Genomic DNA, 70867 nt, shown 5'->3' on the forward strand with positions numbered 1-70867 from the left:
CTCAGCTTAGCGCTTACGGAAAATGTCATTGTCTCTAAGTGGACCGGATGAGCAAGTTTCGAGGGCTAACTCTCCCGCCCTTGGCACCTGGGGGAGGAGGTGGCTGCGGTCGACTGCTCAGTCCCGGATTCTGTAGCCTCTTCTGGCCTGAGGAAAATCACACCAGCCGTTTCTTCTTCTAAGTCCTGCCGAGACTTGGTCCCACCTGGTTCCAGCTGTCCCAGTCCCCACTCTTCTTGCCTATCATCGCCCTTGAAACTAATATAAAACAATGAGTGTTTATTTTTATTCCTTCGTCTTTAATTGTCTTATTTGTTACAATAAACATTACCTACTTTTGAAGTACATTTTCCAGCTTATAACATTTTAATTTTTCAACATTTCATTATGAACATTTTCAAACAGAACAAAGTTGAAAGTATTGTGCAGTGAAAACCTATATACCATCACCTAGAACCTACATTTAATATTTTGTTCTATTAATACTTGCTTTATCACATGCCCATCCATCTGTCATCAAGTCATCTTATTTCTGATGCATTTTGAAGTAAGATGCAGAGGTCCATCTACTTCACCTCTAAACACTTTGGTGTGTGTATCATTAACTAGAGGTCAATATTTGCTTAAGGGTTTCTTTTTTGAGATAAAGTTGGCAAACAGAGGAATTAACAAACCTCATGCATACATATGCTGACTTTGGACAAATAGAAATACACCTGGGTAACTAAAACCTCTATCAAATAATAACACTGCCGTCATCACCCTCACCCAGAAAGTTTCCTCAGCCGTTCCCTGTTCATCCCTGCCAGCCCCCAGAGGTACCTGCTGATGTGTGTATGTGTGTGTATGGGGGGGGGGGGGGTGTCTTTAGTAGAATTTCACATAAATAAAATCCTATAGCATGTATTTTTCTGTGTCTGGCTTCTTTGGCTCAGGATAATGTTTTTGCAATTCATCAATGCAATAAGGTGTTAAAAGTAGTTTATTCCTTCTTTTTGCTAGTCCTAGTCTATCATGTGACTATATCACAGATTGTTTATTCATTCTCCTGTTGACTGCAATAATTATTGTTGTAAAGAAAGTTTACTCCTTAACGAGTTTATAGTTAGATGTTTCTGCCTTTCTGATCAGAATTCTCTTATCTAACACGAACTGGATCTGAGTTGGCATGACTGCTAGGAGCCTGCCTAGTCTTTGAAATCAGAAAGCTCTGGATTTCTATTTAACTTCCAACTGTTACTAAATGGGTGACCTCAGATCAGTTACCTAGCCACACTGTGCCTCACTTCTCACATCTGAAAACTGGGACTGTAAATAGCCAAAGGATGCGAGCTGCTTGTAAGGATTAGACTTGTTCGTTCATGCAACAACAGTTAACAAGCATGTGCTGTGTTCCCTAAGCACTGAGAAAACGATAAGAAACAAAATCAGGTGCAGACCTCCTGGGGCTTTCAGGCTGGTGGGCTACATGGACCCCAAATGACTAATTACACAATTAATCATTCAATTGGCATTGTTATCAGTGCTGCAGGGGGAGATGTGACAGCCGCTAAGAGCTTGTGACAGGGTTGCTCAAGGAGGCTGAGTTTGGAGAGGTGAGCTCGGAGTTAACTAGGCAAGGAGGAGCCTTCGGGCAGGAGGGGCTGCGGTGCCCCGAAGCTCTCTGCAGGGCAGGGGTGCACACCCTGGGAAGTTGGAGAAGGCTGTGAACTGCAGGGAGCAGGTGTTGTGTATGGAAGTCGGGGAGAAGGGAGGCGAGCAGGGACTAGGTGGAGGCTGGTCAGTTTGGGCTTAGTAGACCGTGACCAACATGTAGGTTTCCAACTCAGAGCCATAGGCAGCTGGGGCAGGCTGGACTGTCTACTTCACACTGACTGTTTGTTCATGGTTACACCCTAGTGCCCAGAGCAGTGCCCACATCGCTCTGAGGAAGGAAGGGAGGGAGGGCTGATTCTAAGCAGGAGTTTGAGATTCGGGTCTTATACAGCTTACTGGCTGCAATGTGAAGACTGGGCTGGAAAAAAAGCTTGAGTGCGTGTTGGTTTGTTCGACCTGCCAGAACTGCATGCCACAGGCGGGCAGGCCGAAACTACAAAAACGTACTATATTGTCGCAGTTCTGGAGATGCGAAACCCAAGATCACGGCGCTGCCAGGGTTGGTTCTGGCGAGGCCGTTCCTCCCAGCTTACAGCTGTGCCCTCACGTGGTCCTTGCACTGTGTATGCGTGGACGGAGACAGCTCTGGCATTCCTTCCACTTTTTGAAAGGACAACAGTCCTATGATATTGGGGCCCCACCCCTAGGATCTCAGTTAACTTTCATCAGCTCCTTAAAGGCCCTGTCTCACAATGCGGTCTCTTGGGGAGTCAGAGTTTCCATATAAGACGGGAGGGTAGGAAGAGGGCACAATTCAGTCCACGGCAGGGTAGGTGCAGGGGAAGCAGCCAGGAGGTTAGGATAGAAATGCCACTGGCTTGGACTAGGTGTTGGCAGCGAAGGGGAAAGGTCACTGAGCAGAAAAGTCTACCAGCATTGGGGGTAGACTGACTGCGGGGGGGGGGTCAGGGATAGCGGCTTGGTTTCCTTAGTGAGTGCAGAGTTGAATGGTGGCCCCTGGAAAGATGTGTTCATGTCCTGACCTCTGAAACCTGTGAGCACAATCTTATTTAGAAAAACGGTCTTGGCAGACAAATAATTAAGTTGAGGATTTCTAGGTGAGCTCCTGCTAGATTATCCCAGAAGGCCCTATATCCAACCACAAGTCTGCTTATGAGAGACAGAGGGTAGAAGACACAGACCCAGAGAAGGCGATCAATGTGAAGGGACAGACAGGGACTGGAGGGGTGTGGCCACAAGGAGCCACCAAGAGCTGGACAAGGCAAGAAAGGAACCTCCCAGAGCCTTCAGCACCAAGTGTGTCCCTGTGGCACCTTGAGTTTTGGACTTCCGGCCTCCGGGACTGTAGAGAATGAATGCTCCTTGTTTTAGGTCTCAGTTTTGTGACACTTTGTTAAGGCAGCCCCATGCAACTAATCCAGGAGGAACGGTATGTGATGGTGCCAGTCACAGAGGAAGGGAGCCATGAAGAGGGGTGGGGAGCAGGTCTGGTGGGACAGGAGGAAGAGTATAAGTTCAGCTTTAGAAATGTAGGACTGGAGTGACCTCAGATGTCAAGGAGACGAGAGGGCAGCAGCTGGGTTCACATATATACTCAACCATTGATAGCCATTGTCATTATTATTTACTTTCAGAATGCTTTAATAGAATATTCTATTGCTCCTCTTAAGCATATCTTTCTGATTTTCCTGTAATCTTGGGACGACAGTTTTAAGTTCTTCCAGCACTGCAGCAAAGCTCAGCTCTTTCCCTGTGACTCCCCTGTTTGGACACAAATATTTCCGGGTACAAAGTTCTGTTTTGCACTTCTTCACCTCAGGCTGATACCAGCTTGCCCTCCCCCAGAGAGTCCACAGCACAACCTTCCAGAAGGAGCCTTGGGAAGCATGGCCCCGGGCTTTCCCTCCTCCCCGGGTGCCCAGGGAGCCCAGGAGCCTTGCTGCCACCATTGGTAGCAGAAGTCTGCCATCTTGTGGACAATGACAATTCCAACAGCCAGGTCGTAACACCAAAGTTAGGCCTTCAAACTAATTAGGCCTTAAAGGTCACAGGCACAGGTGTGGAATCTCCCTGGTCTTGAAAACAGCAAAGCGCTCCAGAGTCTCTTCATCGCCCTGAGGATAAAACTAAACATCTTGACCTGCACCTCCCCAGCCTCATCTCTCTCCCCTCGCACAGGCCTCGGTGAGCTTCAGGACCCAGGGCCTCCTCTCACACTCCCCTCGGCTTTCAGCACTGGCCCACGCCTTCTGCCCCCGCATTCACCCCTTTATCTTTCAGGATGTGCCTGCAAGTCTCCTCTCCAGGAAGTCTCTCAACACCTGAGGAGGAGGTCCCAATCCCCCCATTTCCCACATCCCCACAGCAGTCCTCACGTTCCTTCACAGCCTGAGCCAGTCACCTGCTGTGATCACCTGCCTGTGTGTGTGAGTATTGTCCAGTCTGTAAACTCCACAAGACAAGGACTGCGTCTCCTCGGCTTATGGATACGTCCTCAGGCATGAGCATAGTGCCTGACACCGAGTACGGCCTGAATAGATATTCAGTGAGTGGACAAAATAAAGGGCCATGAGTGTTTCACATGACAGGGAGCACAGTGATGAACAGGAACATGTGCAGAGGGTCACTGAGCCCCACTTATCCTACCTCTGAAGGTGTAAGGGGACATCAAAGATGCAGAGGAACATTATTGGAGCCAAATGTCTTTCACTGTCAATCAATGAATATGCTTTAAGGCTTTCGTAATGTGGTCTAGGTTTTGCTGACAGTAGAAACACAAGTCCTTCATGGAGACCGGGTGCGTTTTGCAGAGCAAACCAGTCCTTGCTGTGGTGAGGAGCAGGCGTGATTGCAGGGACTTTAGGAGCAGCCTGTACAGCCCGAAGCAGAATCCTGCTGTCTTATTCCAGCCCGCCGTCCCCCAAACCTTCCCTGATGCGGAATCAGCAGAATGGAGCAAGGGAAAGCTTTGCTCAGCTGGTTTGGTGGGCAGAGAAAGGACAATATCTGGCACAGGGCAGGGTTCTTGTTCCCTGTCATCCCTGTCCCCGAACATGTCACCCAGTGGGCATCACCAACGCCCACACTCGGGACATCCTACAGGGACAGGATCCACTCACCAGTGATGACCCCGCCTCAGGCGTAATTCACCACCCCCAGCCCCCTGAGTAGCAGACCACACCTGGCATATATGGAGACAAATGGATAATGGAGACGGCTACAGGGTAAAGGAGCCCATAAAAGAGAACACTGCTTGATTAGCATATTCTTAGAGATACGCCTGGCTCATGGACCAGGCTGCTGGTGCCAGCAGGATGCTGCATTCTGCTCTCTGCAGGCCAGCTGGGGGTGGAGCCACAGTCTCAGGAATCAGAGCTCTGGGGCCACAGCAAGGAGAAGGATTGAGTTTATTCATTGCTCAATCACTTGAGTCCCCAGGAGGATGGCCTTGTCCAATGAAGCACCATGTCCAGTGGAACAAAGCACCTCTCTGGCCTGTGCCGGGATGGGCGGGGCTTGCCCTGCCTCCTGGATGGACATGACTCTGTCCCCCTCTGCCAATGCTCTTCTTTGAGATATGTTCATTCATTCGTCAGCCCTCTCTCAAGCTGGTGGCCCTGGGAGGCCACTCGTGTCTTTCTGTGAGCTTGCCAGCCTCTGCTCCATATCTAAGCCTTGGATTGATAATCCCACTCTCAGAGAACAAGCAAGCACCTCTATTTCCCAGGTCTTGGAGGACAGACGTTGGATTCTGATGGAGAAGCCAGTCCCCCTCACCTGGCACTTATGGCTCTGATTGCTTTTGGGTTGTCACTGATCTGGTGGCCTGGGGGAGCTCACCAGGAGGAAGGCCCTTTGCGCTGCCCTCCCTGCAGGGAGAAGCCAGCGTTGACAGGCCCCTACTCCCAACCAGACCTCAGCGTCTCTACAGTAGTGTCCCGTTGCCGTGAAAAAGTGCAGTGAGACGACTCCTCCGGCAGAGCTCTCTGGGATCCTGGATTCATTTGACTTCCTTAGCATTATGTGTCAGGTAAAGACTTCTCTCCCCTCTCTTTGCAAAATCTGGACAAACATACAACGGGGGTGGGGGGGTGGGGGGGGAGAGGTAGAGGATTTCAAACGTTGGCTTAACTATGGAATCGTGATTATACAAGTCATCATTCTGTGTCACAAGCGACAAAATCCCAGCTCACACATCTGAAGCATTGAGAGGTGGTTCTCAGCTGCAGGCATGGCTGGATGCAGAGCCTCAAGGGATGCCATCGGCCTGCTTGCTCTCTGCATTCTGCTTCCTCTCCACGAGCTCCCTCTCAGGAAGGCTTTCTCTGGGCACTCCACTTACATGCTGTCAGCTCAACACGCTCACCCAAAAGGCAGCTTCTCTCTAATAGTTCAGCTGGGGGTCCCAGATTTAGCAAATAGGTGGGATACACTTGTATTAAAAAATCACCCCCAGTCGATCTGGAATTCAAGTGGAACTAAGCATCCTGTATTTTATCTGACAACCCTCCATCTAGCACAGGTCCTAGGACTGAATTGGAGCGATTTGGATCTCATGCCGTCCCAGACCAGGGCAGGAGGATGGGCTGTGCCCCTGGCAGGCCAGGGTCCCCTGCCTGTCTCTGGAAAGCAGGGACCATGCTCAGCCCTCCTAGTATCCATGCCATGACAGTGGGTCCCTTTCACAATAATTGTGATGCTGGCTTGAGAGGAAGCGGAATGGACCCTGTGCAGGCAAATACAACCAAAGTATACACAGTGACGCTGAAGGTCTCAAACAACAGTGACAACGATAACACTCCACTGTGGCCGCATGGAACACAATAGTTTACAGAGCATTTCACATGCCTCTTTCCTTGCCACCTACGCCACTCTTCAGTTGGCAGAGCAGAGTATAATTACTCCCTGGATTATTCGGCTAGGGCCGCCATGACAAAAACCACAGACAAGGTGTGGAGGCACTTCAACAACAGACATCTATTTTATGACTCTAGTTCTTGAGGCTGGAAGTCCAAGATCAAGGTGCTGGAGGGGTTAGTTTCTTCTGAGGCCTCTTTGGCTTGCAGATGGATGTCTTCTTGCTGGGTCCTCACCTGGTCTTTCCTCTGTACATGTCTGTCCAAATATTCTGTTCTTCTGTTCTTATAAAGACACCAGTCATATTGGACTATGGCCCACCCTAGTGACCTCATTTTAACCTAGTGACGTCACTTAAAACCCTATCACCAAATACAGTTACATTCTGAAGTACTGGGGGTTAAGTCTTCAACATATGAAGTGACGGGGGACAAAATACAGCCCATAACCCTTTTTTTTTTTTTTTTCAGATAAGGAACAGGACAGTGAGGGTGGTCTCGAGATGTTCCCAGTCCCAGGGCTGATTTCGTGGTGGAACTCAGCTCAGAGCAGGGGCAGGCCCTGCTGTGCCTGCCCAACCTCTGCCCAGCTTCACCCTGTGTGGCCGCTGCGCAGACACATGTGCCCCCGCCGCCAGAGGGCAGGCTCCCTTCTGCAGCACACAACGAGTCCATCTTAGCCGTCCCCGCCCGTCACCCAGCTGGTGATGCTCCTGAAATAAGCATTCCTGGAAAGGAATGAAACGGAGAGAAAAAATTCCTGAAGAGTTTCAGGAAATTGGTGAAAAGGAGAGGAGGACCGGATTTGGAGTGAGAAAAACTCTCCAACAGCGAAACTGATGAGGCCGATGGATATGTAAATGAGCCTGGGGACGAACTCATCAGAAGAGTAAATTACAAAACAGTAAAGGACTAAAGCAAGAGAAGAACAGTGAATATTTCAGTGTCTCCAGTTCATAAGAAATTCATGAGCAACGCATGTGAAAATTTTGTTGGTTTTGTTGGTGGGGAAGAATTGTAAATATGTATAATATGTAAATACCTTTCATAAAAAAAACCCATGAAGATAAACGCGCCTGCCTGCAGAAAAGCTGTGAACTGTGTAAGATGCTAATAGAGCTGTCGCCCATCTAAGAAATTACCATAATGCTTAGAGGGCTTTGAAAGTTTCTCCAAGCTTTGAAAGGAAATGCATAAATACTAACCAGAAAACACACACGAACACCCACGCACCTCTCTTCCCTTCTCTCTCTCTCTCCCCTATTTTTTAATGTGAGAAAGGTAGCTTTAGCGAAAACAGTCATTGGAGTTGGACCTGTCTGGGCTCAAACGTGACTTCCCTCCACCCCCGATGAGCTGCGGGCCTTGGCAGGACCCCCGGGGCTCCCTTGCGCCACCTGGGATGGAGGCGGAGCGAGCGGGCGCACACAGTGCGACTTCCCCTACGCGCTGGCAACCCGGAGCGGGTCGGGGACGAGGCTCGGCGGGCGGGGCGTCCGGCGGAAGGGAGGGCCGGTCGGGCCGCCCCGCCCAGCCTCGCCGAGCCCATGGCGCCGGCCGCGGGGTGCTGGGCGCCGGCCCTGTGGAGGGCTTGCAATGGGCTGATGGCCGCCTTCTTCGCGCTGGCGGCCGTGGTGCAGGTCAGGGGCCCGGACCCCGAGGCGGGCGGAGGGCGGCGGGAGAGGGCCCGCGGGCACCACCGGGCGCCCGGCCCCAGTCGCTGTCCCCAGCCCGGCGCGCGGCGTAGACCCAGGAGCGGGCAGGCAGTGCAGGCGAAGGACGGGGATTGGGTGCTATGCTCTGGCGCCCCCACCTGCTCCCCACCTAAGACAGGTGTGTTCAAAGGGCTGCCGCGCGCTCTTTGGTTCAAGTGCTGGAAGGATCTGGTTCAGAGTGTGTCACTTGGAAAGGGACCTGAGCAGAAACACTAGGGCCCTTTCTTAATACGCGGCCTGTGGAGGAGACTGAACACAGTCCAGGTCTCGGACAGGAGTCAGAACAAATCCCGTTCCAGCACAGGCAGGCTTTCAAGTCCGCTTCAGGCCCCCTTCCCGATAGCTGTCCTCGTTCGTTGAGACCGGAGCGCCCTTAACAGGACTCATTCTAGGTTTGGCTCACCCTTTTCAGAGTTCCTTGCAGTTCTTTACAAAAATGGGTGACCCTTCTGTTCTAACTATCTGCTGTGTTCAGCCAGAAGCCCCTCCTCCCATCACGACCTGTTAGACTGTGTCATTCCTGTTTTGTATCCCCGGTGTCTATGGGTGCCCACTGCAGCGCCTAGCATGTCACAGGTCACTGAGGTGAGTCAGAGAGCAGAGCAAACACAGGAACGGGACCTGACGGTGTGTCTAACACCTGACGTTTTCACACTGCAGGTCAACGATCCAGATGCAGGACTCTGGATGGTGAGTATGAGCTGCTCCCCTCCATCTGAAGGAAATGTGGGTCTGCGTCTGGCACAGTTTTACCCACTTGCTACCACCCCTTCCTCTCTGTGTAAACACTTAGAAATCAAATCCTTTGTAAGCTCTTTTCTCTGAAATAGTAGGGGGAACTGGGTCAGAGTGATAAGGCACTGTGTGTGTGAATTCAGAATTTTCCAGAGACATAGGGTTCGTTCAGCAGTTGTTCCCTCTGAATGAACGGTCCAGCTGAGGATACTTTTTTGAAGACAGAGTAGGACTCCCAAGGTCCACTGGACCGCTCTTTGTGAGTTTCTACCCAGAAACTCCAACAAACAACTGACCAGAAAAGACAGGCTTAAGGCTTGTGGCTCTGCTAATTCAGTTGAGTTATATTTAAAGAAAGTAACTAAAGCCCACAAAACCTACAGTACACGTTGAACCAGTGCACTGATTAAACCATTTGGGAGAGGGAGGATCACTCCATACATTTTCTGAAATATCTGGATTTTTCCCAGTGTCTTTGAATAAGATACACAGGACTGTAAAATATCACCGATGAGATGATTTTAGGCTTTGGAATAATGTCAACCATGTACAGATGTAACATGTGAAAGCATTTGGAATTATGCTAAGTTCTGGTCAGTGTTTTTACTGCAGTAGAATACATTCTCATACAGTCCAGTCACGTCCTGGAATCAAATAAAATTGCCTCTTCCTCAGCACTCTAGCTTGTATCCTGAGTTCCAAATCTTACTTCCCTGCAGACAAGTCTGAAATATACAGCTTAATGTTGAATTTACAAAGGACTTCGAGATAGACCCATCTGTACGTCACACTGGCTCTCAAATACACTCAAGGTCCTACCCAGCATCTTTCCTCCAGAATCCATCCCTCCTCCTGACTCACCATTGCCTGCTATCAGCAGAACCATTCTCTGAGTCATCCTTGCTCAAAGCCCGTCACCTCTAACATCTCTGTTCCTTACCCGTCTTTGAGATCCCTTCGAAAAACCAAATAAACTGAGCAATCGAATAACAATAGCAAAAAAACCCAGTGTAGGTCTAATTGCTTATCTGCATGGTACCTGTACATTTCACCTCTCACTTCATGCTTAGATGACACAATATGAATAATAAACCCCCTGCCCCACATTCCCAGTGTAGCACTCCATGACCTCCCACACGGACCCTTGTAATAGCTTCCTATCGTCTACTGAGAACACTTCCTAGATTTTGCTTCCTACTTTGAAAACTTCGGTCATTTCTCAAGATGTCTAATTTGAAACTCTCCAACTCGGCATCTGAGGCCCCCCCCCAATATGGCCCCATCGCACCTTTTCGGGTTGGTCTTGGGAGCCCAGTCCATCTACACTAGTTATTGGGCCCTAACCCTCTACGCAAGCTTCAAGGTCTAATTCAAATGCTATCTCATCCAAAACAAGCTCTGCCTCGTTCCTGTACGTTCCAGCTGTCCTTCCTTTGAGCCTTTAATTTAGCACTAACGCAGTTTTCTTTGTGTTAGAGTTGATTCTGTACATACCAGTTCCCTGGGGAATGGGGGCCAGTACCTTCTTGGTGGTTCTCAGGAAGCCTAAGGGAAGTGCTTTCCCTTACGACTCGTGACTAAATGAAAGACTGAATGAATGCACAGATGAATGACCACTAGGATGCTGGGCCTTGGAGGCTTGTACAGCCCCTGACCCGTTTCTGCGTTCCCTGTTCCTCCTTACTCAGGAAGCATGCTTGTATCAAGATGCATGCAGGAGCAAATTATAGGAAATCTGACTAGCATCAGGTTAGAAAAATACAGCTTATCTCACTTAAAAGTTCAGAGGCAGCTGCTTAATGGTCAGTGGCGTCATCAGGGACCTGTCGCTCGTCTGCTCTCACGTTCACAGCACGGCTGCTGCGGCTCCCAGCGTCTCAACCCCACGCAAGAGCACCCCGTGTAGGAAGAAACGAGCCATGAGCAGAACGAGTTTTTGTCCTTCGCTTTCTTCCCTTCTGTCAGGGAAGAAATGTTTCCCAAGGAGCCCTTCAGGCAAGCTATTTAGTTTGTGCACACAGATAGGCTTCTGGGCTGGGATCCGTTCTCTTTAGCCAGCACCCCTGCGTGTTGGTGGTCGTACTTTGAGCATCAGCTTCGCCCCTTGAAGACTTTACATTTCATTGCTGAAACGTGGTCACCTTTGCCGCTAAAAGAGGCTGGGAAAACAAATTGGCTTTTCAGTTTTCACAGTGGCAAGGGGACAAGAGGAAGCAGTATTAGGAATGACTGCTAGGGGACCCGGTGAGTACGTGCTGAATTAAACTAAATACTATAAATAAGGATTATGGTACCCTTAGTTTAAAAAGTCCACCAACGGGAAGATAAAGGACTATCAAGTTGGGTTCTACTGAGCCATTATTATTTATACTGTGCATTGTTGTTTTACTTAAAACAATCATTTTCAGTCTCTCTGCTCTCAAAAAATTATCTCACTCGGAGAAAAGAATCTGAAAATTAACACGGCACAATTGCCATGAGAAACCATTACTAAAGTTTTAAGGGTTGTTTGTTCAGATGTTTACAATATACTGAATAAGATCTTAGACCCTCTAACGCATTAGTCGCAGATACCTGATATATTTGCATGCACATTTTTAAAATCTCTGCCAAACATTTCTTATGCCAAGCACAATTAAATATTGTGCGCTGTGTGTGTGTAACTTCTCTCCCTCTCCACCTCTCGGTGACTCAGGTAGTTTTTCCCAGGGGTCTGCAGGGGGGGGGGCTCACCCCGCACTGCTCCAGTTGTGGTCTTAGACACAGCAGCTGCAGCCTCCCCGGGAGCTTGTTAGAGAAGCAGAGTCCCGGGCCCCGCCCCAGAACTCGAGTCAGACGTGCGTGCCAATGAGACCGCTGGGCGACCCGTGTGCACATTAGAGGGGAAGCGCTCGTCTGACCCTCAGCAGCGTGACCGTCCGCCTGGGAGAGAGGACCTGACTCCCAAGTGTCAATATTGACCAACATACCAGTAATCATTAGGGATGGAGCAGGGAAGATAAACAGAATCTGAATAATCCAGATGCTCTCTCTCCAGGGTCCAGACAGACATGTTTTTATAGTGACAGCAAATCACTTAACATGTACAGCCTTGAGAATTTCCAACATAAGATCACAATAAACGTGGCTAAGCAACTGCATGCCCCATGTGTCTTATAAACCTACCAGCTCCTTACCTGACCTCTCCCTGAAACACATGAGCAGCAGCAGGTGTGGCCAGGGTCTGCTTGCTGCGAAGGAGGCTTGAAAATAGGACCTCTTCAGGGCCAGTCCTCCAAACGCCAAACCAACTTACCAGGTTTCCAAGGTGAGGAGCCCTGTCTTCTTGGGCACATGTGACCCATCGTTAGTAAACTTCCTGGGGCCCACCCGCAGAGATGGCCTGTTGGGCTGGGTGGTGCATGGTGCCGGACCCAGCAGGGCCATCCAGCTGCTTACAGTTACTCCTGCTCTGCTTTTCAAAGAGGTTTTTTTTTTTTTTCTAATTTTTTTTTTCTATCACAGTTGTCCCACTTTTCCCCCTGTTGCTCTCCCTCCACCTCTCCCACCCCTTCTCCCTCAGTCCATCTCCACCCCGTTGTCCATGTTCATGGGTCATTCATACTAGTTCCTTGGCTAGACCCTTCCCCTTCTTTTCCCCCTTCTCCCCTCCCCCCTGGTCACTGTCAGTGTGTTCTTGTTTACATGTCTCTGGTTCTATTTTGCTGGTTTGTGTTGTTCATTAGTTTCTTGTATTAGGTGATATATGGTATTTGCCTTTCAAGGAGCATTTTCTTTTATGCAAGTGGGGCAAGGCCATTTGGGCATGGATGTTGCTTGGGGGAGATGAGAAGGTCAGTGTGTCTTCAGACCCAAACTCAGCTCAATGCTAGAGCTTTCCTGGAATAGCCTGCACTCCAGGAGGAAGGCAGATAAAATCACACCTTGACATGCTTAAGAGCTACTTCCTCAACTGCTGCTGAAACCTAAGGTAAGTCATGGAGCGTGATGTCATCTTTCCTACGTCCTCAGTGCTTCTGAACATTTCCTATGTGCACCTACTTCTTAACCCACATGACTTCTTTTCGCTAACAGGTTGTGTATACGATTCCTGCCGTGCTGACCTTGCTTGTTGGACTTGACCCTCTTGTCACAGGTATGAACGTTGGATTCTGAATGGAGATTAAAAAAAAATGCTTGTGAATGAATGAATGGCTGTAAAGCTTTATCATATATTTATTTGTACCTGCTCCTTGGACTCCTTACTTATGTTATCTGTCCCACGTGGGTATACATGTAAAATGTTCACTCAAAATAGCTGGTATGTATTGTCCACAGGTCACCTACCTCAGTTATGGGCAAAACGTAGCTCCTTTGCTCTTCATGACCCTGCAAACCCTCAGCAAGCCTTAAGTTGGACAGCAGTATATTATAAAACAGGGCCTTAGGGAAAAAAATACATTTTACATTATTTACTAACATTTTCTTTTTAATGTGGAATATTAGTCTTGCAAGTTATTCTGTTTTCTTTAAAACCGTGTGCACTAGTAGGGCTTGAAAGTTCTCAGGGCCTCGGAATCAAGACTGGTTCCCACCTGGTGGGGGAACTCCCGTCCCCTAGGCACGTGGGCTCCTTGCATAGGCCCCTCGGACTGTCTGCATCTTTAAAGTGTACAAGTTAGGGCTCCACTCATTGCAAACAAGAAAAAAACTCAACTCAAATGGGCACTAAGCTAAAAAGCAGAGGTAGCGGCGGACTTTGTGAAGAGGCGAGGGTGCGCTGGCTCGGGCCCCGGTGGCCGGAAGCGAGCCTTCTCTGGACCAGGTTCATCGTGTATGGCACCTCCTGGGCTCCCCATGGCAGCCCTGCAGCTCAGGTCACATCTTCAGCACCCCAAGTCCAACGGACAGAGAATCCACGTCCCTGGTGTCTCCACAGAAGGCTCAAGAATTGAGTTGTTGGCTCTGATTTGTCATCTGTTCATCCTGAGCTAAACTGCTGTCATGAACAGATGACATGCATTGGCCGACCTAGCTTAGGTCCACGTGACTGGAGTGTGGGACGGGTAGTCTCAAAAATAATAAATGTCCGCTTGTTTATATTTACTGCTTTAATGTCTGATGTCCCTCAACACAAAACAAGACAAAAATCCAGGCTATTCTGAGTGCTTTGTCTCAAAACGGACTAAGCAAAGCAAATGCAGAGACCATTTTTCTCTAGAGCGTGACTCCATAATTTCTATTATTAGGTAACTTTATTTGGAAGAGTGTCTCTGCAATACACCTCTTCTTTTGCACGGTGTGGGCCGTCAGCCTGGCACAATACCTGGTGTTTCATACACAATGGAATGTCCTGCATGAGGAAGAAGGAAGGTGAGCACTGACTTTGGCTCTCTGGAAGGGGCAGGGAGAACTGAAAATCTCTCTTTTCAACACCTTGTCTGTACATAGTGATTTAATATCCCCAACTACACCGCGAGGTATAGGTGAAAAGCAGGGAAGGTATTTCCTTAACAAATTGAGCCTGAGAAATGATGGACCCACGATCCAGGTAGCCACTGTGTATTACATTATGTGAGCATCAGGCAGTTGGACCTTGGCCCCTTTATGAGCAAGGATACTACAGGGTAATAGTCCAGTCTAATAAGGTGAAAACTCCGTCAGCATTGATTCAGTTCTGGTTCAAGCCAAAATCTTATCTACAAGTGTGATCAGCCACCGCAGAGGTCAGCCTCGGTCCAGCCTTGCCCTGGTGTCTCATGTCATCTCCTGTTGTCATAGCCATTCATTCTTATCAAGCCTCCCTTTGCTCCCTCCCACCCTGGTCTCACTAAGAGCCCAATTCCTTTCCTTTCCATCCCACTGCTAACATCTGCCAATACCAAGATTCAGAGACCTGTAAGGTAAGCACCACTAGTGAGGTGGCTGCAACACTATAGGCCCCGATCCTTGGGAAACTGGATCAGGTTGGGTCATTCAATGGGGATGTAAACCAATAGGTTGAATCACCTCCACCAACTTGAAGCCAGGATGGTGAACTCTAAGTGGGGCTTCCAGGGGTACTATGGCTAAATACAATTGTTTTCTACTCTGTAAGATAAGGAGTGCTTCTAACATGTATTCCTGGCATAAACCCACCCCAAAATCATTAGCCTGGCTCATACAGAAAACTGTTTCCATGAAGATGTGACCCAATCTCTGCAGTATATGCTCAAATTACTGATTGGTGCTCAACCTGCCTACTACTGAACACCTAAAACAATATAAAAATATCTGATCAAACTGTAATTTTCTTGCAGTTTTCCACCAGTGACATGAAATGATTTAGCTGTGCTTTTGTTTTACTGGTTTTTTTGTTCATTTCTAAGTTGGGAACAGTCATGGAGTTCATAGTTGCTTCAGAAGGTGAAATTTATTTTTATGTAGAAATTTAAACTGAGAAAGGTATTTATGTATATATATCATGCCAGACTTGATATGTCTTATAGCTGCTGTGTATCTTGAGGGAAGTCATTCAACAATAAGCAGAATCAAGCCATGGAGATAATGGGATGATGTGCATCTCCTTTGCAGCCACTTCAGAAATGTGAAATGCATGCTATTTTATAGGGAGCTGTCTGGTCTGGTGATTATTACAGCGTGGATGAGTCTGTGCCACAGTTCGTCAAAGTAAGTTCTCAAATTATGTGTTCAAGGTTTGATCAGACCAAATAGGTCAGTGAGCTTATTGAAACAAATACAAACTGGAATCTTTTGAAAGAAATATTTCCTTCCCTAAGGAAAGCTAATAATAGTTGATTCAAAATTTCATGATCATTAATACTTTCATGAATACCATCCTTTCCCACGTGTCCCAGTGCAATCAAAGGGAATTGCCAGCATAAAGGGTGTTCTTCGGGGAGAAGGAAAATGATCTCAGAAAGCAGCTTGCAGATTGAGGGAAGAATAAAGAGCAAATTTTAAAAATTAGCATGAGTACATATAAAAGAACATGAACGTTATAAAACTATGATGATGTTCTGTGGAGCTTAAACACAAAGATAAAAATACATGATGAGTAGCATGTAAGCTGGAAGAAGGGGATAAGCGAAGTTACAGTGCTCTCACATTCTTAACTCCTGGGGACAAGTAAGAGCACCAATTTATATAGACTTCGATGAGTCAAGGACTCATGTGGCAATCCTTATGGCAAACACTAAAAGAAAAGAATGAGTATAGAAGGCAGGAAAAGAGAAGGGAAAAAGAACAGATGAGGAAAATAGGAAGCAGATGTTTAGAGGAAGAAAACCCCAAGTATATGAGAAATTAAATGTAAATGTTCCCAATATTCCAATTAAGAGTCAAAGATTTTTAATGTGGATAAAAAGATTAAAACCCCACTAAACAAATGCTACGAAAGACCCTCCCTTAATTATACAAAGATTAAAAGTCAAAACATGGAAAAAATACACTATACAAATACCAACCAAATGGAAGTTAGTATAGCGATTTTAATTTTAAAAAGACTTTTTAAGGCCAATGTTACAGAAAAATAACTTTTTTGTGATTATTTTTTTGTTTTAAATTTTTATTTGAAAATACTCAAACATATACAAAAGCAGAGACATATAATGAATCAGGCAAACCCATCACCTGGCTTAAACAGTCATCACCATTTGTCCAATCTTATTTAATCTGTATCACTGTTCTCGCCACACTTCCAGATTATTTTGAAATAAATCCTAGACATCATATTGTTTTATGTGTAAATATCTCAGTGTGTATCCTTAAAAGAGAAGCACTTAAAAAAATTTTAACCGATTCTTAATTTTCCAAGTTTTCAAAATAATGAGTCTTTCATGCCTGGGAATCTTCCACAAGTGACCAATGGGATTTGTTTAAGTTGTGTGAGTAGGACCGTTTCAAGTCATGGATTTCAAAAGAGCTTATTTTTTCAGTCCATGTAAGTTACCACCTTTATTGATGCTGCCACTGTCTGTCCTCAGCCAGTGGCACTTCTTCAGGTTTGAATCCTCAATTCTTTTTTGACATAGCCCCAATCATCTTTTATCACTTTCCGGAATGATAAAATGTTCCAGGATAATGTACATTTTATGCCCCTGACCTGGAATCAACCATTTTCCCAAAAAGCCCTGGTTACTTCTGGTAGGTAACGGCATTTAGAGGTCACAACCCAGGCGTGAGCAGTGCTCGCTGCTACTGGATTGGTCGTTGGTTCTTTTCAGTGAACAGAGCAAGGAAATTCACATATATGTGCAATATGTATGTATATAACATTATAAAGATAAGACGTTTACATGTGTACTTAAAAATATCTTAGGAGTTCACATTGATCCTAGCAATTAAAATTAAAGAACACAGATTTTCATTTAACATTATCAGCCATCTTACATCTATATTTCCTTTTAATCACGTCAAAAATCTCTAACCTCAATGTCCTCAACAGAACCCATTTGACTTGTCCCACAACACAAGCACAACCTCAGAATAGCAATGATTACCGCACAGATTTCTGGGGGTTTTGTGTGTTGTTGCTAGGGAACGTCCCTCTAAGGGATGTCCATTCAAATTATTTGGGATAGTAAGTCTGCGTGCTAATGCTAACAAGTAAATACAGTTAAGTTTATTTTACTCTCACTTCTAGGGTAACTTTATTCAAAATACATTTTGTTTTATAATTATGTAAAATGGCTACATGGTCCCAAAGTCAAATCTGTATTCAAAGAACTCGAGCTTCTTGATCCCCCAACCCTACACTCTCCCTTCATCTGGAGGTAAAACTTTTTTCAGTTTTATGGTTTATCTTTCCATGGTTTTTTAATGGAGCAAATATGTGCCCTTACTTTTATTCCTGCTTATCTTAGATAAGTAGAAGCATATCATACACAACTGTCCCCTCACTGATTTCTCCCTTACTACATCCTAGAGATCATTCTGTAGTACATAAGGACTTCCCTTGTTCTGCTGATAGGTCCACAGTGGATCCAGTCCTGTTTAGATTGTATCCAATCTTTTGCTATGAAGTATAATACCAACAGAGTAGACTGTCAAAATTTGGAATTTTTACTAATCAAATAATAGAGAAATGGGTAATTTTAATTTACATTTTCTTTTAGGCTCAAAGGTGAGCATATTTTCCTCTGATTAAGAGCCATCTGCAATTCTTTTTCTACAAAATATTGGTTCATCTCTGAGAGACAGGTTTTACCTATTTCTCTTTAAAGCTGATAGTTTCTATTTTTAGCTCTTTACGCATGTCTATTAGCCTGCTGTGCCATAATCTAAAAAAATTTTTTTTGCAGTTTCTTATTGTCATTGTACTTTGCTTATACAAAATATACTTTCTTTACCTTGAAAATGTTTTGTTTTTAATGTAACCACATATATCAATCACTTCCTTTATTGCTTCTGGATTTGGAGTCCTGGGAAATCTTTCTTTCCTCTCAGGGTGTAAAGTAAGTTTTCTTCTAATACATGTATTTATTTTTAAATCTTTAATGTGGTTAGAATTTATCCTAGTGTGACAGTATAAAGAACTGATGCAATATTATCTTTTTTCCTTCTTGCTATCTGGTGATCTCAACACCACTTAATAAAAAGTGGACTTAAGATGGCAGAGAAAGACACCTTTTAATGACTAAAGATTCATTAAATCAGGAAGGTAAATAAACCATTATATCAGACACATAACAATTCTAAATTTGTATATAACAACATAACCTCAAAATAGATAAAACAAAAACCGATAGCTAAAATCAAAAACCTACAATCATCTTGAGAGACTTCATCAGACTTCTTTCACTCACTAATAGTACAAGAAAACAAACAAAAAAACCCCAATAAAGGTATAGATGATATGACCTAGGGGTCATATACAAAACAATGGCACCAAGAATGGTAGAATTCGCGTTCTTTTCATGTACACACTGAAGGTTTACAAAAAGACTGTATGTTGGGCCATGAAATAAGTCCTAAAAATTTTCAGAGAATGTTCTTTGACCACAGTGCCATTAAACGAGAAATAACTGACAAAAATAATGATCAGACAATCATTGTATGTTTGGAAATTAGGAAATACAGTTCCAAATAATATCTGGGTAAAAGAGATCACATGGATTTTAGAAAATATTTTGAATACAATGATAGGAATACTACACATTAAAATTTGTGGAATGCAGCTAAAAGTCACGCTTATTGGGAAAATTATAGCCTTAAATGCATATATTTAAAAAAGCAAACAAAGAAGGAAGGGGGAAAATCAAAGAGCTAATCTTCCAAGAACTTAGGAATTCTTCAATTCAAGAAGTTAGGAAAGAACATCAAATTAAACCCAAAGAAACAAGAAGAAAATAAACACGCACAGAAAACAATGAAATGAAAAGTCAGCATGAAAAAGAAGAGGGCTGAATAGGTCAAATATTCGTTCTCGGGAACGATTTACAACATTGTTAAGCCCTGGCGAGACTAAAAAGGGAAAATAATAAGAGAGCAAAGAAGAGGAGGCACAAATAACCAATATCAGGAATGAAAAACAGATCGATATTATCTAGCAGATATTGTAAAAATCCTAAGATTTTTTCCCAATAAATTTAAAAATGTAGACAAAAACGAACAGATTCATTAAAAAATACAATTTATCAAAACTGACACAAGAAATACTCAGAACAGTCCCATAAATATTAAAGAAATTGAGTCCATAATTTATATTTTTCCTAAATGAAGCTCTAGACCAAATGGTATAACTGGAGAATTCTATCTTATATGTAAGGAAAAAATAATGCCAAACAAAAAAAGAAGAAACACCTTCCAAATCATTTTATCAGAGCAGAATGTCTTTGATACCAAAACTTGACAAATTACAAAACCAAAAGGAAATTACATGGCGATCTCACTTATGACCACAGATGGAAAAATCCATTTATTCTAGGAACACAGCTAGTTTAATATTTTCTACTCCAGCAAGAGAATAAAAGAAATCAAACTATCTTCTCAATCTAGATAAAGAGAGAGCCCGATAAAATCCGACACCCATTCATGATAAAAGCTCGCAGGAAACAGGCACGCAGGGCACCTGAGCTGAGGGAGGGTGTCTGGGCCCAAGCACCACGCTCAGCAGTGAGTGGTGGTGGAGCTTCCCTGAGGTCAGGGAGGAGCCGAGGCTGGTCACCAGGGACACTTCTCCTCAACGCTGGCCTAGCTATTGCTTCGCCAGTACAAGAAGGCAAAAAAAAGAAAGAAAGTCCCAAAGATTGCAGAGAAAAAATTAAATTCTCACTATTCATGGGTGACACAGAAAATCAAAAAGGATCTAAGAAGTTATTTGAATAAGCCAGTTTAGCATGATGGCTGGACACTAGGTCAATATACTAAGAGCAACTGCACTCTTATCAGCAAGTAACAGAAAATAATAACAAAAAGTTACCATTTATAACAATAATAAAACCCCAACTCCCTAGGAATAAATCTAGCAGAGACATGCAAAATATCTACATATAAAACTATAAAATATTATGGGAGAAATTAAAGAAGACCTAAATATTAAAATAAGGACGACCTAAATAATTTTCATGCGGCAGCACAGGCCAAACCAAAAGGATAAATTAATGAAACAAGAGACTAGGAACAGATCCACCCATCCAGAGACTTAAGACATAGTGGCACTGCAGGGCAGCAAAGAAAGGCAGCCTATTTTTAATAAGCAATGCTGGAGCAACTGAATATCCAGGTGAGGAAAAAGCAAAACCACCCCTACCATCAGCTTTCAAAAGGTCAGTTCCAGGTGGATTATAGCTCTAACCTGAAAGCAGAACAACACAACTTTTAGAGGAGACTTTCAAGACCTTTGGGAGGGAAAATGTTCTCATATAGGACACACAAAATCATTATGAAAAAATCAATTTTAGCATTGCTTAACTAGTCAATGACTTCAGTTCCTTGAAAGGTATGACCAAGTGGGAAAAGCTATTTCTAACACATATAAACAAAGATTTGCATTTCGAACATACAGAGAATTCATAAGATCAAAAAGTTATAATTTCAATAAAAAATGTTTTTTAAAAAGGATCATACAAAAAAAAAAAAGATGTATTTTACCAAATTCTATCTTTATACTTGTTTCCAAAGTAATCTGTAATTTTAGTTGGATATTTATTTATAATAATTTTTGTGTCTTCATAGGAATCCAGTCGGTGGAAGAATTCAGTTGGCTGTGGCCACGGTAATTGCCCTTTTCCCATTTACAGCATGGGTCTACATATACATCAACAAGGAGATGCGTTCCTCCTGGCCAACTCACTGCAAGACCGTCATTTAAATGAAGAATCCTGTTCTTAAAATGAGAATTTTCCATTTTTTATAAACATGGATTATTTTTTTAATCCTAAGAACTTTTTGAAGGTCGACCACAACGCAACACAGGGTTGGACGGGGCGAGTAAGAGACGGGGTCTGACAGTCAGTGTCAGCGCGCGGTAGGAAAGGCGGTCAAACCGAAGCCGGGAGATAGGAATTCTAACTCAGCGTCCCCACTGTAAGTGTGTCCTCTATCTATACAACAGGATTAATACTATTTAGACAGTTGCAAAGATGAAAACAGTAACAGGAGAGCACTCTGAAAATATAAAGTGCTTACAAAGGGCTGCCCACGATTAACACAGAGGGAAGCAGGCTGATTAATGTGATGGAAACAGGTTCGTTCCATGTAACCCGTACAGTGCCGGCAACTAAATGAGGACTCCAGATGAACAAGCAAGCATGTCTTAAAAAGAAAGGAAAGTTAGATAGAAGAAAAGAATTTGGAACCAAAAATAAAACGGAATATTAATTACATTGTAAATGAAAAATAAGACCAAAATCTATACAATTTTTTAAAACTGCAATTTTTTTCAACTGCAGATTTTATATCTAAATACAGATCAAGTATTTCCAATGAAATTAGTGCCCAAATGGATGTTATAAAATATACACTAGATTTTATAGACAGTATAAAAAATGTAAAACTTTGTATTTTGATTCCATGTTGAAATATTTTAGATATACAGAGTAAATAAATTATATCACTGGAGTTCATTTTGTGTGTTTCTACTTACTTTGTAAATGCGACTGCTAAACAGTTAAAATCCCTCTGGGGCTCAGTTCACTGAGAAAGTAAGAGCACCAATCGTATGTCGGGAGAGTGGAAATGCGCCTGGTAGTCTGTCTCTGTTTGTATTAAACTTTCTGTTAGAAATGCTTGTTAAGGGAGGTATGCATGTGTCTTACACAATGGCTACTGGTCAGAAATTCTTGATCAAGATTTAGATAAGGTAAATGAAAAAAAAATCTTGTTGATATGAAAGCAATTAAAGTGACATTTATCTTAGGAGTCAATAAAATAAAGGATGATTTCAGTGTTCCAGTATACATTTAGCTTGTATAATATTTATGACTTTTATCTGTTAGTATAACTATCAAGGTCACATGAAGAAATGGACTTATTCGCAAATTCTCTATAGGTCCTGCCCATCCTCCAAGTAATGCTTGGTTCTGTGCTTAAGACAGTGATGTTCCAACCTGAAAGAAAGGAGTACTGTTTGCAACACACTTTCATCATATCTGCATCACCAAAACCACCAATTTCTGTGAATCTAGTTCCTTTTAAATCTCCGTTAAGTATATAGAAGAAGAGTACCGCCTTTGCTTTTAAACTCTACTTTTCAAGTGAACTTAAGCATTACTGGTAAGCTTGCTATTCCTATTATCACCCCCAATCCTTTTCTATCCGTTGTCGCTCTTCTACACCAGCCTCTCATCTGCTGCCTGGACTGAAACACAAATCTAACCATGTACTGCCCAGCTCAGGACTTGATGGTTCCTCACACTGTCTAACAAGGTAAATTCAAACTCTGGGACGGTCATTCAAGACTCTTCTCCACATACACCAAGCTTAACCATTTCCTGCGTTATTTCTTTTGGTGACTCTTCATAGCATTACTTGCCTCTCCTAACTCCAGCGTATCCTTCAGTGCCTCTGTGTATGCTATTCTGCCTACTTGAAATGCACTTCCACACCCATTTCAACCATTTTTCTTTCTTCTTTAAGTCCTCTCTAATCCCTTCAAACAAATTAAATCCTTGTTCCACATTCCTACAGCGCCATCTTTACAAATTTGTATCAGGGACGTCTCCTCACCATCGTGAAGCTGGTGCGTGCAAGGAGCACATCATAGCCCCCTCTGTGCTAAGCTGAGTGACAGCCCTCAGAGAGCCAGGCCCTAATCCCCAGATCCTGTGACTGTTACCTTACATAGCAAAGTGGACTTGGCAGATGTGACCATGTGGAGGCTCCTGAGATGAGATGACCCTGGATAATCTGCTGGGCCCTCAGTGTCATCACCATTGTGAGAGAGAAAGGAGAAACGGAGACTTGACTACACAGACAGAGGAAAGGGCATGTGACAGCAGAGCAGAGATGTGGAAACGCTCCCTCACTGGGGTGCAGAGAGCCCTAAGGCAGGGACTCGAGAACTGCAGCTCCAGGGCCGGAAAAGGCAGGGAAACGATGCTCCCCCCACACCGCCCCGAGCCCTGGGCGAGCATGGCCCTAACACCATGTTGATCTCAGCCCATGACAGTCATTTTCAGACTTCTGACTCCAGAACTGTAAGAGAACAAATGTATGTTACTTAAGCCACCAATTGCGTGGCAATTTGTCACAGAAGCCATAGAAAATGAGCACACCTGTGTACCCCACCGCGCCTAGGTATTCAGCAGGCACACTTATGTTGACACTTAGTACTGGTTTCTCTCTTACAGCTTTTAAGCCCAGAATCAAACCTTCTCTACATGGAAACAGTTCCCATTTGCCATCTAGGAAGGGTTTCTGCAAATAAGCCACAGCACGTATGACAACTGAGTTAACACATCCTATTTACCTGTGGAGTCAAAGGTAAATTCACGTAGCTGCCGTCCTCACACAGCACTGGCTGGTGGCCCAGAACAGACCACGGCAGCAGGCACACGGCTGCCCTAGCACCTGCTTCTGCTTTGGTTGGAGTCACAGAGGACCACATATCCTCTCTATACAGGCCCTTCTTTTAGCCTCACGTGGGAGGGCACACATTCACCCATGGGAATGGGAGCACCCTTCATTCCCCTGTGAAGCAACTTGATAGCTTTGGTCTACAAAATAGGAACACAAGACTATAAAAGTACAATATGGTGGATATTCTGACCAAATATGTCCAAAGCTCATTTGCATAGCAAGGTTAAAAGGAAAAGCTTTACCTGAGCTTTTTAAAATTATGTGTTTTAAGTTACATAGCTAATACATGAGCATATTCTCCTTGTACAAAGTAAAAAAAACTCAGGTAAGGCTAAAACGGTCTGTTTGGGACTATGCCCCACCCCCACCGCGGAGCTCCTCCCCGGTGCACATGCAGGTCACTTTCATCCATTTTCTTTCCAATGTTCAGCATGGGACACGGCCCAGAAATGACGTTTCAGGATGTCCTGCGAGCTGCCACACGCTGCAGCCGTGAATACGGTTCGTTATGCCAACAGAATAATAAGCAATGACACTGAGGATTTAGGAGTGGGGTAGAACACAAACCGAAGTCAACCTCTTCCTATAAAGAGAAAATAATTCAGACTAAGAATGGAAAAGGTTTTTCCCTCTTGTAATTTAAAATTCTGTCCGTCACTCTGCCTCTCCCTTTCAACACCATTCTGTCGGGGTAGACATACACGGTGCCGAAAGCCTGGCTGTCCGGAGCTGTCTCGATAACCCCTTCCACATTGACGTGGTGCACACCGAAAGGGTCCTGGGAGTAACCTCCGTCGTGAGTGTGGCCGGCGAAGAAACACACCACGCACTCGTGAGACCAAATGACTGCGAGGGCGTCTCTGTAGTTCCAGGCCAGGCACACGGAGTCAGAGGCGTTTGGGTAAATGGGAAGATGACCTGTTCATTAGAGAGAAGAAGAGTTAGGAGCCAGTTAGGATATGCCCCTCCCACCCAAACAATGGCAGAAAGGCAGAGTGCACTGCTGCCTCGTTATGGACTGAGACCAGCGAGAATCCACATACATGAAGAACCAGGTAACCTACAGCCACGTCGCTGGAGCAGAAAGGGTGAGGCAGTTCACACACAAGGACAGAGAGGTCAGAGTGGGGACGGAAGCCCTGAGAGTCTCAGATGTACAAACATCAGGGAGCCCAAGGGTATCCTATGCAGGGCAGGCAGTAAAGGCCGCCAGAATCAGGCAGGTGCTGTGCTGGATCCAGTCTCGCTGATTTCCTTAAGCGCATGAGTGTTATATACACACAAAGAAGGACTCAAGTAAAAAAACACTTCAGGGATGGACTACTGCATTATGTCATTTTCATAAACACTCAATGTTTTATAAAGAACTCATTAATACCACTTTAAATGCCTCCAGCAGAACAAGGCAGCCACAGCCACTTCACAGAGGAGAAAACTGAGCTAAAGTGGGGAACATTCACACTAGGTCCACAGGAGACACATAGAAGTGGAGCCCGAAGACTTTCAAGTCCCTGATGCCAAGCCAGGCATGAGGCCACATCACAGACCAGGCCGCACTCACTGAAGTATCGGTGCACTAGCTCACTAGACTTTGCCTCCTCCCATTAAATCTCTTTTCTCGCTGCTCCTGTTTATTTTTATTCTGAATATTTTTATTCTGCTTAGTATCTATTCATTTATATTACAAGTAAAAACAGGGGGCTAACTGCATACCTGCACGCACACACACTTAGGCCACCCTTCAGGCTGCGACCAGGGCGAAGGGTCCGAAGAGGCCGTATGACTCTCCAGCTCTAGATGCCATAGTGGAAATCATCGATCAAATCCCTTCTCCTTGAATCACTTGACGTCCAGGACAGAACGAGAGCTCCGAGTTCTCCTCCAACCTCAACGGCTGCTCATTCTCTCTCCTTTGCAGGTTCCTCATCTCCCTAGTATCTTATTACCAGTGTCATCTACGCCTAAAGACTTGGTGATCTCTTAGTAATGTACATATGCAGTTTTAAATATCACCTCTATTCTTTCCACTTCCTCATTTATACATCCGGCCCAAACTTGAATTTCAGATTCATTTTGTCCAAACTGCTTACTCAACATCCCCGCTGATGTGTAATAGGCACCTGAAAGTTAGTATTTTCAAACTTGAACAACTGAACTCTCCACCCAAAAACTCCTGCTGCTGCGGTGTTCCATAGCTCAGCTAACAGTCGTCCCATCTATCCTTCCACCTTCAGGGCCAAAACTGGAGAATCAGGCAAAATGATATCCGAGTAGCCGAAAGGAAAGTGAAAAAGCAAACGAAAAGAAAGGTCCTATAAATCATTTTAAACTTTGCTAAAGAAGCCCTGAGACACTCAGTTGTTAAAAGTTTGTTCATCCAGTGTCTATGGGTGCAGAAAAGAGAAGAGATTTAGGAGACAGATACTGCATATTAAGGGCACGAACATAAAAAAAGAGAAGAATTCACGGCAAAGTGGGAAAGGGACTGAGATACAAAACAGGGCCTCTCTAGTCTCAGTTTCGTCTGGAGCTGTGTGATTTTAGTTTAATCTCGTTTGGTTCATCTTTAGAATTAAAATGTTTGACTATATGATCTCAAGGCCCCTTTTAATTCCAGTACTCTCTAAAGCAGCGGTTCTCAACCTGTGGGTCGCCTAAGACCATCGGAAAACACATATATAATTACATATTGTTTTTGTGATTAATCACTATGCTTTAGTTATGGTTGGGGGTCACCACAACATGAGGAACTGTATTAAAGGGTCGCGGCATTAGAAAGGTTGAGAACCACTGCTCTAAAGTCGCAAGTACAAGCTAGCAGTGAAAAGCTAAAAAGCAGAGACAAGTCAAGAAGGATCCCAGTCTTTGAGACTGCTCATTGTAAAACCAAAATAGTGTCATTTCATGTCAATAACCCAAGGGTACCTTACACTTTCCAAGCCTTGAATGACATTTGATACATGGATGGTGGCAGAACACCCAACTCCATCTACATGCTTTTACTACATCGGTGGCAGACAACAAGTAAAAATTACATGTGTAGATAGAAACCTTATTTTGTATCATCAGCTATCTGAGCAGTCTATCATTTTCAAAGAGTTTTCATGTTAAAGTATCATTTGATGCATTACTGAGAAAACACAGTTTGTAGGCTGGACATTTACCCAATCACACAGCTCACAGAGTGAGAGCCGGAATGGCACTCTGTCCTTGTGACCCTTAGTCCAGTATCCTCATCCGTTATGCCACATCAACTAGATCCCTAAGACAGGAGATCTAATCTCAGTCCCCAAACCAAGTATACCAGCCACAATGCAAATTCAAGCTCCAGTCTGTGTGTATGTACGCACGTGCACACACCCACCACACCTGAGTGTATCTTAAGCACCTCCAGATAGATTCCTAGTCTCTGATGGCAGTATGTCCGTAAAAACAATCCTCGGTGAGAATAATAATCACGTACGTGCTCAATGCCAGCAGTGTTTCTAACACACATCCCTGTTATACCGGCTTTGCTTTCATCCAGGCAGCGGGGCCTGTTTGGTGGCCGCAGTACTGACAGGTAGGTCTCCTACGGTTGAGATTTGGTATGGGGCCTGAACTGAATTTTTCATTTAAATTTTACTACATATATTGATCCTATTTGGGGAAATTCTACTATGAAACCTGGAAGGCCAACTCAAGGCTCCACTATTTGGCAAGATGTTTTTATTACTTTATAATTCAATTCTTCCCTGACTCAACCTCAAATGTTAATCTCATACTCAGATTGTTTTTCTCAATACAAAATCAGATTGTTTTTTCAATAAAAAAATTTAAACTAAGCATTCACTTTATAGAAAGAGGATATCACAACATAATAAATGTTATTAATACATTTTAAAATCTAATTTTTCCCATTCTGTAAAATGTCAGTATTTAAAAATCATTTAAATACTTACTCACGATCACCACTTTTTCTTGGTTTTTGTCAGAGAATGTAAGGACTTCATTCAACCAGTTCAGTTGTTCTTGGCTGAATCCTCCATTAAACTGGACGAACTGAGGCTCGGAAAGCCCTAAAATGAATTCTGTAAGTTAGAGCCATCAAGTACCATTTTCTTCTCATTAGGGCACTCCGACTTAGCTAACATGGGTACACTTCTCTTTAGGAACATTTGGCAGCAATTGACTTAAAACAGGAAACCGCAAGAACTTCGAGCAATACATAAATAAATCACACTGTATCTTATTCCTAGTCTTGACGCTCCTCTGCTTACCTCATTAGCTTCCTATTACGTTGAAAATAAAATACTCCTTACCGTGTCCACTGAAAGATTCCAAAATCTTCCTGCCACTGGCTCTTTTCTGTGTTCAAGAATGCCAAAGTCTTATTGTGCTTAGTGCCTTTGCATTTGTTTCTCCCTCTGTTGCAATATCCTCCCCAGAGTTGACTCCCTCCTAGTCATTTAGGTTTCAGCTTAAACGTTTTTCTCCTCGTAGGAGCTCTCTCTGACCACCTAGACTAAAACAGTCCCCCTTTATTTTCTTGGTAGCATATATCATAGTGGAAATAATCTTGCAATAAGTGATACTGCCAATACTGCCTACAGTTCTAAATAGCTAAGCTCTAGAAAAAGTGCTCAGCCCAGAGAAGGCATTCAGTTATCTGTTAAAAGAAATCTTGAACCAACTGCAACCAATCCATGTGCCATGAGGCTTGTGAGAAATCCTGAGCCTGAACAACAGCGACAGTATACTTTTACCTTAATCATCCATCTTCCTGCTGAATAAAAGGTAGTTGAAGAATTTAAAGACAATGTATTAGATTCTCAGCTCAAAGGAATAATTCACCTTGAGGACTATTCAATTCCCTATTTGGATTGTGCTTCTTCAGCATCTGCAGACACAGCTGGTATTTGGGGGAAGACTGATCCACGCCCAAGACACTCAAGTCATAAGCATCGAGTAAAATGAACCGAAATTTAGGGAATGGTGCAAAATGATACGCGTAATAACTCCCAGTAGGCACAGTCTCTGGATGATGTACAATCTGGTCTTCTAGAAACTTTGTGTTCAGTTTAGAGTTTGTTAAATAGTCTCTGCTGAAGTTATAGAATTCATGATTTCCCCACGTATGATGAACCGGGACTTTAAGCATTCGAAACACATTCATAACAAGTTCTAGTGACTTCTCTGATGCTTTATACTGTGCATTATAGCCATCAATGATATCTCCAAGCTGAAGTACACAACGGGGTGGGCTGCTTTCTTTATTCCAGTGCTCAATAGCATCCTGCAAGTGAACGAGACTATGTCTGTAGTATCTTCTTCTGTTCCCTTGATAATTATAGCCGTCTTCTAAATTAGCATACTGTATATCTGCTATAACTCCAAAGGAGAACAGAAGTTCTGAACTCTCACTTACGGTTCCAGGACTGGGCTTATCATCCATGATCGCCAAACAGGTTTCTAAATAAAATAAAAAAGATAACTAAGTTATAAACATCTTAATTTTCTAATGGTAAAATGGATATTAAATGTAATCATTCATCTACTAGGAAGCTTGGTATACAGGAAAGTACATTTGCTTTACAGTCTGATGGTCTTAGGTCCAATTACCACATCCTTAAAATGCTTCAGTCTTCTTATCTGTTAAATACATAACAACCTGTATTCTTCAGAAGGGTAATATCTTACAAAAGAATATTATCCTACTAATAAATAGGCATTCTAATTCAGATAAAGTCAAATTCAAATCTGGAATACTTTGTAATTTTTAAGAAATATATACCAATTTTATATACACATCACAGGGACCTTCTTCTACAAACACCAATAACTCTATCAAAATTTGAGGATTTTTTTGAAAGTCATACATTAACCTCACTCACTGTACTTCATACATTAGATCCCCACTGTGCGTTATTCTGTGTCAGGCTGGATCCCTTCTCTTTGTAAGTGGGTAGGTCATATGAAATAAATTTCTCATATTTTGTATCTGGAGTAACAGGGTAAAGATATAAGAATAATAATTTTAAACAAAAAATATCTGGCACAAAAACTATGATGTTGATGTGATTACTTTCATTTGAGAGTTCCTGGTTCTTAAATGTTGGATATTATTTTAAAACAGCTTTTTAAAACCTGAACATTAACTCCTCTTCCTTCCAACCAAAACTGACCTGTGACATCCTGTCAGTGTCCTGCCCAGAGGTGGAAGCGACAACTCCACAGCTGCCAGGAAAGGCCACCTTCGGTTTCACTCACTGGGGAATCAAGGGCTTTTCCTGCCACAGCTGTTGACCCTAAGGACACACTTTCTCTTCTTCCTTAATCTGGCTGGGTATAATTATCCCTAAAACAGGTGAAACAGCACCAGAAAAAGAGATGGAGATCCTAAAAACTGGCTTGGTGTTCTTATATTGAGCTTTTTTCCCCCCATTTGCTCACTTTCCCTGCAGTCCCTACGTGAAAACCCCACTAGGTAGTAAGTCACTCTCTATGTAGGAGGGATGGGTGGTGTGGATGAGACCATCTGATTTGGAAGATAAAGAACTCAGATACAATTACAATAAATAAATAAATGCCTAAGTTAGCTGAAACTCTCTAGTTCTATTAGATTTCAAGTATTTGCAGTTCCAAGCACATATTAATAGAAGAATCAAACCGGAAGATCCTTTAGCAAGGGTACCAGTGAAACGGCACTACCAAAGATTAAGAGAAAACTGTTTCCGGGAGTGCTTTTATCCCCTGTCAAATGAGCTTACTTATTTTTATCTTTAAACTCGGAGCCTTTAAGGTAATGACACGTGCTGTGGAACTCCTAGAGTGCATTTAGTCCCAGTGAACTGGATCTTCTCTCCAGTAGACAGCGGTTATTCCTGCCTGCCCAGCATCCTTCCCTGTTCAGTTGCTAACAGCAACTCAATGTCTATTTAGGTATCTGTCTAATTCCCCACTCTCACTTCTGTGATTCGAGAGGCACAGACCCAGACCCAGGCTTGGCTTCTACAAGCCCAGCTTTCGTCTGGGCAGTCAGGGACAGGCATATAACTAAGCTGGGCCAAGGGTAGCTCTGGGACCTTTGCTGGCAAGATCATCAGAACCACCTCTGCAAAGCTGGTAACCAAGACTAGAACTGCGGGGGGAAATTAACTGAGAAGAAATCTGACTGATGGAAAGTAGAGTCCTGAGAATTTGCTTTTGCAAAGAAAGGAAAATATCAAGTTTTTGTTCTGAAAGTTTTGCCTGCACCATTTATAATATGCTAAGTTATCTAAATTTTAGTTAAGAGGTATTACAATGAACTGCTGAAAGCTCTGAAATTGAAGACCTGGGATTGAAAGGCAGCCTGTTTTTCCTAGAGCAAAATAATCCTCATCAGTTGCTGTGAGAATTGACCATGTTATAATACACAGTAAACTACTTTGTAAATCATAAAGCACGATATGCTAAGAAATTATTTTTTGATTACACATCTGAAAAGGTATCTGCCTTGTGAACCTCAAAATATATGAGACTTTTTATGGAACAAAATAATGCAGAAAACTTTTCGAGTTTTTCTCCAAAATTTCCTACCAGAAGTCATGGTTCAGGACAAGCAGCCAGCATTTTGTGAAAATCACCTAAGGCATCGATGATTTTTTAAGAATAGGAAGAAATACGTCGGGATGCTTAATTTCTGAAACCTTGCTCCAAGATGATACTAATAAACTCCTGAAAATAATTAGGACTGGCCAGAAGGCTGAAGTTCCTTAAGGATCTGTGATGAACTTGTGAAGACAGCCCTACACCTAAAAGAATATTTCCTTCAGAATGTTGTCAAAGAAGTTGGTGGGGGTGACAAATCCAGAGATCATTAAGGAGAGACTGTTAGGGGGAACTGCTACAAGAGGCGCTCCAGCTGCTGTGCAAAGAGGGAAGCAGGGAGGAGGGGGCCTCGAAACGTAACGGAGCTAAACCCTGCAGTTAGCAGCAAAGCTGAGGTAGAAAATGGCTGTGGCTGGCCCGTGGGGCGGATGTCTGAACTCAAGATGGAGCCAAACGTCCGTCCCAATGCCGGGAAGTTTCTCTGAAAATTAGGCTTAACTGTCCTAGTCAAAATAGCTTAAAGCACGCACAAAATTTGATTAGCCTTGTCAGATGATATTATGTATCCTACCTCTTTCAAGAAAAGTATTTAGGTTGAAAAAAATTAAAAGCCTTCCTTGGGGATCTTGGTGGTTTGATAGTAGTAACCAAGTGATAGGTTACATGAATGCTTTCGGGATCTTTTAACACTGAAGTCAGGTCCGTGAGAGCAGGCCCAGAGGGGTTCCTACCAACGCATCCAATGTACAGTTATACAATGCCATCCTTGAGTTAGGAACTTTTTTTAGAAGCTAATTATTTTTTTCAACATTATAAATTTGGTATGAAGAGGTTGAATAAAAATGATCTGTTAAACAAATAAAGGTAAAGCTATTAAAAGACTCACTCTGGCAAACAGACCAGCTAAAAACACCACTGAATGCAATTTCAGTTTATATGATGTGTGTTTGATCAATAACCTACAAGTGAAAAGAATCAACAACAATTCTGTATGCAGACTGCCTGGGTAAGCAAGGTGCTTTTCTGGCTTTCTGTCACTTTGAGGAACAATTTCTCCCTGGGCAAATGAACAGAAATTCGAAGGTAAAAACATCCTACTACCCACAAGCAACACCAGACAGAAAATTTAGTTTGATTAAAAATGATCTGAAGTGCTGGCAAACATTGACTTTGAGCAGAAATTCTGGAAAATTCCAGTTCAACTCTGGAATCAAGAAACGTGGGTGAGACTGGACGGTGACGCGGCAGTGCCCGAGGGGCGCACGCTGAGCTAGCTGTGCCCGCTCCAGAAAACCCCGCTGTAGCCCCATGGTCACAGACCCCGACACTGCAGCCCCACGGTCACAAACCCCGATGCTGCAGCCCACGGTCACAAACCCCGACGCTGCAGCCCCACGGTCACAAACACCGACTCTCCTGGTTTCACGTCCTGGGGACTCTGGAACGATCGACGCCTTCGGGACACTCCGGTAAGTCTGGGGGTTTGGCGGGGAGTCCCATTGGCTGCCTGGGCTGGGGTGCAGATTTGGCGACCCCCTAGCAGCTGCCAAGTGATTTCACTTGGGGACTCCATGCCTCTGATTCGCGACACTCCCCATCGCCTTCAGCTTTGATTGAACAGCTGCGCTTTCTGGTTCGGAACCGCAGTCCTGGGTTAACTAAGGTGGCTTCCGGTTTTGTGACATCACAGACCTCTGTCTGGTAGAACTGCAGGCCTGGGTTATGACTTAGGATGGTCGTCAGGAACTAAGGTGCCTTTAGTTTGTGCAATATTACAGAGCTCTGTCTGGTAAAACCCTGGCTGGTTTGGCTCAGTGGATTGAGCGTTGGCCTGCAAGCTAAGTGTCGCTGGTTCGATCTTCCAGTCAGGGTACATCAGAGAAGGAAAACTCTGACTCCAAAAAACCTCCGCTGCCTTGCGGCATACCTCTTCAGGGGAAAGGCTAAGGGAGTAAACCCCGACAGAAAATCCGGAGCCGGAGTCCCTAAGGCGGTTTGACGTTGTAGTCAACACCGGCAACTCCTGCGGCACACCTGAAGCCAAGCTGTATTGACTCCGTCTTTCCCTTGGACCCTTCAGCTGTGAAGAGAGAGGGGGTCTGCTGCATGGGCAACAGCAGACCCTCCATATCACCCTGCCCAGGCTCTGTAGCTTCAGCTTCACTGGAGAGGACACTCCAGCATCATCGCAAGATGTCGATTCAACACGGGAGGAGACAGATACCGTGTCACTCCCGAGTCGGACTGCACAACCATTCTCGGCGGTGCAGATAGACTCTTAAGAAGCTACACCATCGTCTCTCGAGACGGACGGCTGCCGATGTCTGGTAGAACGGGGTGGCAGGGAGCCTCCATTCCAGAAAAAAGCCCTTGGGGCAAATTCCTTCTGGTGTGTGTGATATTACAGAGCTCTGTCTGATAACATGGATGGGGAGGAGCTTCCGTTCCAGAAAACAGCCTTTCGGGGCAAATTCTGGCTGATTGGTCGGCCTATGCTTATGAACGTTAAGAAAATGGTTTTTTATTGTAATACTGCTTAGCTTACATATAATCTGGACACAGGAGAGCACTGGACGCTGAACAGGTCTTTAAACCACTGCACAATACTGCAATTAGAGTGGTTTTATCAAAGATTAAGGAAACAGGAAAATGGTCCAGAGAAAAGGGGACTTGTCTGTGGCAGATAGCAGCTCAGAAGAGAGGGGCCAGGGAGATAAAGATGGCTGCTGCGAGCATGTTCAGGGCTCCCTCAGCCCCTCCAGCCATGGGGGATCCTCCTCCTTACTCAGCTGGGGGAGCCGAAGGCAGTGAACCTGCACTGGCCTCTCCATCCTGAACCCATCAGGGAACCAAATCCGGTGGAGGACAAGCCCCTACCGGGGCAGGGCAATCACACTGCAAGGGAAAAGGGCACTGGAAAATTAAGAGCCCCAAGTGAGGGAAAGGATCAGTCTCGGAACTGGGATAAAGCTAACAGCTGGGGGGATAAACTGTAGATTGTTTTGATCGATACTGGAGCAACACATTCCATGGTCAATAGACCTCTAACTGAACCGGAACTAGAATTTATGGAAGCCAGTTTCTCTTGAGGCCATTAGAGATGTGCTGTGGGAGATACGGTTTTCCTCTCCTGGGAAGGGATTTGTAGTTGACACTCTGTGTTCAAACCACTCTCTCTCCAGAAGGATAGCTCCACCTACAGGCCCCTCCAGCACACACCTGGCAGTTCCCTATGAAACTGTGGGAAGGAGGAAAGCGACCCTGGCCAGAAGGACTGAGAACCAGATAAACCCCATGTGTGGGCTGCTGGAAGGCCAGGCGAGCCTCCCCTGTTAAAGCTAACCTCAAACCAGGGGTGGGACTCCCAATAAGATGAAGTATCTCTTGCCAAAGGAGACCCTAGAAGGAACATGCCCCCAAATTCAGAAGTTTCAGGAATATGGACTCATTTGGCATGGCTGCTCCCTGCACAATACAGGATTTAAGGGCCATAAATTATACATGGTACAGAGCAGAACCCCCAGGGACAGCCTCTGGTATTCAGTACTGGACTTAAAAGATGCTTTCTTTTGCATTCCAGTTGACCAATGCTCTCAGCTGTTGTATGCTTTTAAATAGCAGGACCTGGAATAACAGGTCAAGATTCAGTACCGCTGGACAGCCTTATCACAAGGGTTCAAGAACTCCCCCAAGATTTTTGGGGAGACCCTGAGCCAAGACTAAAAAGATCTAAAACTAGAAGGAGGACCTCTGTTACGATATACAGATGCATCATTTAATACTATAGCTATCTGGAACCATTTGGCATCTTGTGGCTATGAAGTGTCAGCCCAGAAGGCCCAGATTTGCCAATAAGCAGTAAGGTTTCTTGGGTTCCTGCTTAAACCTGGCAGGAGTCTTACTGGGTTTGTCAAAGAAATTAGATCACACTGTCCAGGGGGCCCAGCCTGCGCTAGAGCTGTGGCAGCCACCTGTGAGCTTTTACGGGAAGCGGAAAAGTTTTCCTTTGGAAGGTAGAGCAGTTGAATCACACCTTGAAGAAAAATGTAGCTAAATTGTGTCAAGAAACTCATTTCCACTGGGGTTAAGTTTTACCTATTGCCCTGCTCAGAATGAGGGTGGCCCACTGAAATGGAATTCAACTGAGTCCTTATGAAACTGGGCATGGGCAACCATTTCAGACGATGACTGGGATGAAAGGTATGTATGCAGATCAAGAAGTGAAGGTAAAGAACTACGTATAACATTTAAGTCAGACCTTAGCTGTAATTAATGACCTTAGCTGTATTAGAGATCTCTCTCTCATGGCTTCACTATATTCCTTTAAGCCTGGAGATAAGGTGCTACTCAAGACCTGGAAGACAGGATTCCCCCAAAAGCCAACTAGAAGAAAAGTGAGCTGGAACTTTTGTTGAACAAACTTTTATTTCATGTCTTGTAGGCATTTCTACTCCCCTGGAAAGACAGCTGGGAATCTACAGTAACTCTAGAGGACAGGGAAATGTTTTATTTAAAAACACTAATGTAGCCCCATCTGGAAATATGCAACTTTTGCCAGCTGTACTAAAAACTGTTTTAGATGAATTGCAACACCACCACTAATGTATTTTATGCCTTTAGCCACACCAAATTGCCTACAGGATGGTTTCTAATATGTGGAAGGGCTATTTATTCAACAGCAAAATTATTTTTAAATAATCTTGTCTGCTTCTATGTTGTTTTAGTTCGTATTTCTTTAATTAAACTAATCTTATAGAAATAAGATGATTAAAAACTAATAGGGGGGGAATGATAGGGGAACTGAAGAGTTAAGATTCTAGCCTTAGCTCTAGCTGATAGGCCTAAGTGACTAGTGCATGTGGAAAGCTGTTATTCCAGGAACTGGAATGCACACCTAAGTGACTCCAGGTCAACAAGCAATTCAACTTTTGTGCCCCAGGGGATCTGAGCCACCGTGTTTCAGGGAGCTGCTGATCTTACATAGTGAAGGTGGCAGCTGAGCAGGTGGAGGCTGAGATTCTCAGATGAACTTCTGAGAAACAACCTGAACAATCAACAGAATCTTAGCTGATAGTGAAGTTTTGAAGCCGAGGAGTACACAGGATACTTCGTACCATCTGGTAAGGGGATTTTATAAGTGGCAGGGGAAATACCCACTGTGTAACACCTGTCATAGCTGAGAGACCAGACAGAAGTCACAGCTTTGGAGCTCCCTCCCACTCCAAGCAAGAGGCCTTAGTCCTATGCAGGGATCTCCAACCCTAATCAGGGATACTTAGGGGGATCCACTGAGTCTGAGCGACCCAGGCTGCACTCACAGTGAGCACAGTTTCCATCGCTGAAGCACCAACCTGGAGAGCTCAGGATAGACTCAGGCTGCTACAGGGACCAGGCTGCTGTTCCCAGGTCTGTCAGAGGCACCTGCAGGCTGCAGCCTGCCAAAGCTCTGAGAGACAGTTCGCTTCTTCGGGGGCTTTATGAGCAGAGAACCACAGTGACTCAGAACTGCAGTGTCTGTATTGCATGCAGACTTTTTAAAAGGAACTAAGATGTGGTCGGGAAGGACCCATGCACAGCTGCTCAGCCAGCAAAGAGACCAGAGTAAAATCGCAGTGATCGACTCCCTCCCCTTTGAACTGTGGGGCCATAAAAATACTCACAGCAATAAGAGGGAAGGGGAAGCTGTGGGGTCTCTGACGGCAGGACACAGTGAGGTTCCGCCACACCTGTAAAAACCAGAGAGCGCAAATTCAGCATCAAGTGTGTCTTTGGTTAGGGCGCCAGAGGAGAAGTCCACTACAGGAGCTCAGACCAAGAGAGAAGCCACGCTGAAACAACAGGGCCTTTGCAGGTGGCAGACAGCAGTGGCATAACGGGGGTCTCTGACTGCAGAGGGGGTGCGGGGGGAGACCAAAACAGAGACCTTGCTGAGTGGACTGGGAAGGAGGACCAGTTTTCCCACTCCCAGGCATGCAGGAGGTACCCCCCGCCCCCGCCCCCACTGTGAGGTACCCCTGCTGCCGCGGCCACAGAGGATCCTAGTGAAACGGGAAAGTGGTTTTTTGGCTCGTTCCGAACTTTCCTCAGCTGTGCCAAGCCTCTCTGAGCCTCTCTGGATCTTCAGGTCCCTTCCCACTGAGACCAGCTGGGCAGAAAGATCAGAAATTGGCACAACAAGGAGTTTTTTGAGCTCTGCCCAGCTCGGCTTGCAAGCAAACCAGGGGCCGCATGGAGCAGCGTCTGGACTGTGTCTCCCGCAAAGGCTGTGGGCTGAGAGTTAGACGGGCCATCGTTGGGCACCTGGGTGCTTGGCAGCGAGGCAAACCCACCCAAAGCCTACAGCGCCCTGGGAAGGGAAGGGAGTGCCCGCTCCCTCCCGGCAAGGTTGCAGGCACCCCCTCCAAAGGGGACACTGCAGCTCAGCCCTGCCAGGTCCAAGATTCCCCTCATTTCTAAAGGAGGAAGAAAGAAAAACTCTGGACGGGGACTTTCCAAGTAGGAGGCTTTTGGAGGATATCGCCTGGGAACAGAGCTTTGTCCCCTCCTGAGGTCTTGAAATGAGAGGTTAGTCCCCACCTGCGGTCTGGTCTTGCCCCAGCCGCAATGGGAGGCTCTTCTGGTCTATCCCCTAAAGTCCAGAGCTGCTGAGCTCTCTCCTGCAAGGGGAAAGTGGAACGTGCCCATCCTGAACCAGCAGTGGCCCCTGAGGAAGCAAGTGCCAGCGTCTGCCACAGACCGAAGGCATTGGCTCTAAGGAGGGGCTCCTGTCCCCTCACTGAGTGCTTTGCAGACCAACGGAGTGGAAACCTGCTAGTCCTGGTATCAGCTTACAGACCCTTATCAGAAGGTTCTGGAGAAAAACAGGCAACCTCAGGGAAGGACAGAGGTTGAAAGAGGAGGCTGACCTCAGGGAGCCTCGGCTCCTTCACTGGCTGCCACCAGCTCCGGGCAGGAGAGAGCTGACTCTCACACAGACTGGCCCCTCGCGTGCACACGCAGGTCCAGGAAGCTGCAAAGAGGGAGCCTAGGACTGGATTCACACACCGTCCGAAAGTGGCCTGTTCCCGAGCCCCACCCAATTGGACCCAGAACCAACAAAACCAGTGGGGGGCTTCAGCCTACACCAAAGCCGGAACCAACTGGTCACACAATGAGCGCGCCCACAGGGGGATTCCTACAGGCTCCAGACCCTGCTAGGAACACCACCACCTCATCAAGGGGCAACATCCGCACAGCATCCCACACATGCAGGTCTGGGGTTACTCTTACAGTCTCCCAACCGGAAAAGGGATAACTCTACCCACAAAAGAGCCATCAGCATTTAAGGTGCAACTACAAGGGTGTCACAGAACCCACGAGAAACACTCCTGGACCAGAGTTCAGGTGCTCTGAAGGATTGGCCAACTAACCCTCGCAAGATACCTATATCATAAAACACGGAAAGTAGGTTCAGGAGACACAGCACACCAACGCAACACCCAGAGATGGCAACAATGAAAAATGTTCCAAGCAAAACAACAGAAATCCCCACAAAAAGAATAAAAAATAAGAGATGAAATGGAAGCAACACTGATACCAGATGCAGAGTTTAAAATAATGGTTATAATGATGCTTAGAGACCTCAGGGGAAGAATAGATGATCTCAGGGAGATCTTAAATAGGCAGTAAGCATTAAAAAGGATATAGAAACCCTAAATAAGGACCAGTCAAAAATGAAGATTGCAATATCTGAAAAGAAGAATTCACTTGAAGGAATCAACAGTAGGTTAGATGAAGCAGAAGACCGCATCAGCGAATTAGAGAACAAGATGACAGTACCCACCCAAAGAGAAAATGAAAAAGAAAGGAGATTTAAGAGAAAAGAGGAAAGCCTGAGGGACCTGGGGGACAATATCAAGAGTAACAATGTCTGCATCACAGGAGTGCCAGAAGGAGACGAGTGTGAGGGTGGGAGAGAGAACCTGTTTGGAGAAACAATGGCAGAAAACTGTCCCAACCTGGTGAAGGAAAAGGACATATACGTAAGTCCAGGTAGGACAGAGAGTCCCAATAAGATGAACTCAAAGAGACCCACACCAAGACACATCCTAATTAAAATGGCAAAGCTTGAAGGCAAAGAGAGAATTTTAGAGGCAGCAAGAGAGAGTTACATAGAAGGGAACCCCCATTAGAATCTCAGATGATTTCTCAACAGAGCACTACAGGACACAAGATTGGCAGCAGGAAATATTCAGAGTAATGAAAGCTAGACCATGTAGACTAGATTGCTCTACCCAGAAAGGCTGTCATTTAAAACTGAAGGCCAAATAAAGGGCTTCCCAGACAAAGGTTAAAGAAATTCATTACCACCAACCCAGCATTGCCAAATATGTTCAAGAACCTTCTATAATGATAATAGAAAGAGAGAAACATGTAAGTACAATATAAAAAATGGCAATAAACAAGTACTTATCTATAACCTTAAATGTAAATAGATTAAATGCTCCAATCAAAAGACACAGGGTAGCCGAATGGGTAAGAAAACACAACCCGCATGTATGTTGTTTGCAAGAGACCCACCTCAGAGCAAAAGATTTCCACTGGCTGAGAGTAAAGGGATGGAGAAAAATATTCCACAGAAATGGAAATGAAAAAAATCAGGTGTACCAATCCTTGTATTTGACAAAATAGACTTCAAAATGAAGGTCGTTAAACAAAACAAAACAATAAAGAGCCCTGGCTGGTGTGGCTCAGTAGATTGAGTGCCCGCCTTCCAACAAAGGGATGCCGGTTCGATTCCCAGTTAGGGCACATGCCTGGGTTGCAGGCCAGGTCCCCCGTTGGGGGTGTGCAAGAGGCAACCACACATTGATGTTTCTCTCCCTCTCTTTCTCCCTCCCTTTCTCTCTCTCTAAAAATAAATAAAATCTTGAAAAAATAAATTTAAAAAGGTCACTTGATAATTCTTAAGGTTTCAACCCAACAAGAGGACATAACCTTTGTAAACATATATGCATCCAATACAGGAGCACCTAAATGTATTTTTAAAATCTTGGTGGCCTTTAAGGAAGATCTAGACAACAATACTGGCATAACAGGGTATTTTAACATCCCACTGTCAACAACGGACAGATCTTCCAGACAAACTATCACAAGGACATAGTGGCATTAAATGACACACTAGAGTAAGTGGATTTAATTGACATTTACAGAACATTTCACCCCAAAGAAGTATATCCATTCTTCTCAAGTGCACATGGATCAAAGACAGAACATGTTAGGCCACAAAACAGCCTTAACAAATTCAAGAAAACTGAAATGATATCAAGCATTTTCTTGGATCACAGTGGCATGAAATGAGAAATCAACCTCAGTAAAAAGACTCAAAGACATTGAAATACTTGGATGCTAAAAAGTATGTTATTAACCCTTTGAGTGCCAACGTTGCTGTGAGCAACGCTGACAAATTTCCCCAAAAGTGCCAGCGACTCTTTTTTGATGGGTTTTTTACTGTTGATACCTATTGATATATGTCTCTATGTAAATGCCATTTGTGTTCATTTTTCAGTATGTTATGAAGTTTTCTTTTTTTTTTCAAAAATGTATGCAACATTTGGCATACTTCTTGCTTGTTATCCATGTTGCTATGTGTTTTCAAATTATAATCACAGGTTTTATAATATGCCATGTATTATACTTCAAAAGCCATATTGAAGGAAACAATTTATAGTTTCTAAAATAATTGTTATAATAAAATAATTTTAAGGATATAAATTTTTTGCTAAATTGTGTCAAAGATCGCTGCTTATAAGAGTGTATTTACTATATGTTGTGAAATTATCAGCAAATTACTATGAATAATATTGTTTTTATGGACATTTTTCATAAACTGCATTTCTCAGCAAAATAGCCTGGCACGTCTCACACAAATTTTAGCAATTATGCATGGCACTCAAAGGGTTAAATAATGAATGGGTAACCAATGAGCTCAAGGAGGAGATCAAAAGATTCCTGGAAACAAATGAGAATGAACACACAACAATCCAAAATCTACTGGACACAGTGAAAGCAGTCCTGATAGGGAAGTTCATAGAACTTTCCCTTAAGAAGCAAGAAAAATCTCAAATAAGCAGTCTAAACCACACCTAAAAGAATTAGAAAAGCAACAAAAACAAAGCCCAGAGCAGGTAGAAGAAGGGAAATAATTAAGATTAGAGCAGAAATCAATGACACAGAGATTAAAAAGGCAATACAGAAGATCAATGAAACCAGGAACTGGTTCTTTAAAAAAGGTTAAACAAGATTGACAAACTTTTAACCAGACTCATCAAAAAAAGGAGAGAAAACCCAAATAAATAAAATCAGAAATGAAAGAGGTGAAATAACAACTGATATCACAGAAATACAAAGTATTATAAGAAATTACTATGAACAACTACATGCCAAGAAGTCAGTCAACCTGGACAAAACAGAGAAATTTCTAGAAATATACAGTCTTCCAAAACTGAATCAGGAAGAAGCAGAAAACTTGATTAGATTGATAACAATGAGTGAAATCAAAGCAGTAATCAAAAAACTCCCAGCACACAAAAGCCCTGGACCAAGCTTCACAGGTGAATTTTACCAACCATTCAAAGAACAATCACTGACCCTTCTCAAGCTATTTCAAAAAATTCAAGAGGAGGGAAGATCTTTAAGCTCTTTCTATGATGCCAGTATTATCCTAATTCAAAAACACAACAAAGAAAATTATAGGCCAATATCCTTGATGAAAATAGATGATAAAATCTTCAACAAAATACAGCAGTCCCTCTCTATATAGTGGTTCACTTATCGCGGCCTCACTGTATTGCAGGATTTTTAAAAATATTATATTTAATTATTTATCATGGATTTTTCACTATATCGCAGGATTTTGCAGTATAGTATTAGCAAACTGGATCCAACAATATATCAAGGAGATCATACACCACAATTAAGTGGGATTCATCCCAGGGATGCAAGGGTGGTACAGTATTTGCAAATCAATAAATGTGATTCATCAGATAAACAAAATGAAGGACAAAAATCACATGATCGTATCAATAGATGCAAAAAAAGCATTTGATAAAATCCAGCATCCATTCGTGACAAAAACTCTTAGCAGAGTGGGAACAGAGAGATCATACCTCAACATAATAAAGGCCATATATGAAAAACCTTCAGCTAATATCATTCTCAATGGGCAAAAACTAAAAGGGTTCCATTAAGATCAGGAACAAGACAGGGATGTCTGATTTCACCACTCTTACTCAACATAGTACTGGAAGTCCTAGCCATAGCAATCAGACAAGAAATAAAACACATTCACATTGGAAAGGAAGACAAAAAGCTGTCATTATTCACAGATGACATGATATTGTACAGAGAAAACCCTTAAACTCCACCAAGAAACTACTAGACCTTATAAATGAATTTGATGAAGTAGTGTAGGGGCACCAAATAGTCCCTGTAAAAAGTTTCAATATGTAAGTACATAAGGGCTTTAAATGTTCTTTGTAAGAAGTAGCAAGGACTTGCTAAAAGGCCTTGGAAAAAGGAATGTAAGGAGTGTTATAGCAATTAGTGATTTACAAGCTAAAAGGACTTCAGTCTCTATCACCTCCCATTTGCTTGCTTGTGTCTGGTTTATAACATTTGTGAAGGTTGTGCTTTGCAGAATGTCTAGCCCTTTGAAAATAAATTGCTTCACAGGGAGTTCGTCCCTGGCTGAAGAGCTATGCTGCCGTCGAAGATAACCTTTAGCCTTGCGAATTTCTGTTCCTGTTACTGCCGTCACATTCCTGCAGTCCTGCCCAGCCCCCTCTTCCTAAGGCTGTTTCCCGCCAAAGAAGAAACAAAGAGACTGCACCGGTATAAAAACCCAGCGTTTAGACTCCATTGTAGGCTGGAGCATGTTAGAGACCTGCTCAGGGTCTGCCCAACTCCTGGCCATTATTAAAAATCCTTTGCTTAACTTTATACACCGCTTCAGAGTGTTCAATCTCGCCTATGTAGCCGTAGCAGAAGGACACAAAATTAATACCCAGAAATTTATAGCATTTTTACACACCAATAATGATATCAGAAAGAGAAACTAAGAAAACAAACCCATTTATTATTGCAACAGCAACAACAAAAAGGTACCTAGGGTTAAACGTAACCAAGGAGGTAAAAGACCTGTACTCTGAAAACTATAGGCCATCGAAGAAAAAAATCAAGGAAGATACAAATAAGTGGAAACATATACCATGCTCATGGATTGGAAGAATTACCATGGCTGCTCTACCCAAAGCAATCTACACATTCAATACAATTCCTGTAAAAATACCAACAGCATACTTCACAGGAACTAGAACAAATATCCAAAAATTTACATGGAACCAAAAAAGACCGTGAATAGCCTCAGCAATCTTATGAAAGAAGAACAAAGCTGAAGGTATCACAACTCCTGGTATCAGACTACGTATACTATAAAGCCACTGCAATAAAAACAGTACTGGCACAAGAACAGACATACAGATCAATGAACAGAACAGAGAGTCCAGGAATAAACTCACTCCTATATGAACAACTGATATTTGACAAAAGTGGCAAGAGAATACAATGGTGCAAAGACAGTTTCTTCAATAAATGGTGTTGGGAAAATTGGACAGGTACATACAAAAAATGAAACTAAACCAGTAACTTACACCATATACAAAAATAAACTCAAAATGGATGACAGGCTTAAATATAAGTTATACAATCATAAAAATTCTAGAAGAAAACATGGGGTGCAAAATCTCAGATATTCAACACAGAAATATTTTTGCTGATATATCTCCTAAAGCACTAGAAAGAACGCAGAAAATAAACACACGGGACTACATCAAATTAAAAAGCTTCTGTACAGTTAAAGAAACCATCAGTAAGATGAATAGGGAACCCATTGTATAGAACATTTTGCCATCGATACATCTGACAAGGGCTTAATCTCCAAAATATAGAAAGAACTAATACAACTCAACTCCACGAAGACAAACAACCTGATTAAGAAATGGACGAAAGACCTGAATAGACCCTTCTCCAAAGAGAAAACATCAAGAGTGCCTGTAGACATATAAAAATATGCTCAATGTCACTAATCATCAGAGAAATGCAAATTAAAACCTTAATACGGTATCACCTCACACCTACCTATCAGGATGGCTACCATCAATAAAGTGTTGTGCCAACAACAATAAGTGCTGGCGAGGATGTGGAGAAAAGGGAACCCTCATGCACTGTTGGGGGGAATGTAGACTGTTGCAGCCACTGTGGAAACAATCAAGAGATACCCCCCAAAATTAAAAATGGAACTCCCTTTTGACCCAGCGATTCCACTTCTAGAACTATACCCCAAGGATTCCCAAAACACCAATAAAAAAAATACATGCACCCCTATGTTTACAGCAGCGCTATTTACAAAAGCCAAAATTTGGAAATAGCCTGTCAGGAGATGAGTGGATAAAAAAGCTGCGGTATATCTGCATAATGGAATACTATGCAGCAGTAAAAAGAAAGAAACTCTTTCGGTTTCTAACAGTACGGATGGACCTGGAGAAAATTATGCTAAGTGAATTAAGCCAGTCAGTGAAAAGAAAATAGCTCATGATCTCACTTATACGGGGGAATCTAATGAACACAATACACCAACGAACAAAATGGTAACAAAGCTTAGATCCACAAAACAGACTGACAGCTTCCAGAAAGGTGGGGGGGCGGGGAGCAGGATGAAAGATGGTGAAGGGGTTTACGGAAGAACATTTCTGCACAACCCATGGACACAGACAGCAATGAGGGGATTGGCTGGGGTGGGCAGGGGTGGGGCTGCGTGGTTAACAACTGTCAAGGCATAAACAATAAAAAGTAAATAAAATAAATAAAGGTAATTGATGGAAATGTTAAAGAAAGAAGTGTTGATCAACAGATAAAAGTACTAGGAAAATCACAGCAACTCTTATCCCCTTAACCTTTTTGTCCACACCCCTTACCTACTCTTTCTTCTCCTTAATAAAGGTTGCCTTGAGATGAGACGTTAAAACGGTTTTTGAGAGTCCATGACCCGCCGACTTCTCAGATCACCAACACCTGAACAGAGTGCCCAGAAAGGTTCAATCCTGGTCCCTACTTCTTGGTTCTGGCAGGGACAGGCAGTGTGAACACCAGCTTTTCGTGTTTCAGTGGGATCTGAAGTTAAGGAAGAGAATTAGAAGGGATTTTTTTTTTTCCTTTTTCTGTATTTTGCAAATCCATCATGAAAGTGGGGAAGGGTTAAGATCACAGATAATGAGACGTAAACAAAGGCAGACAAATACATGAAGTTTAACTCTCAGAAGAAATGAACAATAAACTCCCATATGCTCTTAGCCTATTAATATGGGGCTCTACCTCCCAAAGACGAAAAACTCATCAACAAACTTTAAACCACGCAGGTCAAGAGGGCAGAAGATTCAACGAGAGGATTTTAAGAAACTGGGAGATAGGGAGATGAAGTGAAGAGCCGGGATACAACACAATACAAACTACTTCGTATTGGGCTGTTATTTATAGTTAGGTTGCACTGTAACTGGGGAATAACTGAAAGCACTAGGCATTTCAGTCATATCTGAGTCGCCCTGGCTACGCTAACCACTCAAATTATCTTTGTTAGCAATAAAAAAACAAAACAAAAAAAGTCCATTTATTTCAAGTGCAATGGGCCAGCTTGGAGGTGCAAAGCGGTCAATAGCCCAGTTCCAACTGGCCGACCTCCACACGGGGCAGGAAGAAGGCGACGGGGGTGGGGGCTGCCACGTCTCGCGGGTCTGCGGACGGTGTTTCCTTTTCTCTGAGGCTGGGGGGTGCCCAGCGGCGCGAGGGGCTCCCAGCGCTCAGGACCGCAAGGCCTAGGCCCCGCCGCGCAGCCCGGACCCCCAGTAACCCCCTCCCTGCTGCTCAGGCCGGGCCGACCCGCCTCCCGCCGCGAGGAACCACTTACCGCGCGCCAACTGCTAGGCGAAGGGCGACCAGACGACCCGCTAGGCGACACCGTCACCGACAAGCCAAGCAAAAGAGAGCGGCTCTTCGAACTTCCGGCGGAAGTGAACACGGCACCGGAAGTCTCGGGACGGGTCAAAGGAGGCGTGGTCCCCTGAGCTAATGGCGGCGCCGTTGCTAGTGTCGGGCCGGACCGTGCGGATTCCGGGTGGTCAGCTTTGGCTTCTCCTGCCTCGCGGTTTCGGGGTTTGGGGCCCAGCAGATGGGACCGGGAGGGTGTTAGGAAGGCAACCTTGTGCGCGGCAAGAAAATGGATGGCGGGCCTCGGGGCTCGGAGGCCGCTGCCTGGGATGCCGGCCCCTCAGCACCGGGATGCCGCCACCCCCGGGCGCGGCAGGACCGGAACGGAAAGGCAGCAGGGACCCCACGCGCCCCTCGCAGCCCGGGGTGAGTGCACAGCAGGAGCGCTTCCTTTTCTCCGCGGCTGGCCGACAGCGCTGCGGCCTTGCCATCCCCCTTGGTCGGAACTTCAGAGCTCCCTCGGTCCGGCTTCGGTTGACTGCCATCCACCCGGCTTACCTGCGGCAAAGTTTCAGGTTTTCTTAGCGCTCTCAACCTGACATTTACCATGACTGAGGAGTCAGAGCATTTTTATAATTTCTGACACTTGGGCTCCCCCTTCAGAGGTTCTGTGTAGACGCTGAAATGGTGCAAAGTGTGGCCCGTAATTGCGTGCGGGGTATGCTTGTTTGTTTCTCTCGGATTCTGGTCCTGACCCAGAAAGAACCAAAAGCCACGACCCTGTAGTTGCTCGGTAAGAGAAGTGGTTTTCGGAGCTGGGGGAAGGGTGATGCGTTAGGCCCAGGTGGTCGACATCTTCCCTTGGGACTTGAAACGAGTACAAAGAAATTACGATGCAATTTGCAAGAAGCTGCAGTTGCAGATCTCTTGATCCTTTGGAAGCCAGAGTTGGGTTAACCTCCCAAATTTTATTTAGCTTCTTTACGTTCAGCATATCAGCCCAAGCGGCTAATTAACTGGTTTTTAAATCAGCACTTGGGATGGAGGTCACACGTCGGAACAGGGTACTTCAGCTCTGAGCCGTTTTTTCACAGGAAAAGAAATTGACTTCGTGAACTTTCCCTTGGAAACATGCGTTTGCCATTGCGTTAGGAGCCCAGGTGCGACTGCATCCGCAGAAGCTTTCTGTATTTTCTCATCCTAAATAACGTGAAACGTTCTGCACATGTAGCAGTGTCAGGGCTTTGGTGTATGTGCATTTAAAGCAACAGTAATGAGTTTAGTGTGAGTAAATGTCTGCATCTCACTGGTTTTTTATTTTTGACATTTCTGACCCAGTAGCCTGTTTCCTGGAAGTCTTTAGCAGCCACGTTTGCAGTTGGAGGAGCTTTACTGGCAGGGATGAAGTACTTCAAGAAGGAGAAGACCGAGAGTAAGTAGATACCATGTTGTCAGCTCTGAATAAAATCCTTCCTAGCAGTGCACCAGCATCTTTTTGTAGTTTTCAGACTTTTGTCTCGAAATAATTTCAGGTTTGCAAGAGTTGTAAATATGGCATAGCGATTTCCCATTCACCTCTCCCCTAACTTCCCCTAGGGTTAACGTGCTGTATTACCTTGAAAACTAGGAAATTAAAGTTGGTACGGTAGTACTCGCTAAACCTCACACTTTATTTGGGATTTCGCCTGTTTTTTTTCCCATTGCCTTTAATCTGTTCTGTGCTCTCGTTCAGGACAGCACTGTCTAGCAACGAACAATGACTTATTTTTGGACAGATTTGAATGTGGGAACAAAGATGACTGTGCTGCAGTCCAGCCATCGAGAGACCTATGACAGGGAAACAGACACAGAAGTGAAGGATTTCACTAGGTGAGGTCTGGCAGGCCAGAGGGGAGTTCCCGTGGTCTGAGGGCCAAAGGAAGGCCCGGCCTTGACTGTACGCCACCGAGTACCCACAGAGGGAGGAAGGCCTGAGGCTGACCATGGGAGACAGAGAGGGGGGGGACCGGGTGCAGGAGCGCGAGAAGTATTCAGCAATTGGTTCCAGGACGTTTCTGTTTTAGTGAATGTTCTAGGACTTCTGAGATTTGGTTTAGAAAGTTTTCAGTAAATCTTTAAAGTATCACTTAAATTTGTTTTGATTTCTTTACTTTAGAGTCTGTTTTGATGCCTTAAACAAGGATAATGTTTAAATCTGGGAGTGAGAATTCATAGGCTTTAGAGCCTTAGCAGTATAAGATCCATGTTGGTTATTTTGTGTAACTAACAGTATTTTGATATCTAATGAGCAGTTAAGGTCCTGTGGTATCACAATGAAACAAAACCGAAAAGCTAGGAAAGTGGTGATAGAGACACTTCTAGAAAATGCAGGCTTCTTTTGACTTCAGTTTGGAGTTCCACCTACAATTAATAACATTTTTTATTATAAATGTATTATGATACAATATTAAAAGTGTCCCTAAATCATTTGAGAATATTTGCTGACATGATGCCTCATCATCTCCCAATAGTTTAGTGTCTGTTTCTCCAACATAATCACAATACAGCCATCAGAATCAGAAAATTAACATTGATATGTTACTGCTGTTCAGTGTGCAGACCTCATTCAAGTTTTGCAGCCTGATGCCCTTTATAGCAGAAGTTGTCCAGTTCAGAACCACCTCTCATACCTAGTTGTTCTTTAGTGTCCTTCAATCTGTAACAGTTTTTCAGTCTTTGACTTTTAAGACCTGATGGCAGCCATTTCTCTAAGAAGCCCTGTTTCCTTTTTGTGGAAGATGATATTTAGAAGTTAGGGTCTGCTCCCAGGACCTCTCAGTAGACAGAGCTATGAAGGATACACACACACACACACACATATATATAAACACACCGTAAGTTCACAGCATATTTCCAGTTTTTTTCCGGTAGTACAAGGTTCATTCTAGTTTTCTTCCTTTCCATTGGCCTAACTCCCTGTCCATCTGTAACTCTTATCTCTAATATAACTAAGATCCCATTGCTGCTGTCCCCTCCCTGTGCGGCTGCCCTCAGCACACGCAGGCTCAGCCTTCCAGTGCCAGCCCACCCACCTCGCCGGCTTGGGCTCAGACACCTGCACAGCTGTGCCCTTCCCACGCCCATCATGGCACCCCTGTCGGCTTAGGGCTGAATTGTCCAGAAGAAGAAATATTGTTACCACTTTCTTTTCTTATTATATAATGTAGCATTTAATTTGATTTATTTTATGCTTATTTTCCTTAAAAGGTTTTTTGAACTTCTTGAAAACTGAGACTATTTCTTCTACATTCTGTTCCCCCTCAGCCTTTAGCATGGTATGGATCATGGATCAGGTAGTTGAGTACCCGTGGTTAAATTGACTTGTTTTTTTTGTTTTTGTTTTTGTTTTTTAATTTGGTGTGTGTATTTGTGTCTTTAAGAGCTGGAGAAGGAACGGCACCGAAGCATTGGAAAGCCTCTACTTGGGGGACCGTTTTCCCTCACAACTCATACTGGAGAGCCAAAAACTGATAAGGACTACCTGGGTCAGTGGGTACTGATTTATTTTGGTTTCACTCATTGCCCTGACATTTGTCCAGAAGAACTAGAAAAAATGATTCAAGTCGTGGATGAAATAGGTAAGAAAGCCATGACTTACGTATGTTTACTTAATGTCCTTAACGCTGCTGTGCTTTTCACAATCTTTTATTATTGCTAGGTGGAGGGTTGTAATTATTTGGTTTGTGAGAACATAAAATCTCAGTGTTTGGTTTGTTTTTTTGCTTAGATTTATTGAGATTAATTGATATAATGTGTCAGTATTTAAAGTGTACAATTGTTACCTTTTGACACATGTATGCACTTAGCAAACCATCACCCCAGCATTTTCCACGAAAAGCAGCTTGTTATGGTGCCAAATACAATATGTAGCTGAAAAATGTCGGTGTGGTCTGGGTCTCCCTTAAGTCTTCTTTGTGTCCCTTCCTTTATTGTGGCCTTCCATCGCCATTGCCTTCCCCAGGTGACTGTTGGTTAGACATGAAATCTGTGGGAGGGTCCGTGGTGCAGGCAGGGGCATCTATTAGGACCAGTCAGAAGACAGGGTACATCTTTCTTAAAATGAATTGTCCCTGGATATTCAGTTCTTATGAATAGTTTACCCTGCCCTTGAGGTACGGTGGGGGCGAAACAACCTACAAATATTGGATTGGATTAGGAGACAAGACCCCATGTGATGTGATCCAGGTATCAGCGTGTGTACACTGGTGCAGGTGTTCCGTGGGTACCTGTCTGATTCCACCACAGATAACATACGGCTGTGTTCCTTCCAAAGGCCGTCCCCTCCCCTTCCCCATGGTCAGTAACACCAGGGTCACACAGCTTTGCCTTCGTGTTTCCTTACCGTCCTGCTGTGCCAGTTACTGCCTCAAATGTCATTGCTGCTTTTCCTTGTCTTTTCCCTTAGAGTGTGGATACTGGCTAACAAGAACTTTCTTTCAGATAGTATTCCAACTCTGCCAAATATAACTCCACTTTTCATCACTATTGACCCAGAGAGGGACACAAAAGAAGCCATCGCAAATTATGTGAAAGGTGTGTTTCATTAATACTTTGTATCTGTTTAACTCTATAGTTTTTGAAAGATCAACAAACCTTATAATGCCCTGTGAAATAGGGAGGACAAATGTTGTTATAAGCAGTTTTACAGACCAACGAGATGAGCCTCCGAGTTGTGACTGTGGCTAGTAAGTAAATAAGTGAAAAACAGGTTTCTTAATTCCTGGTGCAGGAAGGGTTCTTTTTATTTTTGTCACAGTGGAGGAACTGAGTTTGTCCTTCATTACTTCTGATTCCAGCTCTGTACCACGTTCTCTCCTTTATAAAATTAGTGTACACACATCCTGGGAGCACATACATTGGGAGATTAAAAGTGAGTTTTATGTAAATATATTTTGAACTCAGCACATATTTTATTGTATAAATCCAAAACATATTACTTTAGTAATGGAAGAATTTTAATTCAAACATCTCAACATATAGGTTAAAACCTATTAGAAGGTACTTTTAAAGACTGTAAATTATGGTAGAGTTAAAGATGAAGACTTAGGTCTTATGAGCTTGAGTGAGTTGCCTAATTTCTATGGATTCTAGTTTTTTTCAGCTGGTTGCTTAAAAATCAGGAATTTAAATTTTAATTATGGTGAAGTTGATTTAAAGTACTAGACAGAAGGACTAATGAATAGTTTTATATTTATTTTTATTATATGACACATTCTAATGTACCTATTCTCCAAAGCTTTGCAGTTATTTTTAAAACGTGTCTTGTGAAGGACCTGCTATGTATTTTATTATTTAACAGATTTGTTGAGATGTAATTGATATAAAGTGTCCATATTTAAAGTACAATTGTTACCTTTTGACACATGTATGCACTTGGGAAACCATCACCCCAGCAGTTTCCTTGTGCCCTGCTAATCTAATCCCTCCACTTCACTCACCCACCTCCTATTTTCAGGCAACCACTGATCTGCCCTCTGCCAATACAAATTAATTTGCATTTTCTATGGTTTATGTAACAGAATTATAGAGTGTGTACTCTTTTTGAATGGCTTCTTTCAATATAATTATTTTGAGATTCATCCATGTTGTAGAATGTATCAATAGCTCATTCATTTTTATTGCTGAGTAGTATTCAGTTTTTGACTATTATAAATAAAGATGCCAAGAGCATTCAGATGCAAGTCTTTATGAGGACACATGCTTTTATTTCTCTTGAGTAAAATATCTAGGAGTGGAGTGGCTAGATTGCATGGTAGGTATACATTTAATTTTTTAAGAAACTCACAGACTTTTTCCAAAGTGGTTATACATTTCTACATTCCTACAATCAGTGTATGAGAGTTCCAGCTCCTCCACATCTGGCCACACTGGATATGGTTAGTAGTTTTTTTAAGTTTAGCCACTTCAGTAGGTTTTAATATGCATTTCCCTAACGTTAGGCATCTTTTCACACTGTTGTTTGCCATCTGTATGTCTTCTTTGTTGAAAAGTATCTTTTTATATTATTAGCCCATTTTTATGGGGCTGTTATTTATTTACTTATATTTCTGTTATAAGTCTTTTATTAGGGGTATGGTTTGCAAATATTTTCTTCTAGGCCATGTGTCTTTTCAGCCATGGTTTTTGAAGAGCAGTTTTGTATTTTGTTGAAGTCCGGTATATATAAGTTTGTTCTTGTATAAATAATTGTTTTGGTTTTTTATTTAAGAAATCTGCATAACCTAAGGTTACAAAAATTTATGTTTTCTCTTTTAGAGTTTTTAGTATGTAAAAGTAGAATTTATGTCCATAGTTTGCAAGTTTGTCAGAAATTTGAGCAATAGCGTAATTATTTTCTGAAGTATAAAAAGCAGGTGTAACTCATTGGATGATGAATAATCTTCAGTTTAAATGTGTGTTATATTGGCAATTACTTTTCATCACGTATTAATCAAACTATAAATATCCCCAAATGAATAGCTATCTGGGTTGCTGACCTTAACTAAAATACTAAAATACCAAAACCTTATGGTGATGTTCTTCAGCAGCACCTGTGTACAGAGATTGATAAGTAATCATTACTAATTCCATTTGGGGGGGGGGGTTTAAATATATAAGTTGGTATTTAGAAAATTATTGTAATTCCAAGAATTTTTAAAAAGGTCTGGATGTGCAACCAGTTCAGGCTTCTTTTTTTCTTTTTAAAATTTTATTTATTTTTAGAGAAAGAGGAAGAGAGGGAGAAAAGGAGGGAGCGAAACATAGATCAGTTGCGTCTAGCACGCCCCCAGCCGGGGATCTGGCCCACAACCCAGGCATGTGCCCAGATGCGGGATAGAACCTGCAACCGTTTGGTGTGGGGGAGGATGCCCAAGCCCCTGAGCCACACCAGTCAGGGCGAATTCAGGCTTCTTTTACTTCCTCTTCCTTTACTCATAGAGGGGAAAAGACGAGCCATCTTGCTTTTTCAGTACCTGAACAATTTTTCAGTTTAGAATAAATTAGTCCAAGGAATGACATGGGCTTTCTCTACCCTTAGTAGAGGCACTGCTGTTAAATGTTGGACTGTCACTTTAGCATCTGAGGCATCCAGGTGTTTTAAGTGACTTTCACCAGCTACCCTACATAAGTTCCAAAAACTTAACAGCAAATGCATGCTATGAGATTATTTGCTGGAAAATGAGATAGAGTTATGCAGCAAACTTTTCCTCATACAGTAAAAACCAGTGCTTACTTCATGATTAATATTTTTAGACTTCAGCATATCTTAGAACTACATCTAAGTATTTAAAAACAGCTAAATTTATTTAAAATGTGATTTAAATAATTGGAGTATATTCCCTCTTTACTAGATAGTCATGAAAGGATTTGACTAAGATTACAAAGAACCAACTTTTGGTTTCATTGATCTTTTCTATTATCCTATTTTCAGTCCCATTGATTTCCACTCCAGTTTTTTCCCCTCCTGCATACTTTGGGTTTAATTTGCTTTTCTTTTTCTAGTTTCCTAAGGTGGAAACTTACTGATTTTAGATCTGTCTTCTTTTCTGATATATGTATGCAATTGTATAAATTTCCCTCTTAAGCACTGCTTTTGCTTCATCCCACAAATTTGGGTAAGTTGTATTTCCATTTTCATATTTTTTACTTTCTCTTGAGATTTCTCCTTTGACTATGTGTAATTTAGAAGTATGTTTCTCTCCACATAGTCTGGGATTTTTGGTTACTGATTTCTAGTTTGATTCCAGTGTGACTTCCATATAACAAAGGAGAATTTTCATTTGTTCTTTGTGAATTTATTTCATATCATGAGGAAATGTTTGGGGACTCAGGAAGAAACTGACAATAGGGCAGCTTTATAACTAATACTGCTTTTTGAAGTAGGCATGGTTGTTTTCTGTGCTTCTCATTTTCTCACTGTCTGTCTCACTTTTTATTTAGAATTTTCTCCCAAACTGGTTGGCTTAACTGGCACAAAAGAAGAGATTGATCGAGTGGCCAGAGCGTACCGAGTATACTACAGCCCTGGCCCCAAGGACGAAGATGAGGACTACATAGTAAGTCAGCGCTCAGCTTTCTCGCCACAGGCCCGCTCTCAGGTCCAGGCATTCATGCAGCTTTAAGTGACGGCTGGCTTCAGCGGTGAAGGAAAACCTGAGATTCTTGCAAGTTCCTTAGGAATTATGGGTGTTTGAAAGTAGAGTAGAAGTGAAAATTTTTAAGGCTGCTTGTTTAATATGTAGTCACTGTTTCCATAATTTAGTTGCCTGTTTTTTTTTTTCTCTAGAGACATGAAAGTATAGGGCAGTATGAAATGAGTGGAGCCTTACAATCAATAGAATATAGTACTTGGATACCACGTTGGAAATGAAGAGAAGCCATCATTTTGGAGCAAAGCTTATTTTAATTTTTATAAGCATTGTGTTGGTTCTCTCTGTCCCCTATGAAGAAGTCAAAGAAATGTGCTCCGTTAGAGAAGCAGTGTCAGGCCGTGAGGAACTGTATTTTTGGATTGAATGAATAAGAATTCTGAAACTCAAGAGAGAAGATGAAAGCCATAGACAGGTAGACTTTCTATGAGATATATTTTCAAATCAACAGTGTCCTTGGCGTGATTAGGTGTTTAATATGCGCCTTTTAACAAAGAAGAACAGACACTGCATTAAGTTGTTCTTCAGGCCTCGTGCGTCAGCGCTGCCCCAGGGGCCCGTGGCTCCTGTTCCCGTCCGTGGTTCCGCAGAGACGCACCCGCGAAGGGTGTAAGTGCTGCTGCGTCTGGTGTCCTTCTCAGCACAGCCGTTCTTCCCCGTCACGTTAAGGCTGCCATTGTACTTTAGTGTCATTTCCATTTTTTTCTAGTTGTGTTTCTGCATTGTATTGGTTGGACAAAGTGATGAAACAAAAGAGCTTTTCACCTGCAAAGCTGGTTTTATGGAAAGGAAGACGACCAGGACCCTGAGCCATTGGTCTGCTAGCTACCCCATGGTTGCTGTCCAGGGGCCGCGCTGGGGACACTCACTGTGCGCTGTGCCTCTTCACAGCCCCGGAGGCTTCTCTGTCCCCTGCGAGCCTGGAGCACACCGCGTGCCCCTGTGGCTTAGGCCCACATTAGGCTTCTGGGCCCTTTGCCTTAAACCTGCACCGTAATCTTATTTTCCAGTTCTGGTGCCTCAGAGATTTAGGGAAACTTGGACTCATGGGGCAAAAAGACAAAAATGAGCTTTTTTTTAAGCTCTAAGTTTAAGGAAAGAGGAAACTCTGCTGTGGGTTCCTCCTGTTGCCCTAGCAGCATGAAGAGAGTGAGGGAAGAGCAGAGGGCAGTGAGGGTCGGGAGAGGGGGCCACGGAAAACCTTCTCAGATTCTTGGCTCTTCTGTAAGAGCTGTATGGGCTGGTTTGAGTTTGGGCACTGAGGTTTGTGCAGCGTACATAATCCAGGATATGGATATTAATTTTTAATCTTAAATATTGAAATGTAAACTTTTAAGTCTATGGAGATTCCTTGGACCCTCTAGAAACCATCCTAGACCCCTTTTTGAGAAATACTGGTCTCCTGCTATAAGAATTTGACATTTAAGGAGAATCAACGTGGAGTTCATTGCTCTACATTTGCCTAATCAATCAATAGGGGGAGACACTCCCCAGCTTCTTGGTTTGTCATTAGTGTGACTTCTCTCCCTTGAGGTCACAGATTTTCATCCACAAGATGGTGTAGAAACTTCTGTTAAGATTTAAGGACCTGCAGGGAGTGAGGGGATACCTTGCAGGTTAAGATATAACAGAATGAGGTTTTCTTATCTGAAACAGCAGCAACAAACGGTAAGCTGGCCGTGAATGCTCGTGGAATCCTCAGACTGGTAGTGGATGTACACTGGGCGTGCCAGACACTTAGTATTCCACCGGAAGCTAAATGTGCACGTAGCATTTTATAAATATTATATTACATTACATTATTTTGTAAGTATTAATTAGAAATTACTTTTGACAGACTATAAATGCTTTCAAACCTAAAAAAAAAATGTTCAGTCTCACTCATAATAAAAGAAATATGAATTAGGTAATGTGATGCCATTTTCACTTATTAGATCAGCAAAGATCAAAAGTTTGAAATATACTGTCAAAATCGAATTTGGGAAAAGAGGAGCTATACTGTGGGAGTGAGGCACTTGCATGCATTGTTGATAGGAACACCCTCTTCAAGGGCAGTTTGTCGTACCCATCAGCTTTTAAAGTGGAGTACTTTGTAGGTTAGAGATCCCACTTTTGTTAAAAAAAGACTGAAAACCAAACAACCATTTTTTAAAAGGTTACTCTGTACATGCTGAGAAGAACAACGCCCAGTATACCATTAAATGAGAAAGCAAGTACAGCATATTGTTACTTACATGTAAAATGAAATAGGTGGTAGGTGGTGAAAGAAATCTGTGGTTATGAACTCGCACTAATAAATGCAGAGGATTTCTCCAGGAGAATGCAGCAGGGACTGGCAGCGGTGGCTCCCACTGAGGGGGGGCCTGAGGACTCTGGGGGTCTGGAAGGGGAGGCGGACTCTGTGTAAGTTTACTCTATATTCTTTTGTCCTTTTTTATGAGCATATATTACCTTTTCAAAAACTTAAAGTTGTGTATGTGTATATAAGTGCACATTAGAAAAACTGAGTAGCTGCCTCCAGTAGAATTCTAGTAGAGACAGTGGCAACATGGTGATACAAGTGGACTTGAAATTGGAGAGATCCAGGTTCTGAGCTTAGGTCTGGCATTGACCAGTTTTATAACTTAGCATTTTGTTGTTTGTAGAGGTGTATGACACCTGTCTTCTGGGCTAACATGACACATGAAGGAGCTTGAAAGGGCTAGTTATTTTTTCTCTGCGATGAACTACTAGGACTTTATAAAGTACTCTGTACTAGAAACAGATAACGGTTTGCTTTGCCCCATCCAAATGGACATTGAGACCTGACATTGAAAAGCTTGACATAAATGGATACAACGTATTTTTATTATATATTAGGAAATAATTTATATTAAGAACACTCAAAATTAGCCAAAAACACTGAAATTCTATTTACAAAAGAAAAAATAGAGAAAAGGAATAGGGAGAAAGATGGGTGTAAGCTACAGGATAAGGTCTGACAATGAACTGGAGACCGACTTCTGACCTGTATGTTGCAACTGTGTGGAGAAACACAGGTCCCGTGTCCTGCTCCTGCAGTCACGACCCAGGCCGTGAAGGCACCAGCTGTTGGGCACATTCTTTCGTCATGGGAGCGGGCACCTGGCTCTTTCCATTTGCTATGTCTTGATGAATGTGTGTATGTAAAAATAACGATTACCTCACAGACACTTAATGTGTGTTCTGGTCTATTTGGGGGTGTCTCCAGTTTGGCATGTATGATCACATTCCTGCCTCTCAGCCTTGCCAAGTAGCACTCACGCCTGCAATGAATTCCAAGTACTAAATTCCAAATCCTCTGTGCATTTAAAATTGGATTTTGTGGAAGCATATAACTAAAAAAGACTGATGAGTAATATAAACTTAAGTTAGAGCTAGGAATGTTTTAAGAACTTTGCCTCAAAAATGGATAGTGGATTTGAGATGATTCCTTTGAGGCGTAGCATTTGTGGCTCCTCAGGAGTTCCCTGGCGGTTTGCTTCAGGTAGGATTGTTCAGAGAAAAACACTTCTTTTCAGATTTCCCTTACTAATATCAGGACTAAGTACTGTGTTAGAATTTATAAATTAATATATTTAGTAGTTGGTTTTTTTGGTTTCCTCTCATCAAACATGGGAAGCAGAATTTAGGTGGTAATGAAGGATGCACAACCAGTTCTTCCCAAAACAAAGGACCATGTTCTAGAACGTATTGAAGAAAGTGATTTCTCCCAACACCTTTAACTCCATGTGATATGTCTTTATAATACGGGTAAGGGTTCAGGTGAAATATTTTACTCGAAAGGTAAGCGCTTCTGGAGCAAGCATTGTCGTTCCTCAAGCACTGACTGTTTCACGAAGCTCAGCAGAAACTGTTTCTTAGAAGTGGCTGCTTTTCTCAGCGCTTGGGTGGGTCAGCATGTTAAGGATTGATCCGGAAGAAGTCCGCAATCTAGCTGATGTTTCAAGCAATGGTCAGTGCAGGTTTCTAGAACACAAAAGATTTTAGATCATTTATCACTGTGACTTTACTATAATAGGTTTAGGCCCATTCCATAAGTAATAAATGCCACGAAGATTTTTAAGTTATGTCAAGTTCTCTGATTCTATAGCATTTATCCAGTAAAATAAGAAGCTTATTTTGGTAATCTTTTTATCACTCCTCCCCTTTCTCTACAGGTGGATCATACCATAATAATGTACTTGATTGGACCAGATGGTGGATTTCTAGATTATTTTGGCCAGAACAAGAAGAATGCAGAAATAGCGGGTTCAATCGCTGCGCACATGAGGGAACACAGGAGAAAGAGCTAGCCCAGGCGGCGCTGCCAGTGCAGCGTTCTCTCGCTAGAGGGAGGAAGCTCTGTCTCCCATAGGAGACAGCATACGGGTGTGTTCATATATGCAGCCTGCAGAATGACCTTCCTACCATGAGAACATCTGTATTTTGAACAGGACACCAATTCCTAGAACTGTAGAGATTACAACCAAAAGTCTCCCAAATAGCCTCTGCAGGACTGGAGGACCAAGTTCATGTGAAGCCAGTGAAGTGGACCCCGGGGCAGGGCCCAGCCAAGAGGCACCGCCCGTGTGCTTCTGCTCATGAACGGGGCCCTCAGGCCAGCATCGATGGCCTGGCCCGTGTCTTGGACCCCTGCTCGTGCAAGTTGTGGGACTGACTTTCCAGGAAGACTATAATTCCCACAGCGTCACTGCTTCCCATTCGAGTGCTTGGTGGCTGATCAGCTAGTGTCTCCGCCGTTTGAAGTTCAGCTTTACACTTGAAAGCATAGGTGTAGACGTCCGCGTTAAGAAATGTCACTTGTCAGGTTTGCATTGTCATCTCCTGTCAGCAGCTGCTGATATGACTAATCAAGACGGAATCTATTGTTGAGGGAAAACCACTAGATTAGTTACTCTAGGGACCTTTTATGTGATTTTTGGCCAAATGATGTGCTAGGTTTTCAATGACATACCAGATGGAAACAAGGGGATGTTGATCAGGAGTGGGTGCAGAGCACTTTCCTGTCTGTACTGGGTTGCACTGTGTGAGAAATAAATGTGTATTCAGTTTTGCGACTGGACAGCGTGGCCTTTCTCATGGGCGCATGCGTAGGTGGCAGCAGGCAGCTCGGGGCAGACAGCCTCCTGTGGCGGTGCCGGGGAGGCGGGCGCTCACGCAGGCTCCCAGGCCCCGAGCTGGATTCCCAACAGACACCCACCGCATCTCAGCTGCCGGTGGGCAGGGGCCGCACCTTGAGGAAATTGTGTGAGGAAACAGGCTTTGATCTGGCTGAGTGAATAAAAAAATAAAAGTCGTGGGCACACAGCCAGGCAATGATGGTTGAGTGATGGAATGAATCTTGGCTTTTGTTCTGAAGTTCACTTTCTCCACCTGAAGCTACTACTGGGGCAGAGTCCTCTGAAGGGTATTCAGCGGGTCCTACCGCAGCAGGTACAGTGCCCAGTCAGGCCGCAGATGCACTTTGCACGTCAGTTAGGTTTTTCTAGCACATGAAATAGGCCTATCTTCTGGGTTTTAAACGTCTTCTTAATATCTAGTTAAACCTGCTATCAAGACACGTCACAATATGTGAAAAAGAACAATGATGAACTCTGGGTGGTTATGGGCTGAACTGTGTCCCCCAAATTCACACATGAAGTGCTACCTCCAGGGCCTCAGGATGTGACTGTGTTTGGAGACAGGAGCTTTAAAGAGGGGATTGAGTTAAAATATGGCCACCAGAATGGGCCCTAAGCCACTATGACTGGTGTGCTTACAAGAAGGGATTAGGATGCCGGAGGAGACCTTCATGGGAAGACACAGCCTCCAGAAGAAACCAGCCCCGCTGACTCCTTGAGCTGGGACTTCTGGCCTCCAGGCTAAGACAACAAATGTCTTGGTTAAGCCACTGGGTCTGTGGTTCTTGGTTACAGCAGCCTTTGCAGACAAATACGGTAGTGGGTTCCTTAATAAACAGCTACCAGATTTAGTTTATATAAACTATAATGCCTTTCCTAGGAACCTTGCTAGGAAGGTGAGAAACTTACTAGAACACTGGTCTCATGTAGCAGAGAGGATACTAAGTACCTAGAATGCCAGACATTTGGGGAGATGGTCAGTTTGAAGCCACCGTTTGTGTGGGTCACTTGGCAGCAGGCAGGCTCTGGGTGAGATTGTCCTCATTCTCAGCTGCTGCAGGCCGGAGCTTGTGTAATGGTCCAGAAAGGGAACAGCGGCTTTTGAAGAAACCTTTGATTTGCTCTTCACCCCAGTGTCAGGTTTAAAGGTGTAGGATCAGGATGTCAGCAGCAGGGAAAGGGGCCCTGGAGGTGACGTCCAAATCGCTTGATGCATGAGAAGACAGTCCGGGGATTAAGACGTGGCCCTTAACTTCTGAACCTGGATTAGAATTTGGGTCTCAATTCCTAGCCAAGTCCCTGCTTGCGCCACTGCCGTGGGGTGCTTGTGGTGACCATGTGAATCCAAAGCACGGGTGTTGTGTGCTGGTGGGGTGTCCTTTCAACTGTGAATCGTGGGAAATTGAAATTGGGGCTGCCTTTCAGCAAAGCCGCATGTGCACGTCTTTGTGGGTGGGTTGGAGCTTTCTTTCGCTGACTCTTCAGTGGAATTGATAAGAAATGCTGGGTGGTGGTTTGAACATTATAAGAATCCTGGCTTCAGTCGGCACGCAACTACTCGATGCGCCCGGCCGTCGGGAGGCAGCTGGTGTCTCAGGCATAAGAGCTGACGTGCTCCGAATACCAGCGAGAGGCACGTGTGAGCTGGGAGGCTAATGTGAACCCAGGAAAGTGGTTTGAAATTGTCAAGGCATCTGCATAAGATACTTTAAAATCTTTTATTGTCTTAAATATAAGGTTAGAAGAAATTTTTCAAATGACCCATAATCCCCCAAATAACTTTTTTTGCATACAGCACTATTTTTACATTGTGTGTGTGTTCCCTTTACAAGAGCCTTTTCTATCCATTTAGCTTATTTTTTTACTCATAGTTTTGAATTACATTGCCGTGCAATGACATGGGTGGGTTATTCCTATTAATGAGATGCAGTTAATAACCTCTTCAGCCATGTGTTCCCGAATAACACCTTTAGAGCATAGGAGATAATTCTTTTCTATTCATTTAAAAATATATTTTAAAATATATTGGTTCTTCTTCCATGAGTGTGTTTGCTGTCCCTCCATCACTGTCCCACTTCAGCCTGCCTTGATGTGTGCTAATTTCTGATAGTCTCCCACGTGCTTTGCGTCCCCGCCCCCCATACATATATCTAAGCCTGGAACTGTTTGGGCATCTTGCCTCAATGAACTACTCAAACCTGCTTGCTTTTACATGGGATTAAATTTAGAAACAAGTTTAAGAAAAAAAAGTAAGGTTCAAACCAGAGATTTGGACTTTTGTTCTTGACACAAGAACGTCAGGGCACGGTTATAAGGGATGAGCAGGCAGCGTGGTGGCCTCACGAAGCCAGCTGATTTTCAAGCAGTTTAGTCCTATAAGGAGAAAGGTAATCCTCCCAAGTTCTCGGGTGTGATGCTCAGGATGGCAGGTGGTTGGGAGGGCTGTTGCTCTCTTGGGTCGGGTCGGGATCATTTCTGACAGTGGAGTCACTCCCACTTTGATCAAGAGACCTGGTGCTGTCTTTTGCTGCTCAGATTTTCCTAGGGCTCAGTTTCTGCTGATCAGGGTCTGGTTAGCATACTTCTGTACCCACCTTTGCCTGCGTTCATTGGCTCACGAGGCGGTGCTTAGCTCAGCTTCGGTGGGCTCAAGAACGGAGGGTGAGCAAATTTTCGTTCTCTCAGCCCGGGACAACGAGCCAGAGACTAGCGTGGCGCATCAGCCTGCTTGTTGGCTCATTCAGCGGGGCGCTGTCCCGTGAGCTGGGGGCACAGGAGCACCCGCCCAAGGCCCCACCCTTGGGGAGCTGAGCTGTGGCGAGGCAGACAGACTAGAAGCAGGTGAGGACATTCAATGGTGTCAGATGCAGTAAGTGCTGTGAAGAAAAACAAGGAGGTAGGGGTTTGGACAACTATGGGAGGATGGGTGTTGGTGCGACTGGCCGCATAAGGACTCCTTCCGGAGGTGGCCACTGGAGAATGGGTGAGCCATGGGAGTATGAGAGGCGAGCTTCCAGCACGAAGGCCAGGGGCCGCATTCCCCTCCCGGCAGGCTCTACTGTGCGTGTCAGCGAAGCCCAGAGGGGCGGAGGGCACGCGCCTGACCTGACCCACCCGCCCAGAGTCACAGCGATTGCTGTCTTGGCCCACACAGGTGTCTCCTAGGGGGTCCTAAACGTCACTCACCCTGTGTCCTATGTGAGGAGAACATCTCTGGACATTTAATTGAAAGAAACTCGAATTCTCTTTTTTTTCACTGAAAATTTTAAAATATATTCAGGGTAGAATAGTTGAATGAGTTTGATATACCCATCACCAAGCTTTAATAATTGGTAGCGTGTGACTGGTCTTGTTCTATCTGCACCCCCAGCCACTCCCACCCCACCCGATCCCACACGTGAGTGCGTCTCTAAAGGACCCAACCCTGTCTTTTAAAATCATAGCCACGTTTCCATTATTACACAACCTCTATTTATGTTTTTGCTTAATATCAAATATCCAGCCAGTGAAAACCCAAGTTTATATTTGGGTCCTTTGCTTTCCAGGAACCACAGCACTGTTCATTATAGGGGTGTGTTCTGTCCACGGCACACGGGAGACGGCGTGTCAGCGTTTGCGCCCTGTTCTGGGAGGACGTGAGGGTTCAGAGGGAGGCAGCACCCCGCTCACAGGGCGGTGGGTTCAGCTTGCACCAGACTAGAAAGACTGACCAACCTGTCCTGTTTCTGTTCTGTAAATCTGTAGATGGATAGCGGTGAGGATGAAATGAGGTGCTAGGAGAACAGGGAAAACGAATCTACGGCCGTAGACAAGGCCACGTAAGCGTCTGGCAGTCCAGTACTTGGGTGGTTATTTACTGAAAGGCTCAAGGAGGCCTTTTGCAGCCACGGCAATGTTCTGTTAGCTTGATCTGGGTGATGCCTTATATATCTAAAAATGGATGGAGCTATGAGCAAGATTTATGCATCTTACTGCATAAAATATGTAACTAAAAAAAAAGAAAAAAGCGAAAGGAGGAGCTTGTGTGAAAGGCAGGCTGAAAGAAAACGGCGTGCGCTGTTGGGGAGGCCCGGGCCCCCCTCAGCAGCTCTCTGCTGCTCGGACTGGGTGACACAGCTCCCAGCGCCCGCCAGGTCCCCAGGTGAGTGCTGCCCAGGAGCGAAACCCGAGAGCTTGAACAAGACCAGAGGACTCACCCTGGTCAGGGAAGCAGGCTGAGGAGGGCAGTCCCAGCAGGATGGCTGCACGTAGGCCCTGTGTACGATAACTTTCTTCTCATTCCCACTCAGAGAGACAGGAATTGGTGGCTCTGGTGACCCCCAAGCTGGAGGACAAGGGCTAAGGCTGGCACAGCTCTTAGAGAGAAGTTTGCTGAGATGCTTTCTGGTCCAGGACCCGGGGGGTGGGGGCCGCATCGAAGGAGAGCAGGCCGGCTCCTCCTCAGCTTCTGCAAGGAGCGGCAGCTGGCCCTTGTCAGTCAAGCTGTGCAGCCGCTCTGACGGATGATTCTTGTGCCTGGTTGAGTCCCTTTTTAGGAAGCAAGCCAGGGATAATGCCCTTAAACTTGAGCCATCTGAAGTATTCTTGGGCAGGTCTGCAGTTGGCAGCCCGCTATCCATTTTCCATTCAAGATGACGCAAAGGTAAGGGGCCAAGCTGAACTTTCTAGACACGTGTCCGAGCCTCTCAGTCACAAGGGGTCACACTGAGAGCCCTGGACTCTGCACCTGCTGGGCACCAAGGTTTCTGCGATGATCTGGAGGTTGCTCTGCCTTCACCGTGTCAGACATGCAGAGACCAAGGAGTATGGCTTCACTGGTAGGAGAGGAAGGGTCCAAGAGAGGACATGCCTGCAAGTCTGTCACAAAGCTGAGCAGAACGCCCTGTCCCTGCAAGCTCACTGACATGCAGGGTCTCAGGCTCCATTCCCGACCTCCTGTACCAGAATCCGGAACAAGATCCCCACGGGGCTCTAACACATATTGAGGTTGCGAATCACTGCTCTACAGCACGGTGACTTTGTCCCCCTCTGCACCACAGAGCCACTAATTTTTCCCCAATACGGAAGGGGAAAGTAAACAATAACAAAATAATTCATTTTCCCCTGACCAGGAAGTTCTTTAATTAATTTTGTTCCATGAAACATGAAATTTGAGATTCTCAAGGAAAGCAATTCCATTTTCTGATAAGTATTTGATAACCCCATTTTAAAAATTTGAATCAAAAACATATGTCACTCCTTCAGAACTTCCATTCAGCACAGGAAACCGACGGTTTCTCCACTGACTGCATTGACAGAATTCCAGCAAACGGTAAGGAGATTGGCCGTTCTATTAGCCTGGGAGGCCTTGTCAGCGCTCGGTGAAGTGTTTCCATTTGGTCATTTTGAAATACTGAATTGAAACCAGATGGAGGGCCGCATGAACCCAGGCTGGCCCAAGCTCAGGCTGATGAGAAGGGCAGATGTGACTAAGTGAAACTGGGAGGACCCAAACCTGCCTGTCTCCTGGTCAGCACACCTGGTCAGGCTCTCTGAGTTACAGAAGAAGGTGGGCAGTGGAGCGCTGCCAGGATCAACTTCCATTCTTAACAGGGACAGACACTTAAGATCTAAAGCAGGTGAGGCCTTGCACTGGGTTGCTTGTCCCCTGACTCCTGGGCCCCTGCCACTGCGAGAGCAGGAGGCACCAGCCCCAGCCACACAGAAAGCTCTGTCTGCCACAAGGGGTCACAGCCCAGGGACAGTCATTCACTGATCCAAAGATGAATCCAACATCCTTTGAACACCCATGTCGGGCTAAATACTAGGGACCATTACTAGTGATCAAACAACGTAAGTTAAAACATTGGAATTTTTGTGTCTCAGGCTGAGAAAATGCTAAAAGGAATGTTACCTATGAAGGATGAGCATGTGGAGAAATGGCCCCTCACTGGGACCTGGTAGAATATAAAGTGCCTTTCCAGGTAGTGATTTGTCACCACACAACAAGCCCACTGCTCCATCCTTCTGCATGTACCCACGGACAGAACCGCGGACGTGCACAAAGATCGGTTCATTGCGGCATTTTCCTAGTGGTGAGTAATGGTTGAAGCCACCTGCATGTCCACCTGTGGGTTCTGTGAGATACCCAACTAAGGGGATAAATCAATGTGGTACATTCGTAACTGGAGCACTATGGAGCCATTAAAATGGAGCAGTCGATTAATGTTTAATGATATAGAAATATACTCAATATCTATTTTAACTGAGTAAGCTGCAAAAGTTTGATCTCGTTTTTTGTATAAACAAAAGATACACACCAGAATGTTTATTAGGAACAATTATATGTTTATGGATAATTTTTCATTTCCTCACTTTTGAGGATCTACCTTCTGAACCTGTCTAAAGGAACATACATTAATGTTATAATAAGGAAGAGTCATTCTTAGGAAAAATATCCTGGTATCAGGAAGACAAACAATTTATCCCTGTGTCCATTTTAATCAAATGGTAGTCACGTCCTATAAATACAGCGCTGGGGAGGATCACACGGTATGAGTAGGTTCAGATGATGTGGGTTGTGATCCACTCAAATGATGTCTGCAGGGTCCTGGGATCCAGTGCTCTCCAGCCATGACATGGAAATGCTGGAGTTTATCCATGTTGCCACATGTGTCTGATTGCTCTTGAGTGAGGAGAGACATGACCAGACACAAGCTCCTGGTTCCAGCCTGGGGAAGCAAGGAAGGAAACGCTCTTGGTGGCACCCTGTCATGGACATTCACCCTGCACTTCATGCATGGAGGTCAGCCCAGTCGCCCCCGAACCCCCTCCCCAGACGTGCTCCGAGGATGAAGACGATGCGTTCATCCAGGTGGGTCTCTCTTGTGCCTCAAATCAGAATCGGAAGATGGCAGAGCTGAAGAGAACAAGTGTAAGGGATCATTTGGTTCTACTCTATTTTTTTTTTTTAACAGAAGAGGAAACTGAGGCCCAAGCATTTAAGATATTTTATTTTGTATAGGGAAGTGTTACTTCTCCCATAGTCCTAACAGGTGCCATCAGGGCTCCAGGAGGCAGTGGGACAGCTCAGTGCACCACACTCAGCCAGGAGCCGATGTCTCCCCATGGCCCGGTGTCCTTGGCCAACGTCCCCCTGAGTCATTGATTCCATATCAAAAAGGGATAAATTCCACCTGCTCTGCCTGCCACCCCGGAAGCATTGTGAGGCTCGAATGAGATAAGGAACAACTGAGAAAACATTTGCAATATGTACGAGAGATTACTAAAATCCTTGACATAGGAAAGTTCTAAAAAATAGAAAAATATTAACATCTCAAGAGACAAAGGTCACAAAGACTATTCACAGAAGAACTACAAATGACTGGCAGCATATGAGGTGAGGTTCAACCTTACTCATAACAAAAAAAAGGAAACTACAACATCAGTAAGTTACATTTGTCATCTATAAAACGGACAAAAATTAAAGCAGTGATACCCAGAGTTGGCGAAGATGCGGAGAAATAGCCCTTATCCAGTGTGGGAGTCGGGGGAGCGGGGCGTGGAAAAGAGACATGATCCTTTAGGAGACTGACTTAGTTATACGGGCTGTGAGAACTGATTCAGTCACCCTCCTCCTAGAAATTTATCCTAAGGAAATAATTAGATAAATGTTCAACAATATGAGGATGTTTGCCATTATGATGTTTTTAAAAGTAGGATTTATTAAATTAATGGTGATGGTCCGTCTGCATGATGGGCTTGTGTGGCGTCATGAAACATGATGATATAAATCTGAAGCCCCTGACATAGAAGGTGTCCACAGTCCAACACCTAAAACAAAATGGCTCCCAAACACAGTTTTTCATAATATGGTTTTATCTTTAGAGCCAGCACATATTGCTATAATAAAACATATGTAAGTGTCTCCCCTTTTTATTTTGAAAAGAAAACTATGACTAGGCATACAAAAATATAATACTAGTGGTACTTAGCTCTGAGTGGGAGAATATGATTTACCTTCATTATTTTCTATTTTCCTATAAAATTTTATGTAAATGTTAATTTTATAATCAGAAAAAGATCTTGGGAAAGAAAACATTTTCCCACCTGGCCTGGTTGCCAAGTCGTTTTTAGAATTGCTAACTCCTCCTCACTGTCATTCCCAGTTTCCTGAAGAACTCGTAACCCCTGTCCTGACCGCAGGTTTCTGACCGGAGCCCCCAGTCCCAGCCGTCCCAGCCCTGGGAGAAGCCTTGGTGCTTGCAGTTTGGAAACAGAGCGCGGCGGGGCGGCAGACCCCTTCGCTCTGCGTCAGCGACAGGCTTAGCGCACCGTCGACCCCAGTCTATGGCTACTGCAGGCATTTCCTGTAGAGAGAATGTATGGGAACCAGTGAGGCTTGACAAACTGACCAATGACGGGGAAACAGGAGGGCCACAGCAGCGCAGAGGTGACAACCTGCAAGGCCCCGGTGCCATTTGCTGCCAGAGGGCAGAGCGGTGGCACCTAGTGTTTTCTCTGGAGTGTCATGGACGGGTTGGGGGATGTGGTCTCGGGAGGCATCTGCGGAGAGACTGTGTCAGTTGCCTGGCGGGGACCCAGGAGAAGCCGGGTCCTGAGTGGACTGGCATCCAGGTGCTGCTCAGCAGAGCCAAGAGGAGAGTATTTTGAGCTCCCTGGTTGGAGGGTAGTGAGTGGAATCTAGGAGGGCTGTTGGTAAAATGGAGGAAGATGATGTGTCCCCACTCCCCCTTCCATCTTTAATGAGAGTCACCCAGACTGCAGAAGTTCAGTGTGACTGGATTTCCTGTGGAAAGCAGATGTGTGGGTAAACAGAGGCAGCTCTGCGGGGCTGGGGGTAGGGAGGCCCCTGGCCTCATCCAGGTGACTCTCTGAGCCCCCCGTTGGACCCCTTCGTGGTACAAATCACAAAGGTATGTAACCAATCAGTTAATTGTACAATGTATGTCTCATGTCCAGCCTACCCTAGTGGCTCCCATTGCTCGGCACAAGCATGCACATCCTCAGGGGCCTCTATTTCAGGTGGGGGGAGGGGGTTGTGTGTGCAGTGTGTCCACCTGCCTGGAGTCTGCAGGCTGCCCTGGGGCTGCTGGGTGAGCGGGCACAGGGCCACTGCTCAGCAGAAACCCCCGAAGAGCAAATGACAATTATAGACCAGAAGCCCCTTCTCCCCAAGATGACACTTCGGGGTCCTCCCTGCTGAATTTAAAGCACCTTTAGGGATACAGGGTGGGGAAGGGGCCAAAGGCAGCACTTAGACTTTATGTTTATCCAACAATACTAAAAAAATTCCAAAAGCAACTCAGTGGCCTTGAAGCGGGAAACTTTGAAAACAAAGATAAAATCAACTAAAGAGAAATGACGACAGCAACGCCTTTGCCCATGGGTGCAGTCCGGGAAATGGCAACTGCGTCCCTGGGGCAGCCATGTGGGGCCGACCTGCGTCCCGCTCTCCTCCCAGCGGGGCTGGGCTGGTAGAAGGAGCATCGCGACACTCCGCAGCCGGGTTAGTCCTTTTTAGGCACCTGAGGAGCGTGGTAAAATCAGAGAAAGCGGAGACCAAAGGGGACGTAGGGGGCTGGAGACACCGGTTTCTCAGGTGCGGAGACTGAGGCCCGGTGAAGGGGCAGGAAGAGCTGACTGAGCACCCGGCCCACCTTCTCCCACTTCTGTCCCCCTGGGGGGCAGCAGGCGCCTTTCCTGGGCCTGGCAGCTCAAACGTTTGACAGAAACTGCTTGCATTTTGTTTCTGGCTCTCTCTGCCGCTTGTCCCTCCGCACCCCTACCCTGCCCGTTCTAGACATTCTAAAGTACAGACTCAGCCGCAATGTTGGGGACTCCAGCAGAGGACAACCTCGCCGCCTGCTTCCTCTCCAAGGCCTCCGTTCCTGTTGCTGAAGGTGTCAGATCTCCTAAGGAAGAGGGAGGGTCAATTAGGGGCCAAGTGACCCCTGGCCCTCCTAACTTTGGAGGTGAGGTGTGTCTGTGTGGAGCTGGAGCCGAGCTGTCAGCCGGGAGGAAATGAAGATTGTCACCTGCCAGCAGGTCCCAATCAGGGGCCTTCCTTAGAATTACCTGGAGAGCCAGTTAAAACCCGGCGCACCCAGCCTAACCTCAGAGATTCCGATCTAATGGGATGTGGGTGGAGGCTGAACATTTAAACCGCTAGTCAACTTCCCAGGGTTTCCCCAATTGGTTAAGACACCTTTCTCTAGTTCAGCTACTTTAGTTTACAGAGGAAGTATTGATCATCCCTCACCCCACAGCTTCAGTCACTGCCGTTTGCGCTCCTTCATGCCCTTCAGTTCTCCTCCAGAACCCACCACCCCCCCCACGCCTACCTGCTCGGCTCTGGGCCTTCGGCTTGTCCGTTGCAGCCACTGTTTGGGGAGCATCTGTATGCTTTCAAATCTGTCTTTTCCCTTCAGAATCATTCTAACCATTGAATCTCCCTTCCTTCCTCTCAACCAGTGCTCCCCACCAGCTGGAACCCCGCACGGTTAGTTCTCAGTGGTGGCTCTGTGTTCGAAACCGGGATGCAGAGCACATGGGGAGCCTTCCAAGTCACCCTATGAGAGATGCTCACAATAAAACACCGGGACACAGGACTTCAATAGCAAAGCGAGGTGTTTATTCACGAGTCTGCAGAGTCAGGCGCACTGCCAGCCAGGGGCATGCACGCCGAAGCGGCAAGAGCCAACTGGTTTTATCCCTAATGCAAAGCAGTCCCTCCCCCTTTCTTCATTATTGAATACTCCGGACTTACAATCTAGTGCGATTGTCTAGGGATAATAGGTAATAGGTGTGGGGTGAAAGGTAACAGATCTGTCTCTAGCTCCCTTTGTTTTACTGTTGACTCAGAGACTGACCCCCTGATTCATGATTACAGAGTTGGTCTTAGCTGTTAGTCACTTCCTACTGGTTTGAGAGTCACCAGCTTCCATGTTCCTTACAACTCTAAACCCCATGCCTGGGGAGTCTGATTCTGCTGGTCTGAGACAGCACCTGGTCTGGGGGCTTTTTGTTTGCTTCTACACTTTCCC

The 70867-nt window shown here is 44.4% G+C and overlaps 3 protein-coding genes across 6 annotated transcripts; 2 read left to right on the top strand and 1 right to left on the bottom strand.

The window, feature by feature from the left end:
* The first annotated feature begins 7999 nt into the window (after window positions 1-7999).
* On the top strand, window positions 8000-21717 carry TMEM220 (transmembrane protein 220). 2 transcript variants are annotated; one of them, XM_090292694.1, is made up of 6 exons: window positions 8000-8113; window positions 8849-8878; window positions 12998-13058; window positions 14152-14275; window positions 15476-15571; window positions 21080-21717. In XM_090292694.1, exons 1-6 carry the CDS (start codon window positions 8021-8023, stop codon window positions 21213-21215), a joined length of 540 nt encoding a protein of 179 aa, XP_090148820.1. In that variant the 5' UTR covers window positions 8000-8020; the 3' UTR covers window positions 21216-21717. The 2 variants fall into 2 exon arrangements, with proteins under 2 accessions (XP_090148820.1, XP_090148821.1); XM_090292695.1 differs by having other exon boundaries at window positions 15512-15571.
* Window positions 21718-22038: 321 nt separating this feature from the next.
* Window positions 22039-46576, bottom strand: ADPRM (ADP-ribose/CDP-alcohol diphosphatase, manganese dependent). 3 transcript variants are annotated; one of them, XM_090292697.1, is made up of 6 exons: window positions 46494-46576; window positions 45512-45703; window positions 37156-37221; window positions 28757-29374; window positions 27865-27981; window positions 22039-24841 (listed from the first exon to the last, which is right to left on the bottom strand). In XM_090292697.1, the coding sequence occupies exons 4-6, from the start codon at window positions 29355-29357 to the stop codon at window positions 24525-24527; spliced, it is 1035 nt and encodes a 344-aa protein (XP_090148823.1). In that variant the 5' UTR covers window positions 29358-29374; window positions 37156-37221; window positions 45512-45703; window positions 46494-46576; the 3' UTR covers window positions 22039-24524. The 3 variants fall into 3 exon arrangements, with proteins under 3 accessions (XP_090148823.1, XP_090148822.1, XP_090148824.1); XM_090292696.1 differs by having other exon boundaries at window positions 45508-45703; XM_090292698.1 differs by lacking the exon at window positions 45512-45703.
* Window positions 46577-46602: 26 nt separating this feature from the next.
* Window positions 46603-59001, top strand: SCO1 (synthesis of cytochrome C oxidase 1). The gene is made up of 6 exons (XM_090292699.1): window positions 46603-46939; window positions 47855-47945; window positions 49933-50130; window positions 50993-51085; window positions 54473-54588; window positions 58860-59001. The coding sequence occupies exons 1-6, from the start codon at window positions 46655-46657 to the stop codon at window positions 58992-58994; spliced, it is 918 nt and encodes a 305-aa protein (XP_090148825.1). The 5' UTR covers window positions 46603-46654; the 3' UTR covers window positions 58995-59001.
* The last annotated feature ends 11866 nt before the right edge of the window (window positions 59002-70867 follow it).

Source organism: Furipterus horrens, unplaced genomic scaffold (assembly GCF_987537825.1).
Source record: "Furipterus horrens unplaced genomic scaffold, mFurHor1.1.pri manual_scaffold_11, whole genome shotgun sequence".
Lineage (NCBI taxonomy): Eukaryota > Metazoa > Chordata > Mammalia > Chiroptera > Furipteridae > Furipterus > Furipterus horrens.

Excerpts from the sequence above, each read along its gene's own strand:
- TMEM220 (XM_090292694.1), top strand. The coding sequence starts at position 8,021 with ATGGCGCCGGCCGCGGGGTGCTGGGCGCCGGCCCTGTGGAGGGCTTGC. Across the intron at positions 14,276-15,475 it reads CTGCATGAGGAAGAAGGAAG|CCACTTCAGAAATGTGAAAT; the intron begins GTGAGCACTGAC and ends TCTCCTTTGCAG. Across the intron at positions 15,572-21,079 it reads CTGTGCCACAGTTCGTCAAA|GAATCCAGTCGGTGGAAGAA; the intron begins GTAAGTTCTCAA and ends GTGTCTTCATAG.
- ADPRM (XM_090292698.1), bottom strand. The coding sequence starts at position 29,357 with ATGGATGATAAGCCCAGTCCTGGAACCGTAAGTGAGAGTTCAGAACTT. Across the intron at positions 27,982-28,756 it reads GGAATTGAATAGTCCTCAAG|GGCTTTCCGAGCCTCAGTTC; the intron begins GTGAATTATTCC and ends AATTCATTTTAG. Across the intron at positions 24,842-27,864 it reads AGAAAAAGTGGTGATCGTGA|GTCATCTTCCCATTTACCCA; the intron begins GTAAGTATTTAA and ends TCTAATGAACAG.
- SCO1 (XM_090292699.1), top strand. The coding sequence starts at position 46,655 with ATGGCGGCGCCGTTGCTAGTGTCGGGCCGGACCGTGCGGATTCCGGGT. Across the intron at positions 47,946-49,932 it reads CAAGAAGGAGAAGACCGAGA|AGCTGGAGAAGGAACGGCAC; the intron begins GTAAGTAGATAC and ends TGTGTCTTTAAG. Across the intron at positions 54,589-58,859 it reads ACGAAGATGAGGACTACATA|GTGGATCATACCATAATAAT; the intron begins GTAAGTCAGCGC and ends CTTTCTCTACAG.